Source organism: Falco biarmicus, chromosome 3 (assembly GCF_023638135.1).
Source record: "Falco biarmicus isolate bFalBia1 chromosome 3, bFalBia1.pri, whole genome shotgun sequence".
In the NCBI taxonomy this organism is placed as follows: domain Eukaryota; kingdom Metazoa; phylum Chordata; class Aves; order Falconiformes; family Falconidae; genus Falco; species Falco biarmicus.
Window position 1 is genome coordinate 118439255 of NC_079290.1, and position 68042 is coordinate 118507296.

Sequence of the window (68042 nt, forward strand, 5' to 3'; positions counted from 1 at the left end):
CAGCCCTGGACCTCCAGGACAGAGGCTGCGTCCCACGGCTGGCCCCAGGGGACCACTCCAGGCTGTACCGGGATGACCCGGCTCTGCCAGGGCAGCTGGGGCCCACAGGGCAACACGGGGCTGCAGGCCCCCCCTGCTGCATCCTCTTGTGTGCCCCCCCCCCAGGCACAACAGCCCCCCAAACCCTTTTCAGACCCACCCCCCCATCCCCGCAGGGTCGCTGCGCGCCGGGCTCTCGGTATGAAGTTTTATTGCCGACATGCAGGAGTAGTTTCGATGTAGTACAAAAATAATGTCTTTATACAAATTTTTTTCCTTTTTTTTTTTTCTTTTTTTTTTTTTTTCTCTCCTTACAATAGGCTCCTTCCCGCAGCACGGCCCCTCTGTCCACACCCCCAGCCCCTTCTGCCCTCCCCATGCCACCCCCTCTTCCAGTTTAATACAAGTATGATTTACTGGCGATGACTGGTGCACAGGAATACTGGGTATGATATAGCCTTGCAGAGTCCCCAGAATATTGCTTCAACTTTGGGGGGGGGGAAGGGGGTGTGTGTGTGTGTGTAAAAAAAAAAAAAAAATCAGGAGAACAAGACAGGAGAAAACCAGATGGAGAGAGCAGAGCCCAGCTGGAAGGTCCAAACCCCACGGGTGCTCAGGGGCTGGGGGTCCCTACTCTGTTGCTGGTGGCACAGGGGGGTGATGGGCACACACTGGGGTGTACTGGGACAGACCCACCATCTTTAAAATAAATAAGGCTAAGACTTCAGGCTACTGGCTCAGCTGGCTGGGGTTGGTGCAACTGTTCTAGTCTGTATTAGTGTTCACAATTCCCTGCCTGCCCGCTGCCAAGCCGCACGGCTTCGGCGAGTTCGCAGGCAGGATGTAATGCCCGACGCTGCCAAGGAGTTTCAGGTCAATCCCTATGTCCCCACAAAGATGCCCGTAGGTTGGCCCAGGCTAGACTCAGTCTGCTTCCCCAGCCCAAGGCAAGAGAAGGCAACAACATGCTACAAATAGATCAGCTACTTGCTCCCTGCCCACAATCACTGCGGGGGGGTAGAGCTGGCCCCAAAAAGCAGGGCCAGCCCCCACAGCCAAAGCCACAGCAGCTTTTCCCATCCCTGCTCACACCTTTCCTTGTGTCCAGCCCAAGGCTGGCAGGAGAGGGTGATGCTGGAGCTGCCACGGGGCTGGGAGCAGCCAGGAGCAGGCAAAGGTGGCAGCCGGAGTGCTGGTGCCTGGAGCAAGAGCCCTGGCTGGGGTCCTGTGAGCCCTGGGACCTCTGTGTGAGAACAGTTCATCTGGCAAGACAGGCATCCAGTTCACAAAATGAGGCTCAGAAACAATCGTTCCTGTTCTCAGCACAGGCAAACACTCTTCCAGTGGCATTAGGTGACAAACCGGGACATCCTTCTCCCACCGCAGCACCACGCAGGGGTGGCAGAGGCAGCCCCAGGTTTGCATGGCGAGGCTGGGATGGCAAGATAAGCTAGGGAACAAATACAGTAGAGACTTCAGCCAGCCCCTTCCTAAATCTAGGCAGATTATTTTGGGAAGCTTTTTCACATTATAACTCATATATTATATCTGTACCACAACTGAAGTGTGAAAATGCTAAATCAGAATTAATGCAATTTTAACTGCACCTTAGATAAGCTACTGAAAAAATAAGATTAAATCATATATCCTTATGAAACTAAAAGAATCAGTGAAAGGTGGGTAAGAGGTCAGAGGCCACACCGGGCCGAGTCCTGCAAAATCTTTGACAAGATCCAACCTTTGCAGCGATCGCCTGCAAGGACAACTCTTGCCTGAGGCAGTGGCCGGGCTCTCCAGGCAGCCCCCGGTCACACCAGGTAACTGGGCGGCTGTTTGTGCCGCTCACAAAGGCCTTGGCACACTGCAGCCCACACACGGCCACTGAGGGTTAGCCAACACAGCCAAACCAGGTGGCACGTTAAGGACAAAAAAAAAAAAAAATTGATGCAGATGAAGGGAAGTGGGAGGTTTCAAGAAATTCTTCCTTTCGAGAAACCCTGATAAATCTAAGCTTATTCAAACCATATGGAGCGAATGCAATCAGCCGACTCTCCGTACTGCACAGCCGCAACTCTTGTGCCAGCAAAACCAGCTTCACCCTTGGTAGTCTTCTCCTTTCCCACAGGCTTTGCTCGATCCAGAGAACAGCATGGTTAAAAAGACAAGAGAGGTAGATTACAGTCATGATTAAAAGCAGATTAGTCATCTAGGCTTCAATTTAAAAAAAACAGATTCCAGAAGATGCCAAGAGGTTGCTGCTTCCAAAACTAGCTTTTTCAAAAGTCTCCCTCCAGAGCGAGTGTGAGTGCGTGTCCCCGAACAGAGCTCAGAAGAATTGCTACATTATTCTCCATCACGGGACACCGGTATTGCTGTTGAGCTGTAGTAGGCGACGTGAAAGGCAGACTGCAGGATGGTGCTTGTGCTCTCGGATGTGTGGGAAGCTACTTCCGAAGGTACCTCTGGGCCAGGATAGCTGCGTCCAAAGGGTTCATGGGCTGGGCGTCATGGCCCAGGCGTCGCACCTGGGGGATGTTCCCAAACTGCCGCTTCTGTAGGAAGCTCTTGGCCTCATGCAAAGTGTTTTTCTCCTCAGCCAAGAGCAGCTGCTGCCTCATGTAGTTCTCGAACTCGTACTGCGAGCACTCCTCCGTCACCTTCACCTGCCACAGAACCACCCCGTCAGAGCCACAGCAACACGCAACAGGCCCACAGCTCCTCTCCCGGTTCTCCTGAGCTACCACGGGATAACTGCAGTCTCGATGCAAGACTCCTGCTGCCAGACGTACAGGCAGGACTCCCCGCAAGCCATTAGCGCCACCAGGAACAGAGGTCTGGAAACCTCAGTGGCTCTGTCCTGCTGCAACTCATCCCAACCCTGCCAGACAGTCAGAGGCTGCAGCTGTCTGACCCCGGCTCTCACATCCCACCCGCCCCACCCCCCCCCAAGCCCAGCGGAGGGATTTCTGATGGCAACACCAACTGTGGCATCGCAGGCAAAGTGCCTACAAGGCCGTCCCTGGGCAGTGAGGTCACCAACCGTCCCTTCCAACGTGAAATACACTGGCAAGAAAACAGGATGTTTGCTCTCACTGCAGAGCTCACTGGAGAGCCCGAGCCAACGCTGCTGCCTCTTCCTGCCTCTCCCAGCACATGCAAACTCTCAGCTGCATGCAAGGGAGTGAGCGCTGCTCCGAGAGGAGCGAGCTAGGGGCGGCTCCAGGGCCCGCGAGCTCACTTCCAGGCAGCATGGCCAGCTGGATGTGACTCCCAGTCCCAGCAGCGCGAGCCTTTCCTTCCACTGCACACAAGGCAGCGATGCACTCTTGTCACCTTGCAGAGCAGCAGCCACAGCGGGGTCCTCACCGCCCTCCCCTCGCCAGCTCGGGGGCCACAAGGAGCTGCCACCTCCTTCCATTACCGACTTGGCACAGCGGCACGGGAAAGCAGTTCCATGGAAAGCAAAGTAGGAAAACCTACCTCTTGGGGGTTTTCAGGGTTAGCCACTTGGTCATCGATGTCTGGCACCACTTGCAAAGGGCCACTCAGCGAGGACATAGACTGCCTGGAGGGAGAGCAGAGTGCCAGGGATTCGGAGCGCAGCACTGGCTTGCCCACCCTCACCCCACACCCCGGGCACAGTAACCCTGCCTGGCTGGCCACCCGTGTGGCACAGGGCTGCCAGGATGCCACACCAGCCACTCCTCCTAAAGGACACTACGCAAAATTCAATTTCCCTGGTATGAAATCACATTATAATCCTCAGAGCCACCTTTTTTTTTTTTTTTTTTTTTTTTTAAACAGGATGTGGAACACTCTAACCCTTGCATAGGTAGGAGAGAAAACAGCCACAGCTCCAAAAATCACAGCCTTCACTGCTGACTCAACAGGCAACAACAACAACTTTGCCTGGGCATGCTGTGCAGCACAGACAGAAGGTCGCAGGGCTGACAAGAGGGCTGCACCAAACAAACACTGCCAGGATCAGTTTCTGCTGGAGTGTGCTACTGGAATCTCATCCCAGTTGGTTCATGCCCGTCCTGGAGTCAGATTTACCCTCAAAAGGCATCCCCCCACCTCGCCTGTGTGGTGTTCCCACCTGTGACGGCATCTCCTGCTCTTCTCCTCTAGAAGTCTCGTGACTGCTTTCACTTAAAGGACAACGCAGTGCTAGTTACAAGCTTGCAGGAAGTCTCTCTGCATTTGGCTGCATCTGTCTGCATGTGTAAGATATTCCTGACCATCAGACTTCATTTAAAAATCAGATCTGGGGAGCACAAGGGGGACACGGCAGAGGCCCTCCCGTACCCCAGTACTGTTTTGTAATGTTACTGCTCTACAGACTCCAACCTTGGTCAGTGACATGCATTTGTACAAGCCGCTCTGGCTGTATCTATCAGCAGACACCAGTGGCTGAGACACAGGATTTAAAGCCTTTCTTGCAGTTCCCACAGATCCTCCCCTGGTGTCCTGTTTGGCAGCAGTCTGCTGGCCACAGCTGGAATAACACAGCCTGTGGCCGGAGACACCATGTTCCTGCCTCTCTGCTCTTGCACATACCATGATGCTATGATGGAGCTGAGAGAATCCAGCACTTCAGAAGCTGTCAGACGCTGCTGCGGATCCAAGACCAGCAGTTTTCGGATCAAGCACACAGTGTTTTCTGAGACCCGTCCATCCCTGGGAGAGAGAACACACAGTGACCCTGAGCGTCCGAGGTGGGCAGAGGCAGCAGCAGGATGGATGTGCTGGGAGCACAGGTCAGGAACCAGAGGAGCCGCTGCTGCCCTGACAGAGACCCCAGAATTAACCAGGAGGCTGATTCCCTGTCCCTGCAGCACGGAGGCCTTCACACAAGACGTCCCAGCTTTGTTACTGCTTCCTTGGTGTCTACTGCATACGGTCTTTGTTCTCGTTACTGCTGCAACCCTCAGGGGCTTTGAGGGAAGCCCCTCCAGCGCCAGCTGTCCCAGTAAGGCCCAGAGCACCACCCACACAGGCACCAAGAGAAGGGCCTCCCCGGGACGGGCTGTACTCACTCAGGGATGGTGTACTCGGCAGCCTTGATTTTGCGGAAAAGCTCCTGAGGTATGCTGTCGTAGAAGGGGAACTGGCCATAGAGCATGGTGAAGAGCACCACACCCAACGCCCACATGTCACTGGGTTTTCCACGGTACGGCCGTCCTGCAGGGAGCAAGGAGACACAAAACCACCACGCTTTACAACACTGCTTGCCTCTGCTGCCCACCACCAGCAGCAAAGGCACTGAAGTAACCTCTGCAGGTGATCCTGTTTTCTAAGCATTGATCAAAATGCTCGACTTCCTATCACAAGACACTAAGAAACTCTTTCAAAGGTGCATCCTTCATGAATAAGCAAGTTGTTCACCTCCACACAGATGTCTTCCCTTCCCCTACAGAGCAGGGCCGTCCCTGCTGAACAGCCTCGATCGGAGCCAAGAGCATCCAGGAATCTGAACCCCTCCGTACCGTGCTGGAGTTCTCACTTCACTCCCCTTCCCCATCCCAGCAGACTGTCACCACCGGGAGCTCCTGAGCCTCACAGGCTCCGCAGATGCACCCTGCTGCAAGCCTGGGCCAAAGGAGAGGCCGAAGGAGAAGTGAATTTAAGAGCCAGCGAGCAAAAGGCAGGCGGAGGCAGGGAAGAAAGCCCAAGAAGGATAAGTGCTCTTCTGGTGGAGTAGCCAAAGATCAACACCAACCTCACCACCCCAGCTGCACATGAGATCTGCGTGGAAGCACAGACTAAGACTCTCCACACCCAGCTCAGACTGAGCTCATCGAGATGGGACTCTGCCTCTGGGACAGATCCAGCACACAGCCACCAGAGCCTGCTGTGAAACCACCGAGGGCGCGCGAAGGTGCCTCTCCTGCACGGAGGCATCCCCAAAAGCTGCTGCAGCCCTGGGATTCGCTCGATGGAAATGCTGCTTTGAAGCCCCTTCAATCACACCATAAATCAGCAAACAGCAGCACGCACGAGGGTCAAAAAATTAAACGCCAGTGCCGTACCACAGCACAGGACTGAGGGAATGACTTCCTCTGACTCACGCAGTGAGTCACTGCTGCAGCATTTGTTATTTGTACTAATTATTCTTTGCTTTATACGCTCAAAAAAAGGCACCTCTCCCTCCTCCTCCAGCTTTTCCTGTGGTGACATTTCACCAGCCATAAAATACAAGCCATCTCTTAGCAGAAGACAGCTCCTCTTGGAGACCTAAAACAATGATTAATTCTTCAGGCGTTTTAGCTTCCCCTTGCAAAGGAACATTAGCAATACAGACAGAGGGATGCTCAGTCTGAAGCTGGTGGTGAAGCTTGGATGTCCTCAAGTAACTTTTCTCTCAGTACTCGGAGGGGAACTGCAGACTGAGCCATTTTGCTCTGGAAAACGCTCTTCCAGAGTGTTGGGCTGCAGACACCCAGCAGGTAAGGGCTACCGGCAGGGCGGTCAGAGCCCGAGCGCAGTGCGATCACACCCGGCGTCAGGCCAGGCGGTGCTCCAGCGGGAAGCAGTCCTGCAAGGATGGCTGCGCCTTGCAGGGTCTCCAACGGCCTCAGCTGTCGGAGAAGTCAGCAAAACCAGCCTGTCCAGTCCCTTGTGCCGTGACCCACGGACAGGCCAGCCAAGCCACCACCAAGAGAGCCATTAGAGGAAACGTGGGTGCTTGCAGCTGAGCTGTGCTAGCAGGGAGGGCAACAGGGCTGAAGTCCAGGACAGAACAGTACCCTGGACGAGCAGGAAGGAGCAGCTCCATGCAGCCTTCACTAGACACTTGAGCTGCAACCGCTCCAAGCTCCTGCAGAGCAGTTGGCTCGTATCATCCATCTGGTTAGAGGGGCCTCAGGATATCCTGCAGAACAGGAAAGGCCTGCAAAAAACACATGTTCCACCTCCCTGCCTGCCTCTGCTCCCTTCCTGGCTTCGTCCTGCCCAGGAGGGAAGCAGCCTCAAACCTGCCTGGCAGATCACAACGGAAGAGCTCAGCTACATTTATTGCTGCTGCCTGTAAACCTGACAACAAACTTACTAAAGCGAGTCCACTGGGTCTGGAGGTATCAGGACTAGCTCCCTCTGAGGGCATTACTGAAATACAATATAGCTCAGGATACCATAAACAATTCTTCAGCAGAGGTGTTTTCAGTATTCCAAGTGTTATCCTCACATAAACAAATGTGACAGACTGGCAAGGATTCTGGCTTTCACACCAGCGCACAGTGCTGCCCAACAGACTGCTGACTTTTCCAAAAAACAGCTGGTGCTGATGACCTGCTGTCCAGTTTTAGGCAGCTTCCCATCATCCAAACCCTACCTCAGCCCTGTGGATGGATAACCCTTAGGCAGGTGGGATGTACTAGGGGTGATCTTGGACCACAGCGTGCAGTTCAGCTTCATCCAAAGGGAATTTTATCTGTGCTCACCAGTACTCCACAACATGAGCTAACGCACAATAACTGAAGTCTCCATAGAAAGATGTAGATATGCACAGTCCCAGCTGCAAATGCACCTTTCAACACTGTCCAGCTCATCTGGATGAAAAGAAAGTAAAAAAAAAAAAGCAAAAAAGCCCCCAAACAATGCCTCTGTCACTACACTGACAAACAGGACCACCACCGCCTGCTCAGCAGAAAAGCTGGTACAGTAGCAGACCTTAAGAGCTCATGGAAGAGAAACCTCCTGAAGCAATTAAATAGACAGAAACCACATCTGTTCCTGAAAGTTCCATGCACTGGAAACAGTTAAAAGGCAGAAGGACATGAGGGAAAGCTGCTCGGTGCCAGACTTCTGCTTAAGGGCTCTGCTGGAGACACGGCATCGGCCAGGCTGCTGGAGACAAGATACAGCCCAAACAGACAGCTGGTCTGGCCCGGTGTCATCGTTCCTTTATTTTTAAGTAACTCCTCCCAGTGGGCCCAGAAGCTGCCCAGAGGGTCAGTAGTTCCCTTCTGGAAGCAAGCAGCAGTTGCAGCAACTGCTCCTCTTAGCGTACGGCCTGGAACAAACAGACGTGATGGTGGGATTTGGGCTGACTGCCTCTTCGGCCTGGGGATTTACCTGCAGCTTAAGTGAAGCCTCAGGAACAGGATTCAGACATGGGAAAGAGAACATCTTGTGTGCAGCCAGCCTTATTTAGGAGCAGGCAGGAAGCTTTTAATTAGCTTTGAAGTTCAGACTAGCCTTAAGAAAAAAGTTACACTCTCTCCTTCCATCCATACTTTCCCAGTTGGAAAGAAACAGACCAAGTCTCATAACTGGACCCTAATTAAGAGGCTCTCACAGAAGGCCGGTTACACATGGGAACAAAACTAAGTGGTTTTCATGTATTGTCAAGAGCCACAAACAAAAGTAGTGTAGGGGCTGCGAATGCCCACCGAGGGCTGAAGGGGATTGCCTACCGCTGAGCACATCTGGGCTGATGTAGGCAGGGCTCCCTCGCTGGTCCTTCAGCAGGTCATCTTCACTCACCAGGTGCTTTCCGAGACAGAAGTTTGTTATGGTTATTCGATGGGTTCTGGGGAGAATCAGAAGGCATCAGTGAGCAAGGACCGTGCTGCACGAGTCGAACAGCACAAGCAGAGATGTTAACACTAAAACAGAAGGGTGCATCTATGGGGCTTTCTGGGAAGCTTGATCTGCTGGGGAAAGACAAGTGGAGCTGTAAGATCAGCTCCATTCCAAAGGGAAGGGATTCCACACCTGTCGGCACAGCTTCCAAGACTCTTACGGGGGGGTAAGAAAATTTCTTTTACAGCTACAGATGTTGTCTACACCCAACCTGAGTGGCACACGCAAGCGTGGCTGTAAGCACAGGGTGCTCACGTAACTTGCTCACATTGTGGCCACACAGCTGCCTTTTGGCCAGCCTGCCAGCAGCACAGCACCATGCAGGTAGCAGCAGCACCAGGATCTGCACCTGTATGCTTGCTGACCAAAGGCTGTTAAAGTGGAAGTTTATTTTAATTGCTGGTTCTACCATATGCTTCCCAAGCACCATCTCTAAAAGCAAACATTGCCTGGAAGCTGAGGGGAAAATAACCTGCAGAAGGCCTGGCCTCCACGTGCTGTTTGCTGACGTACCACCAGCAGATGAGCTACAGAACCTTTGATCAGATTCAGTACAACCCCTTCCGCATTCCCCAGCAGTGGCACAGCACGAGCCTGGTGGCAGTTTTATCTGATCCGATCCGCAGGGCTGTCCTTCACAGGCAAGTACACAGAACAGCGAGAACTGCAGGTACATGCAATTTCTCTATTAAGATACCCCTACTTCCCTATGGTATTGCCAGCTCCAGTTAATGCATTTTTCCAGGGAAAGTGAGCTCATTACAAAATTATCACGTTACATCTTCCATGTCACTCAGATAATTTGGATTTTAACGTACAACTTAAAGGACTGAGTAGAAAAACACCGTCTACAAGTTTGCTATATTCTTGAAAAGTACTACACAACTAGAGCCCAACAGAATTAAGTCAGTCACAATAACCAAGAAATATTTCCAGCAAGTCTAACAGATAAGTGAAATAAAACCAAGTGTGTGTTGGCAACGGACAGTTGATTATTAAGACAGACAGACTTGTGTTTAAGAAGTGTCAGCTTCAACTGTCAAGAGATTTCCCTGCAGGTTGTTATTCAGCCAGGATTTGTTAAGGATTTAAAAGACTAAGCGTTCTAAAGGACACAAAAATGTTCAGGGTTGCTTGGTTTTATTTAGTCACTGAAATTTGATCTAATCTGTAATCATCCAACCACTGTGCTGGCTAATTAGAAAACCTGCAAGGCTTTAACGTCCGCATCTCATGAGGGACAACGCTGGAGGGACCTTCGCTGGCCCCGGGTGTACCATGCCTGGTTAGGGCTTTGCAGTGATAGGGAGCTTCCTTCACTCCCCTGCTAACAGAAAGACCTGGCTTTTTTGTGAGCACGGCTGGAACAGAACAAACATTTCTGATCAGCCCAAACGGCTGGTCCTCTCCATGGTGATCTATTCTTATGCCTCACCCACCCTTTCACATGACTCACTGCTGTAGAGGCTACAGTTTCTCCTCACCAAAGCTGATGGTCTTGCTAGGAAAAAGCAAAAACATAGTACGTAATACAAAGAATGACTTTAGCAAGTGTGTTCACAAAGCTTCAAATACCTTCCCCCTTCCTGCTAGGGGGGGCCCTGTGTGCAGCTCTATCAGCGGGATGCTCCACTGCACACTTTGCCCAGAAAAGCGGCTCTGAGTGGATCCTTTAAAGCAGCAACCTTTGTCTGCCTCTTCCTAGCAAGAAAAAGAATCAAAGCAGCAAGCGGATGATAAGAGATTTACCTTAAAGCACCTCTAGAGAAACGACTTAAAACAATTTAGAGGTGGCCTTGAAAAGCACTAGCTGCTGTGTGTCGGAGAGGCAGAACCGAGAAGTTCGGCCTCAGTAGGTAAAATCTATTTTGTTTCCAACAGTATTAGGGAGGAGAAAAAAGCTGTGACCGCAGTGAACCTGCATGCTTTGTACAGACTCTGGAAGCCTGCAGATCTACAGCCTTCCTTTTTTATTCATTCCACAGAAAACCAGACAGTGTGAAAAGACAATAAAATTCCACTCATTCTTAAAGTTAGTGCAAAATATTTAGCCAGTAATGTAATACTGAAGGACACAGCAGAGTAGCTGAACTAGAACTAGCTTGCCAACTAAATAACTGCATAACCCAAGACAGCTAAAAAACTCCAAGGAGCCACCAAACAACGCGCACGCTGCCACCACTTGTGCGGAACTTGTGCCTCACGGATGCTGTTTGCTCTGCTCCGGGAGGGCTGGTCCCTCTTGTGTCTGCACAGCATCCAAGGCATGTTGGACATTGGTGCATTATAAACTGAGGCTTGCACCAAACCAGCTAATGGGAACAAGGAAGCTATTTCAAGCACAAATACAGACTAGACAGAAGAACTTTTGTTTAGTTAAGTAAATATTTTACTGCTAGGAAAAACACAGCAGTGCAACAGTCAAAGGCTTAACACTGCTGTGATTACATACAGACTGCAGTGTTGGGAATTCCTTCAGCACGACGGAACGTGAATTATTGTGAACAAAACCACTTATCACATTTTATATATATATTAGCAAAAAAATATTAAAGAGTATTTCCCTTGCAAATTTCTTTGCGCAGCTGGCTTCCGTCTCCCTCACCATTCTCACATGACGGCACTCTCAAGTGCTGCCCTCAATTATGTTTCTAGTAGAAATCTGCTTCAGGGAAGAAATGTAAGACAACTGCCACCACAGCAGCTCTCCAGCAGACTTACCTTTTGTTTAGCACCATGTTTCCTAGTTTCAAGTCTCTGTGCACAATATTTTTCTGTAAAATATAGAACAGTACAACGTGAGCAAAAGCATATTTGTTACAGAGGTATAAATTCGATACTAGGACAAAAGCACTAAGTATCTTCTGAAATCATGTCATCTTCATTCTCAGAAATAACCTAGATCAAGGTTTCAAGTCAGGTTGCATCCTGGGTACTTTGTGCACTTCATTTTCCATTCTGGTTAGAAGGACAGAAAAGTGAATTTGCTACTTTGAAAACAAAGATAGACCTGACTGAAACTAAGAGACCTGAAACTTAACAGTCCAGGCTCAGTAAGACCAATATGATGAGCATTCCCTTAAAAGATACAGGCTTCACCGCTTTGCCAAGGAAGGATGAGTGTCCCCTGTCACAGGGTAAGAAGTCAAACACTGGCAGAATCTATTTTTGTTACAGTGATTTCTAGTTCATTGATCTGAAACTTGTAGCTTGAGGTTCTGAGCTTAGAAATCAATTCTTACATTGTGATTTATTTTGCTTCAAATGGAAATAGCTTAAAGTGTTTCCTGCATTTGATTAGCCTCTGCTCTCCTCTTCAGCTGCCCCTTTCTGTGGTTAGTAACACTGTTGTTCACCTGATCCGCATTTAATCCAGCTGGCCCCTTTCCACAGTCAACAAATTCTACATTATCATAGAGAAACTTGAGGGGAGGGGAAGGGAAGGGAATGCTCTTTTACAGCTTGGGGCATCAGGTCTCGCACAGAACACTGTTACAAGGAAACATCCATCCCTGTCATCTCGTCACTGCCTGCACAAGGAAGTTTTAAAACATCTATTATACTAACGTGGGAAAACTAAGGCTTCCAGCACTGACAGGGGTAACAAAGATCTTACCTTATGTAATGCTTCCACCACTCGTACCACATCATAAAATATCACTACCGTCTCCCGCTCGCTGAGTCTCTTCTCTTTAATGACATAATGCTGCAGATTGATCAGATCTGCTGTTTTGTCACTGAAGTCATGAGCACAGAGACAGTCTAATACAAGACAAATACGCTTCTTCATTTTTCTGACCATTCTGTTGGCTTCTAGATCTTCTATAATTTCACAAGCTCGGTCCTACAGGGAGACAAACAAATGAGCAACAGTTCAGGGAATTTATCTGGGCCTATGTACCTGCATACAGAGCACTAGAGAATAAATAACTATGTGGTGATCTCAAAATAAGCAAATGCAGTCATAGTGCTTGATCTTTGCCCCAAGTTGGGATTAAAAAAAAAAAACCCACCAAACAAACGATACATGACCTCTACTTAAAGAAGCCAGAGAAAGTCTATGCTCTTTGGTTATATGTGTATGCCAGCACTGACACTGTTTTTACAGACACCTTTAGATAAAGCCTCTACAGTGGTACAGGCTCTCCAAATACTAGCAATCCAACACATTATTAATGAGAGGAACAGAAATCTTAAGACACAATTAGCAGTTCTTCCATAACATTAAACAGGATGCAGCAGAGTTGGACATTTGGCTTATTTAAAGTATAGTACAGATGGCCTCAAGTGAAAAGTCTGCTGACAAAATTTAACCAGCCAGCAAGGCAACACCAACATCCAAACCAGTAATTCCTATCAGCCCATTCCATCCATAAACAGCTCTGAAGGCTTTAACTGCAACACAAGTCACTCACACAAGACACTGGTCAGCACACCGACTAGTTTAACTTGCTGAAACAGTTCCCTGGCAATTTGTCCCCTCTTACAAGTCATCATAAAACAGCACAGAGTCCAGAAAGCACAAATTCAGCTATAAAAGGCGCTCTGTGGGTCCAGAAAGCACAAATTCAGCTATAAAAGGCGCTCTGTGGGCACAAATTAATTTGCCAGTGAAACAGCTATTCTTCTATTTGAAGAAGATGCTGCTAAGCACCTGTCCCATGTCTGAATGTTGTCACATTTCCCAAATCCCGTTATGTGCCACTTAACTCTCAAGAGCCCCTGCCACAAACCTGCTTGTTTGAAGCAGCAGCGGTTAATGTCAGCAGTGTGCTGCTAAGTCTTCACACAAAAGAATGGGGTCAGCACAACTGTAAATTATCCAAAAGCAGCTCAAGCCAACAGCAGTTACTGGCATTCCCCCAACCTGGACAGTGACCAGCTGTACCTGAAAGAGCCCATGATGATGAACCACTCCTTCCTGGTTGTGGAGCAGGGAAAGGAGAGAATATTCTGTGTGCAGCAGCATCTTGCCCTGTCGCTCCTCCTGGGTTTCTATTCCTTTATCACCCCTTTCTTCTAAGGTGAGAATCTTCAGGAAAAGGGAAAAGACCTCTACAGTTCCCAGAAAACACAGAATGTCCCCAAACCTCTCTCATTTTAGGTATTCACATGTGTTTTAGCAGCTGATGTACTTGCTCTGATGTTTGCACACTTGCCACAAACCTGTCTGAACTAACATCTGCACAGAATGCACAGCATAAGCTTGACTAACACACAAAAGCAGCTTAGGTGGCTTTCTGCAAATACTCCAGGTGATTTTTTCCCCCCACTGGAGCTGCTCCCATTTCAGGTGCAGCTGAGCAGATCAGAGGGCTCCAGGAGAGCAGCAGAGCAACCACAGAGGCCTCATCTCAGGGCTAATCTCAACATCAGATCTATGCCTGGTAGAACTGCCCCATCGAAGGGAAGTTCCAGCAGCCGTTTCCGACAGTGTGCTGCTTCAGCCTACACCACACATGGCTGTGAGTGCTTCTGTCACAAGAGTGAATGAGCCCCAAAGTTCTGGAAGCCCTGCAGTTTGCTTACCTTTAGCTGATAGAAGTCATCTGTCCCATCCTTTCTTGCCAAACACTGAACAATACTTGGCACAGGAGAGTTACCTAAACGTGGACCTAGCAGCACAAAGCAAAAACAGACTTGTTTTCCTTTAAGCAGCAATGACTAATTCAGGGTTACATCAGTATGCAAGTGTCACGCAGTTTACATTAGTTTAAACTAAGTTCCTTTTTTTTAGTAGACTAAGTGCATTTCCACAAATTACACTCTGAAGAAAAAAAATGGTATTGAACTCTGAAACCTTTGTGGACAATGTTTCATTTGTTCACTGGAGAAACACTTAACAAAAGCCCACACATGGCACAGCTGTTTTCAGAAATTCAAATTTCTGCATGCCTGAACCATACGGCTTTTACATTTACTAGCAACACCCATGGCAACTGCTATTACCACACCTCTGAACCCAACTGCCACCTCTGCAGACACGGCTCAGGTACACAGATCAGTCCAAATTTCAAGCTAACATACAGCTTCCACTGCAGTTTAAGTCAATCAGCTTCCAGTTGATTATCCATTGATTTCCACTGTGAAGTCCACTACGGTTTTGACAGTTTATATAACAAGTTCTGAACTAATAACTATTCCAGTAACTATCCAGAGCTAGCAGAGTGGTCTTGCCTTTGCACATACTGCTCATAACAACCACTAGTGCATAAATAAGTTGCCTACACGCTGATTTGACAGCATATTCCAGGCAAGCAGGGTTGAGCATCTCCCTGGAGCTCTAACCAAAAAGGCTCCAGAATGAATTTGCTCTTTACCAAATTTAAGCATGTAGCTAGAAAAAACCAAACCACCAAAAAAAAAAAAAGCAAGAGCAAGGGCTGATATTGATCTTAAAAGCCATGCCTGCCTTGCTATATTAGTATTATGAAACTCCTTAGCTTGACCAGCTGCAGAAGTTCCAAGGGCTGTAGCAGAGCAGCATCAAGTGAATTGCACTGAGCTAAGACGCTGAATTACACATCTGCTTTGCCTCATTTTATAGTGTCTTTTATTTTCAGTTTTGCAATCAGTAGCTACCTTGAAAACTGAAGAAGAAACCCCTCCCTGCTTACCTAGTATAAAAGGGCCCGCTCTCTTGGCATTATTTCCAGAAATCCCTGTACAAAGAGCTTTTGCTTTAGTGGATGTTTCCCCAGCTCCTCTGTCTGATGCTCGCCGCTTCATCCTTGGCTCTTGAAAGAGAAAGAAGAGCACATTTGATGAGCAAGTGAGTTAGTTTCTTATACTATCCCTTATTTTGTACTGGAAGGCTTTCACCTACTGATGCACTCGTGTCTCTGCCTACTTGTGTTTCTACAAAAAAAGCTATGGCTCATTACTGATAGACCAGTTGTGGGCTGGAGACTTAATGCATTTTTGAAGGTATAAATCAGCCTCATTATTCAAAGCAACATTTCCTAGAACACTTGTTTGAGACATACAGTGGGAACAAGTCAACATAATGAAAGCTTGCTTTACAGCAAAACCAAATTTGCAAATTAACATATTCCAAAACTAAGTTATCATTCTGTATGGATGTTTACTTCTGATTCCGCCTGTGGACTTTTATGGGTTCCTCCACAGAGGAATTCCCACCAGGCATCGCAGCTAGCTCACCAAGTAACTCGGAAGGCTCAAGTCTGTTCCTCAAACTGCCAAGAACGTACAAACTAACTGACCATAAAAAATAAACAGTATCTTTCACCTTTTCCAGCAAGGGCACAGAAGACTGAAACATGCTAGTTATCAAGAGGTTCAGTCAATTTAACAATGATATTTCAAAAATGTAGTTTCAGTCTTAAAAAAAGTCCCCCCCTCTCTCTTTGTACCTCTTTAGGCTTTAACCTTTTTATTACATCTCCATCTATCTACATCCAATGCAGCTGAAATCTGGATTCCAATACATAAAGGTCTACCACTTCAGTCTCTATGTGCAGGGGTCGATGCTTTATTTTGAATGAACACACTATTACCTGCCTTTGATGGATATTCTAATGAAAGGAAACACTGTGGTGCCAGTACGTGTGCTCTCTTGTACTACCCACTTCACGCAAAGGACAATTGAATCTATTAAACATGCATCTCATGCTTCTGCATCCAAGTATTTATTCAAGGTCCACACATCACAACAATTCAGCACAAATAACCAAAAGCTTGGCTAAATCCTACTTATTCAGGTACTGCAGAAAATCTGATTTCCAACATACGTTTTCTGCTGCTCAGAAATCTAAAGAGAATTTGTAGCAGAACTTGCAGGAGAATTTGTATTGCAGAACCAACACCTAAAGGGCCAAATAAATTCTAGCCTTTGTGAATAAAACACTTCTTCCCCAAACAAAGGTCTTGTTTCAGTTTAGCAGGAAAAGAACGTCTCATGTTTGCTGCCAGCCCAGCCTTCACATGCTGCATGCTCACTACAAGAATAAATCGGCTCCAAAGCGATGTTTTATTTCCAATGCACCACCTCCTCTTCACCTTCATCTCTTGGAAAACAGTTTCAAAGACTTTCATAAATACCTAAATGCTAAATGCTCATTCTCTAACCTTTCAAAGATATTTTTTTTTTTGGGTGGTGGAGGGGTGGGGGAAGAGGAGGAACTAAGCAGAGATTCATTTTCTTACTCTGAGCAAGTCAAACAAGCCCCGATAGTCTTCCCTAAGAGATTACTACAGCAGACTAGGAAAGTATTTTTGGCTTGTACTTATTTGTTTTAAAAAAAGTCCCAGTGTTTCACCACGTAAGAGATGGATAAATCACCACGCTTTGAATGAAGTTTACCCTCTGGCAGTCCCACCCTTTCTGTGGACACAAGCATGATCTCATTGCATTAATTCATCGAGCAGTACCTGTCACCAAGATCAGAGACAGCAAGAGAGATAAGGTGAGAACTGCAGCAGTCTTTGCATCCTGCACTACCGACTTCCACCAGCTGTTCAGTCTCCGACAGAGAAGCGTTACCAGGCCCAGCTAGCTGAAGAGAACAAAGTCTTGAGCCCCACATGCAACTTGTTCTGTTCATTCCGCATCCCTGACCCAATATTTGATTGTTCCTAATAAAATTCTCCACTCCTTGCAACATCATCATGCCCGCTGGAAACCTATGAGTAACATTTCCACTGGAGAAACCCCACTGCACAGAAACTCTGAGATAATGACCGTTGTGCAATCCAAGCTGGATAGCAATCGCTGGTGCAAACGGCGTTATCGTAAACAAAATAATCTGAGGACTCACGTAGTTCAGCATCAACTGTATCTTTACTCTTCTTCCAAACTAGGTTTTCCAACGTCTCAGGAGACAGGAGTCATCACCTTGGAGAAGGCTGGATGGTCGAAAGGTCGAGGACTCTGTAATGTGAAATGAGATACACTTGATGCTGTGGTTCTGGATTATTCTTGATTACGATAACATGGTATGCACCAAAACTTCTGCAGCTTGAAACATCTGTGTTTGTTTTGGCTTAGAAAAGGCCTGAAGCTCCTGATACCATGTGACAGGAAAAAAAAAAGGCTCTTTAAGTTCAGTCCCCAAAGAGTCACAGGCATATGGCCCTGCACAGCAAGACAAATACAAGCGTCAACGATCTCGAAAGACATTCTGTGATGTGAGACAGACCTTCAGCGCAGAAAAAAATACGTTCTTCATTTTAACCTCCATCACACGGTACTAGCTCGCCTGTTCTTAACAGTATCTTAAATACACCCAAGTTAGCAACAGTGCCACAAGAGAACCTTCACCTCTAGAAGTAATTTTAGTCACAGTAGAGTTAATGCTTAAAGTTTGGACTTGAATTGAACAATTTCTGCAACAAAGAATAATACATTGAATTTTATTCTTTTCAAATCCCTGCAAGTTAATTCCTCTTTACAATTTATATTTGGCCTCAAAAAAAGTAACCAAACTCAGCTTAAATTCAGTGCTGCTTAATAGTTCCTCTGGTCCCATTAAAAAGGAGAAATTTAGGATTTAAACCAGACAATCTAGAATTGAATCTATACCGCCTCTACCAAATGCTTAGTTTAATCCTCAGATATTGCACGTGTTAAATGTTTGTTAATCCAGGCTGGTTTAATTTACCAGTATCCACATAGATCAACCGAAAAATGTACAAGGAACACCTGGGACATGTGAACCAAACTCCCGGCACCTCCCAAACCACATCACAGTACCGTCACCTGGTCCTGGGGGAGCTGCAAAGATTTTTTTGCTAAAGATCTTTCTGAATTAAAGCACCAAACCTATTTATATTTTGATGAACAAAGTTCAGAGCCACTGCTCTGGGTAGCAGGATGCCCTGGCCAGGCAGACCACGTCGAACCGCTCACCCACACGCCAGGTAGCCAGCGCTCTCAGTATGAGTCGTCTCGGCACTGAGAGCGAGTGAAGGTGCCCCAGCCCTACCACTGCTTAAAGGACATACACCAACTCACATCTCACAGCTCTGTCACACAATATTTGTAAAAGCAAGGGAGAAACCCACCAATATAAATGAGTCCTGTGCTATTAAAGACAATCCTGTGCCACTCACAGCACTGTCTATCCAATCTCCCTGCTCCTTACCCTGTTCCAGCTGCATCACGAGGCAGCAAGGACAGCACAGCCCCACAAAAATCTCAGGAGCCCTCAGCAGCACCCTGAGGGAGCTCACACCTCAGCTCAGCAGAGGGTGAGCACTTTAGGTTCCTCCAAGACCGGAACGAAGGATGATCGGATGGAAGGAAGGTCCCAGAGCAAAGGGAAGAAAGCCAGGGGCAGCTGTTGTGAAAAAGCAGGAAGATTTTCTGCACATTGTGTAAACCCAGTTAGAGCAAGGAAATTGGTCAAAAGGGCACAGGCTTCCTTGTGTTAAGCCTCCTGTGGAACGAGTGGCCATCCACTAGGCATAGGGTAAGAACAGTATTTTGAGCCTGTCTTTAAGGAAAATCTTAAACCAAGAACAGTAATGTGAGAGGTTCCCCTCCCTGCCGAGCCAGCGGGAGCTTTCTACCTGCAAATTCACTGAATCTTGGCTTGAGCTGGGCTGATACAAAGCTCTGATTTCAACGCGTTCCACTGCTAGAAGTACTCTAACATGAAGCTGGTATTTCTCAGATACCCACAGCTGAAATATATCCTGGAAGAACAAGCTTTAAATAAGATTTAGACAAGAGCCATAATAAGCTGGATGGCTTAAAATGACTCTGCAGTGGAAACACAAGGCCGCAAGTGCCGAGTGGCAGAGTGGGATGGGGGTCCCACCCCCGGAGCAGCCATCTGCCATCCCCCGGCACATCCCTGGCCCCACCGCGGGCACCGCCGGCCCCTGGACAGGCGCTGGCTGCAGGACCCCTGCACAGCTCAGCTGGAAGGACACTGGCAGTGTCACTGCTCCTCTGCCCAACGTGTTCAAACAGCAAAGGAGCTGCTGCTTCGTGTCCTGCAGCTAGTGTTGCCAGAGCAGCGGAGCCCTCCCCGGACAGGCTTGCTCAGAGCACACAAGAGGGGATTACTGCATGGCACAAGGATTTCCTCCTCACACACAATGAGCAGAGGACAAATAAGCAGTAAGTGGAGTCCCATGCACAAACTGGTTATGCTGCAGCACAGCTGAGAGTTAAAATAGCCTAAAACTGAGAATGTAGAACATTTCCATGAGAGGCAGCAAGCCTCGCAAGGTCGAAGAGCACCCCCCAGCCCCTGCAGCAACGTCTCTGTCTACAGGCAGCCCACAGACAGCTGGGACTTTCCAATTCTTAACACTAAAAAAAAATAATATCATAATTCATTTTAACAGCAGCAGGATAAGTCTCAAGAGAGAGAATCCAACATCTATGCAAAGAACCAGAACAAAACCACTTAATCCCTTAAAACGCTCCATCCTAGGGACAGGACAGATACTGATGTAGTGGGTTCACCGCCCCCTCCCAAAACCCAAACTGAACAGACTGAATCAAACCACCCCCGCTCCCTGTCCCACCATCTGTAACAAAAACGGTCTTCTCAGACAGACAATGAAATTACAAGTCTAGCACAAAAATTCGTTACTTAACCATTTTAATGTGATGCATGCAATGTATCAAACGTCTTACTGGAGAAGCTTCTAAAGCTTCTTACTGTGTTAGCTATGACTTTAATAGAATTATTAATCAAATAATTTGGAGACCTAGATGCAACATCTTTTAATTACGTAGCTTAAGGAAATTGTCTAATTCCTGAATTACTGCATGATGTTCCAGTGCCCAGCAAAACAACAGAGAAAAACAAGAGAGGAGGAAACTGACCTTTTCATCTGGGATTAAAGAACAAGCAAGTCCTACAGTCCAGCAGCCACAGCTAATAGCTGGAGCAGGAAAAAAACAGTACCTTTGGGGCGTTAACAGGATTACTCAGCAGCACAGAAACTAGTTAAACACTGGAGCAGCTGATACAGCCTCCACAACTCTTTCTGTTGTTTTATCTTGCAACAAGGGGACAAAACGAGTTAGCTGGTATTTATACTTCCCAGTGTGATGACTGGCAACCCCAAAGGTGTCCTACCCCACTGCTACAAAGGAGCAGAACTCTGCAAGTAAGGCAGCGAGATGAGCTGGCAGCTGGGAACCAGCAGCAGATGACAGAGCCCACCAGCATCTACTGGAAGTTCAGGGCTATCAAGGACAAGCTCCTTCAGCAAGAAGCTCACGCCATTATAAAAGAAACTCCCTGGGAGCCCAGGTGCTGCAGAAGCAGCTCCCAGGCAGCCAAAGGAGCTGAGCTGTGTCTGCTCCCACTCACCCCACTGCCAGCACCCCAGCACCTGAAACCTGCCTGTCGCTCCTGACCTGGAAACGCTGCAGGTGGAAGCACGGCTGGGACTCGTGGGACTTGCAGGCAGGGCTGCCGACTCAGGCGCACGCACAGGACAAATGAATCACCTCTCTCCCCATGGGCTTCGTCACCAGGCTTGAAACCTCCACAGTGGAGAGGCAGCACCGCTGGGTGCTCAGCCATCCAGGGAAGCACGGCATTGCTCTGTACTCGTGAATTATCCATCTCCCACCCCAGAGGGAGAAGACCTGTCACCCAACAGAGCAGCATTTCTACCCAGCTTTCTCTTCTGGCAGGCAGATAGTGCAGCATTTGGGATGAACCTGGAGACCCGGTCCAAAGGTTTTTGTCCCACTTGCCCTGTCCACTCTCCTCTCAGCCAGTGCCTCAGCTTTTGCAAAAATTAAGCTACAAAAATTGGGCAGTATTTATCAATGACAATTAACTGAAGTTCACATTTAAGCCTGGTTCATGGCAAATTCCAGCTCACAATAAGCCGTGTTGGACATGACCTAAAAACCTACACGAATGCTAACATTAAATGAGTAAAACCTCGAGAATGGCCTGACTTCCCCGCACAGGAACAAGCAGGTCGGTATCGCTGCGAGAAGCGGTAATCCCAGAGCATTGCCACACACCTTCCCTGGGCAAACCCGGCCAGGGACAGCTCAGAGCAGAGTCATCAGCGCTCCCAGGGACAGAGGCTCCATACCCATTGGAAAAGCTTCCCTGAGAACAGGCGGAGTTCGGATCAGCCAGGCCTGAGGAGGAGCCACTGGCTGGGGGATTACAGGGAATGTTTGCCAGGCAGATCCCAAGCAAAGCAGGCGTGTGGGAAGGAGGAGCTGCTGCAGCCAGGCACAACGCAGCTGGGGTGGGCTCCCCTCTCTCTACAAAGCACTGTAGTAGATTCACTACACAGGAACATTAACTTTACCAAAGGCTTTGGAAGTTGAACCACTCTGTAAGAGAAGTAATAACAACAATATTTAAAAAAAAAAAAAAAAAAAAAGCAGCCCATCAGATGACTCAGAGCCACCGGTGCAACCCATGTACCACTGTGTGAGCCCTTCCGGGAAGGGAAGCCTTCTCCAGAAACAGAGGAGCCCTGACTCAGAGATTTCTTGGAAACGTGCGGAGACTCATTCAGTCTTCTTCCCTAAGTGAGAATTTCCCTCAAAACCAGACACAGAGTTTCTCTGACCAAAGGAGAAGGAAGAATCCTGAGGCGCCAGCACAGCACGAGGGGCCGAGGTACCTGGTGAAGTATGAACTTGCCAAGCAAGCCACACTTTGGGAGATCCGAACACCTCCGGCAGCCCCTGCCGAACCAACCCACTAGAAAAACACCTTCCTCAGACCAACCTGCTGATTAGTTTAATCCCAGGTATGTGAGCAAGGCATGGCAAGCACTTGGGAGGCCATAGTGCAAAAAGGGACCCCAGTACACCTTGCCTACATCTCACATCTACTGTCGCCAATCTCCAACTTCTCAGGGACAAAAAAGGCTTCCACAGGCCAAGTCACACATCAGGGAAAGCAAATTCCTTCCTGGCCCCCCGCCCCCGGCAGCTGGGGAAACTCTGAAGCACAGAATTCCAGCAACGTAATTACAGTGCAAGCAACAAGCTGGGCTTTCTTTAAACCCTTCTGATGCATCAACACATGAGATAGCCAAAGACTCATCTCTGGGAGTTCCCTGTTTGGTTACATAAACACTAACTTCGGTTTAACCCTTTCACACTTAAGCACATGCCACATCCACCAGGAAAAATCCATGCTCCAGCCCAACATCATCATGGCAGGGGCACCTACAGCCGAGTACAGCAGAGAAGAGCCTGGAAATCCAACTGTAGCACTCTGACAGCACCCGAGACTCCATTGCTCTCCCAGCACACAAGTTCCTGACCTTGGGCTGCTCCTGTGAAGTCTGGCAGTTATTACCTTTCAAGTCACCATCAGGTGAGACGTGTATTGTATTACAAGGTTTTATTTTTTGTTTATAGCTTATGTTACTATGTACACTTAACATTCCGTAAATCCACTACAGCAGGACTTTCCTCACGCGCACAAAGATTATCACATGACTTGCACACATGCTGACACTTTCTTTACAGTGAGGTGTGGCTGCTGTTTTTAATGATAACCTACTTATCTAGCCTTAACTAGACAGAAAGAAATACATTTTCTACATATACTGCCATGGTAATGTTACTATTGTGTGTGGCATGAAAGCACATTGACAGACACTGTAAGTTCACAACTATGTACCCAATTAACAAACAAAAAAAAAAAGGAAAAAAAAAAGAGCATTTCACATAGAAAATTACAATGGACATAGTCTCTCCTGTGGTCTAGCAAGAGCTCCCAGGCACGAGCAAGGCGCACACCATACAAGTCCAGAACACAGATAACACATCTCTTATTTAGGCTAAGCTCAGTGGGCAGTTCAGGCAAAATAAAATCAATAGGGTTGTCCTTAATCAAACAGCAGCTAAGTGCCTACAAGGCTTCCCTCTGTGCGGTTTCAAAAGGAGATCATTCTGTAATATCCTGAGGATAAAAAGCAGCTGAACATGAGTATGCTTTTAAGTAATGCGATTATGTGACCAAACCATCAGCACGGATGCCACAGAGAAACAATAAAAGGATGTAGCACAAACACTCCAGCAGCAGGGAAACACATCCTGCATCCCAACCACTGCCAGCCCGGGGCCGCTCACCAGCAGGTAAGCCTTACTGTGCTCTGCCCCTCAAGTTACACCTTACCCAGGCTGCAGGCACCCTGAGAACCCAACCACCCTCCACCTGCACCCAACTCATGTCCCTTCTGCCTCAAAGGGAGCCTTGCTGTCCCGCAGCAGGCAGGTGGCTGAGGTGCAGTAGCTCAGCCTTGTCATGCTGGGCACTGGCCTCACTCCGACTTCTCTACCTCGCTCCAGACACAGGCTTGCAACCTGAGGAGACCAGAGCCCAAGATGCCTAGCACACCCACATGTAAAAGCATACATTAAGCCTACACATCAAGGCTCTAAACTAGTAAAGAACCGTATCACCGTCACCGCAGCACATCTGCAGCCACAGCAGGAGGAGGGAGCAGCTGGCCTGGAAGAAGACAAGCCCCAAAGCCCTTTTATCAGGGAGAGGAGCAGCGGCGCAAAGACACCGTGCCACAGGCTGCCCCCAACAGCAGCACGCGGGACCTTTAACGCTCTCGCTTATCACAGTGGTGAAGATCCCAAAGGCCACAGCCAAAGCCAACAGGTAACAGAGACAGGCTCTGAATGCAGGAAATCCCGAAGCATACCTCCTTATGTCCTCCCGACGAGCTCACGCAGGGAGGACAGGACAGGTTTCTGTAGTTAGCTCCAGCTGTAATACTTCATGGTCTTACTCATTCTCACTTAGAGGTATGACCTTCAACTACTCACTGCTGAGACACATGAGACTCCTCCTCAACACAGAGGTCTGAAACAACTAAATTAAGAAACTCCTGCCCAGACTGAAAGCGAAATCAGCACCAAACACAAGCTGTTTGCTCCCTCGGCAAGCCCTGAGCCTGTCAGTGCATCGCAAAAAGACCTGTGCTGTCAACAAAGCCCAAACCCCCGCCAGCGCTGTCACAGGGCAGAGAGCGACAAGGGAGCTTTACTAAGCGATATTTAAATCCAGCCGCGGCATCCCACCCTCGCTGGCGAGCGGCCCGCGGCCGGTGCACCGGCAGTACACACAGGCCGGCCGGGCCGGGCCGCCCACCGGGGGAGGCTCCGCAGCGTCAGGAGCTCCCGCTGAAGAGCCCGGAGGCCTCACGGCGGCCCAAGGCCGGGAGAGCGACAGGCAGCGCCCGCAGGCCACGGCACGCGCGTGGGGACGGGCTCGGCCTCCCCCGGGCCGCTCCCGAGCCGCCGGCAGCGGGGGGGCTCCGCCGGCAACGGCCGCCCCGGCACAGGCCTCTGCCGGGCGGGCACCGCCTCGGAGGCCCCGCGGGCTGCCGGCACGGGACCAGGCGGCGAAGCCTCCGGAGCGGATAGGGTCCCCGCAGCGCCCGGCCCGGCCCCACACGGCCACGGTTGCCGGCGGCGCCTCCCAGCCGCGGTGCCTAGGCCGCCCACCCCCTCTCACAGCGGGCCCAGCCCCGGCACGAGGCTGCCCGCTCCCGCCCGCCGCCGCTCACCCATGGCCCCGGGGCCAGTGTGGCCGCCGGCGCCTCCCGCAGCCCCACGCCCGGCCGCGGCCTCCGCTCCGCTCCGCGGCGGCGGCCACCTGACAACGGAAGTGACGCACGCACCGCCGCCCCCCGCCGCCATCCCGCCTCCTGGCGGCCGCCGCAGAGATGGCGGCGAGGCCCCGGGGAAGGAGCGGCCCTGATTGGCAGGCTGAGCTATCTCCGGCTCTGATTGGACGAAAACCCAACTCCTGGGAGGGGATATTTGCGGCAGATTTTGATTGGTTGAGACGCGGCGGTGAGAAGCGAAGGCTCATTGGTCGGGGCGGGATGACTCCCTCCGCCGATTGGCTCCCGCTGGAAGCCAAGGGGGTTGGTGGGTAGGCGGGAGATTCGAACGCGCCGTGATTGGAGGAGAGGCGGGGGCTTTCCCGGCGAGGCCCGGCCCCACGGGCCGCTGGGCCTCGGCGCCGCCGCCAGCCCGACCCCGCTCCCCCGGTCCGGCCGCCGGGCCCCGGGGGCAGCCCGGCGGGTCAGGGCCTGGGCTGGACACTGAGCTCTCAGCTACCCGCGCCAGGCTGCACCGAGCCTCAGCAGCCCCGCACCAGGCCGCACCAGCCCCAGGTTCATCTCCTGGAGCTGGACGTGAGCCCAAGGCATCTCTGCAGAGCCTCCCACCCCCACACCAACGGCCACACGAGCCTCTCCTGGCGCTCCCAGCTTGCCCCTGGTAGGGATGCGGGGTCCCTCGTCACACGCATTTCTCACGTGAACTCTTCAAGATGACCCACCGCCACCTGAGCGACTATTTGGGGACAGGGCGGCAGCACCTTTGCTCTCGGGGTGCTCGAGCTGCTGACCGCTCCAGCGAGGTGCCCAGGCCCAGAGCCAGGCCAATGGCACACACCGGGGACAGACGCCAAGCTCCATCTTGGAGGCCAGAGAGCACCGTGTAACAAAGGGATCCCTGCAGAAGTAGGACTAAGTCACCTGCTGACTGCACAGCCCTTTCAGCAGGCACACAGCGGCCGAGGAAGCGCTGTGGAGCTGTGGGAAAGGGTGATGGAGGGGCAGGGAAGCAGAGGGGCCAGCCGCAGCAGCATTCCCCATGGCCTCGGCAAAGTACCTTCATGCTCTTCCAGGCAGACAGGGCTGCTCCCTCCCCTCTGAGCTCAGCCCTGCTCTGCTCTAGATGGGCATTCATCTCACCATTAAACTCTTTCAGAACAGTGGTCTGGCAGGAAGCTGAGAAGACAGGCTGTGACCAGCCCCCTCCTCAGCTCAGGACCAGCAACTCTAGCTCCTGCGGGCAGTGATGCCAGCAGCACCACGGCCCTGGACTCTGTGAGCAGGGGAAGGCAAAGCTGTGGGCAGCAGGACAGCTGTGGCTGAGCAACCCCCGGCTGCAGCTTTGGTGAAAAGGGCTTTGCCTGGCCATCAGAGGGACATGAGCAGGAAAGAGGAAATGAGCTGAGAGATCACAGACCCTTTCAGGCAGGGTTATTCATTAGAAAAAATAACCCTGCTCCCCTGCAGGCACTGGCCAGGGGAGCAGCGGAGCCCCGAGTCCCTGGGGGGGATGTCTGGGGCGAGGTGCGGAGGCGGCTGGCAGTCCAGTCAAAGGGGCAGGTCCATCCTGGCCTTGCGGCAGGCAGGGCTGCAGGCAGGCTGCAGGCAGCACTGGGGCTCACTTGTGCTTGGTGCGAGGGAACTCCTTCCTGCCCTTGTCACGGCCCCCGAAGTAGCGGACCCTGTGGATGGCCTGCAGCTGCCGCTCGATGGTGGCCCTGATGTCCACCTCGTCTGGGATGTGGACGTAGCGGACGTTCCTGCCAGTCACAAAGAGCTCATCCAGGTGGGACACCGTGCCCTGCCTGTCCGTGAAGGTCACCTCAGCCAGCCGCACATTCATGAAAGCGTCCACATTGGTGACGCGCCCCATGGCCGTGCTCTCATCACGCAGGTCCACGGTGGTGACGTGGCCGTGCAAGCCCTGCAGCAGGATGACCAGGCTGTTCTCGGCGATGGTGCGCTCCTTGACGGAGTGGCTGACCTCCATCACCGCGGCTGCCGTGGGGAAGAGGGAGACGCCATGCTGCGCCCTGGCTGGGCGCCCACCGCTGGGGAAACCCACCCTCCTCCCCTTGCACGCTCCTGTGCACACATAGCACCCCTTGCACGCTCCTATGAGCACACACCACCCCTTGCACGCTCCTATGCACACATACCGTCCCCTTGCACGCTCCTATGCACACACACCACCCCTTGCACTTGTATGCGCACACACCACCCCCTGCACGCTCCTATGCGTGCATACCACCCCTTGCACGCTTGTATGCACACATACCATACCTTGCACTCTCCTATGCACGCATACCACCCCTTGCACGCTCCTACGCACACATACCGTCCCCTTGCACTCTCCTATGCACCCACACCACCCCTTGCACGCTCCTACGTGCACATACGATCCCTTGCACGCTCACCTGCACGCTGCCCCCTCCCAACTCGCTCACGTTCTCCCCCCCGCCCCCCCCCCCGCCCCCTGGGGCGCTCCCCGCCTGCTCCCAGCACCCCGCCCCTCTCCCCCCCGCCCCGCGTCACGCTCGCTCTCCACGCCCCCCCTTGCACGCCCCCGTCCCCCCCCTCCCTTGCACGCTCACCAGCACGCCGCCTCCTCCCCTTGCACACTCGCGGGGCCGCCCCTCCCGCCCCGCCCCGCGGCCCCGGCGGCAGGAAGGGGCGGCCCCGCCTGCGCACTGCGCCCGCCCGGCCCGGGGTCCCGCAGCGCCCGCAGCTCCTCGCCCTTGCCGGCGCTGCCCGGCCCGCGGTCCCTCAGAGCCCGTCCATCAGCGCCAGCAGCTCCTCGCCCTTCCCGGCGCTGCCCGGGCGCGGCTCCGCCACCTCCAGCTCCCCCATGATGCGGGAGAGCTCCGCCCGCTGGCCCGGCTCCTGCGGGGACAGACACCGCGCCTCAGCCCGCCGCACGCACCCACTGGGAGGCACTGGGACGTGCCCAGCTGCCCCGCAGCCCACGCAAAACGGCGGCAGGCTGGCCCCGCAAGCGGGCAGCGCTCCACCGGGAGCTCGCCATTCCGTTTGCCAGGTTTCAAGTTACTAAATAGCCACCAAATCCACAGGCTCGGCAGAGAATACTGCCGGGGCTTATTTATGAGCTTCACTGAAATAGGAAAAACCAGGTATTTTTTAAGTCACTACTCGGGGTGAAACTCTGTTCTTAGCAAGGCAGAATGATGAGGATCAAAATGGGAAACACACTACGTACCTGTGTGGCTTCTATGTTGATAACCTTGTAAGATAACTCCTCTGGTCTAGTCAATGCAGCGTTTCTTGATTAAAAACATGAAAAGAGTGCTTAATCTCATGAAGACATGCAAATAAATTATAAAAAGCAGATTTCATGAGGCTCCTCTAGGCATGAAGTTTGGACAACGTCCCCATTCCTACCAGGCAAATTAGTGTATGGACCCCAAGTTTGGAGACTTTTCCCCTGTCTTAGAAATTTTTTATGCCAAGTGTTCCCTGTCCTAAATTTTTTTTATGCCAAGTGTGGAACAGCAGGAATATCTCTGTAGTTGAGATTAAAAGTAGGTAAAGACCTTCTGCAGAAATCATGTCTCATTCCCCTTGTGCTCCCTGCCAGGAGGGGCCTAAGGTGTTCAAACCTGTCAGGCTCATCACCCCCATAAGTTCTATTCTTATCTCCAAAATACATAGATGTATTTGGGGGAGAAGCAGAAGGGCTGATGAGATGTCTCCGTTCCATGGGACAGAACCTTCTGCTGACTGCCAGTGTCACATGGAGAGAACACAAGGCCATGCATCACAGGAGACACCAGTAAGGGCAACGGCTCTCCTTCCTGACAGCTTTAATAAAAAGGTCAAGCCAGGGAAACCGCTCCTCTCCTGCTCCTGTAGGGACCATCTGGACCCCAACAACAAAATGCTAAAAACCTGCTATCCCTTCCCCAAAGCTGTTAAGGGCCAGATTTAGTCTCCTGGGCTGTCCACATGGCACTACACCACAAACCCCAAACCAAGAAGGACTTGAGCATACTCTTCCTCCTCGTCGGTTGTGAACAAATTCAGTCGAAATCCTGTCTCACTTCCACCAGGTTTCTGGATCTCCAGACCTCCCAGCAGCCTGGCCAAAAAGTTCAGCTCTTCTTTAGCAAGAGGGTTAGGGACTATATTCTCCTGCAGAAAACAGTGATGGGGTCATTGGTCAGGTTACCAGGGAGATGAGGACTGTAACCGTTTTTGTGTTTTCTGATACTACATAAATGTTCTTCAGAGTGATAAAAATACATTTCTGTATTGTTAGTGGTACAGACTGTGCAGATAACTAGCAATTATCAATTATACATTTAAAATGGTTGCTTGAATTTATAGACCCAGGACAAGATAATTTTCCAGCTAAATTGAACAGCTGAGAAATCTGTAAAACCAACTTTCTGTTTTCTGATGAGATTAAAATAGGAAGGGAGTACACCATTGCATAAGCCTGCATGTAAGATTCTTTAGGAAAATGTGCCCTTCCCCTAGCTCAAAGGGGACCATGGAGGACTGGATGAGGCTCTGCGAAGAACAGAACAGGTTCCCCCAGAGTTAACTTGTAACTGTAGACTAAAAATATAGTTATTGTTTCCCTGAGACAGAAGATGAACAAAGGGGAAGACAGTGCAACTGTATAGTAAATGATTTGGAGATGACAGATGTGGGCGTTCCATTCAGTGACCCCATCTATTAAAAGACAAGGGAAGCAGAATGTAAAATCTGGTGGATGTGGTGCAGCTGCTCAAAGGGAACGCTCCCACCATGTGTGACCGGTGGCAAGACTCACTGGCACAGAGTAGTCAGCCAGTTAGCCAGTGACAGGAACAGAACAACACTGACCTTTGCATGGGATGCCAAGTTTTTGGATGATCCTGACATGTGTGTCTCTACTGGCCGACTAACGCTGTACCTAGAAGGACAGACACATGAGGAAGAGCAACCTGTTACTTGTATGAGATACAGGAACTGGAGGAAGCAGCACAGTATCAATGATTTTAGGATATTTTTCTGAAGACTGTAAATAACTGAAATAAGAAGTTACAGTTCAGTTTTATGGGGTATTGATGCATTAAAATGTGTGAGCGACAAAGCTGTGAGAAAGAACACTGCTCTATCTTATTCTTTCAATGGAAAAATTAAGACAAGCATGGAGAAAAAGAAAGGATTTCTTCAATGCAGTTAAAATTAAATTATATCTCACATAATAAGCAGCACCAGATGAGAACACTCTTTACTCAACTCTACTGTAGACATAAATCAAACTTTTGCTCTTCTCCACAGCTTTTTATACACATCTGTCCACATGTGTTCTGTTTCAGGACATCACTTTGTAAAAAAGTCAAGCTGATAATGGCGAAAGAATCAAAAATACAGAAGGCTGAAGACATGCTTCTAAACAAATCCATAACCATCAACTTTTACTTCATGTTTCTATGTAGAACAAAGCTTACTTACATATTTGTTCCAAGTTTGAGGACTCTGTCTCCATAAAGATCAAAAGATCCTTCCCTTTGTGGAAGAACATAATTTCCACCAGTAGTGAATTCAGTTCTTTTAACTTCATCTCCATTGTGATTAAACATCCTTAAAAACAAATAATTATCGAAACATACTGAGTAGTTTTATTATTGATGTTCAGTACTGACTTCCTCTGCTTACTGCACAAGAAAAAGGGAAACAAAACCCTATCCTGTATGTTGGTAAATGCCTATTTTATTGGATAAGTTACTAATAGCTAATTTACTGGAATAGAGAATGCCAGAAACAGCTTAGTATTTCGTTGCTGGGTGACTTAAGTCTCAAATCCTACCCTTTAAATAGTATTTACTGGAGGTTCAGCTATCCATGCAACATGAATGACAGTCTCAGCTCGATTCCTATTAGACCTCCAGGACTGACTGCTCCTCTGTGAGCAGCCGTACATGCAAGGCGCTGCAAACGGTGTAAGCAGCGGTTTGGAACTCACCTGATGAGCCCTGGAACTTCTGTACCCCAAGGAACAGGGCCCGATATCGGCAGCACAAAGCGACCATTAGAGTTTTGCACTTTATCCTTCAGAAAGATGGAGACCTGCAAAAGAATATTCCACCTCTGAGAAAATCACTTAAATATCTTCTGATCCAAATTCTTTTGAAGTCCAACCTTGCAGCCTTCCTGTCTGGATTGGGGTAGGTTTCCTAGGGATCTTGATGTATATATAGAGACTATGGTACAGGTCAAAGCCAGTAATGTAGAACTGTGGTCCAGAGGATGGGCACATTGATATGTTTAAAAAAATATGTACTGCTTATGCACTTGAATATGATAAATTTATTTAGAGAATATTAAGCCCCATGACTTCAAGCTCAGGTTCTGAGTTTGGTATCGGGTTTCTACTAAAAGGAAAAACATATTTATCAACTAGCAAATCTGTAGCAGTAGAGATTCCTTTTTTCGTTACGTTTTAGAATTACTGAGTATTATTATAGTAGATGTGCTCAATTTGTGAAATTCTGAAGGCTGAAATTACAAGCACAAGACTGAAAACCGTAAGTAACAAAACCAAACCTACAGTGTAATTAAAAAAAGACACCTTTGCCTCCTAGCCACAAGCTCCCTTTTATTCTTACTGACTAGCTGTATTGGGCTCTTACCCTTATGTGCATGTCCTGAAAAAAAATGAGGAGCGTTTGCCTGATGAGCTGAAATTCACCAGCAGAGAGACAGCTGTATGTCTGGAAAAGAAAAACCATCATATAAGGCTTCGCACATGTACCATGTCCAACCCTGGTAAAGGTGGAAACAAGTGTATCAGAATAGTGCTGGCCAAAAATAGTATGTGTGGCAGGGGAAGCAGAAATTATATAAGGGGGGGCAACTAATCATTAATTATTATCCGTGACTAAGAGTCTGATTTAATTTCTGCTGAAGTCAGTGGAGACTTTGATCAGGCTGAATAAGCAATGTATTGATTTAAACAGGCCAGTAAGATAATAACACTTGACTTGTAGACATCTCCCTCTCCAGAAGCCCTTTAGAAACATTTCATGACTTCCCAGAACTTTTAACATTTTATGAAACAGTTCCCTTTCACAGGAACACTCATATTCTTTGTCCAAAAAATTACAGCAGTTACACAAGCAAAAGTTGTTAACCGGGAGGCGGATTTGTTTCCCTCAGGTAAAAAAGAAGGGAAGGTTATTTGGACAGTTCTCTGAGGTTGAGAACATGCCACCCTCCGCACTTGATGTGGCACTTGCTGATGTAGTATTTAGTCTCTAAGATTAGCTTGAAAGAGACAAAAAAAATAAATATCAAACCACAGTGTGTCCCACCATTTTTCCATTTTTCTAAGGATTCTTACTTCAGTCAGCTGTCGGAAAGTTTCATCCACCTGGTTCAGAATGCCAGGGGCATCACGTATGAAATCCTTGATGGCGTCCAGGTGGTTGAATGTGACCAGCAGAATGTCTTTGGGCCGAGGGCACAGCAGCACTTGGTATTTGAAAGCCATAGTCATAAGGTCATACAGCTGCAAAATAACACGGGGAAGTTTTGGTTCCATCGCAACAGAGTGTACACATCGCATAGGTAACTTCACGTTGATGTAGAAAGGGATTTAGACACTTAGCCTAGCACCTGCCTACGGTAAGAACCATTTTAGCTTTGTTTACTAAGCAAATAAAACCTCTGCAATCACACTGTCAGCCCTCCTGCTGGTCTCTCCAACTGCTGCTAAAACTACAGCCCATGAAGCAACACCAACACCCAGGTAGAGGTCTCTTAAGTAATCCACTTCCTACAATTTTTTTCAAAATTGTCTGCTGGATATGCTGTTTGCAAGCAAAAATTCTAACACCTGCAACTGCAAACCAGTGAGTGTCAATACAGAAATACATACATTTATATACACCCACATATGTATGTTTTTAATATATATTTAAAAATCCAGTAAAGAATGCTTACTAAACCTCTTAAAAATCAAACATTTATTTATTAAAGGAGAAATAATCAGTTCTGAAGTATCCGATCCTACCATGGATTTCCCCAAAGCTTCCTTGGCTGAGATCCATTTTTACAAAGAAAGCAAATGGAAAGAGGGCCCTTACAAAATGCTTCAAAATTACAGTGATGTAAAGCCATGTACTAATTATGGCAATCAGAAACTTGTGAAGGGTAGCACAGAAGACCAGCATGGTCAGGACTGGGCAGGTGGTCTTTTTTACCTTGTCCATGCTTGCCTGGTTCAGTCTCATGATTGAAGCATGAGCTAGCCGGTCATACACTGTTCGCAGAGCTTTCTTGGAATAGAGTTCCTGTGGTTTAAACAGCTCTTCCATAAATTTTTTATTGAACATGGTTGTGATGATGTCATTCATAACTGCAAAGACAAAGAGTCTGTTTTTGCTGCAGAAACAGCACATTCATCTGGATTCATTCCACACTGAGAACCTGGACACTGACAGCTGCGAGGATTGACATGAACGCTTACCTGTGAAAACCAGGTACAGAGCCTCAAAAGAAAAAAGGAGGAGGAACATCACTTCCTAATGTCAACGTTTTTCTCCATCCCACATTGGCCTGAGCAAGCAGCATGATTCCTGCTGACTGTCCCCAGGGGCAGAAATGCTACATGAGCTGCAGACAACAAACCTTGTTTTCCAGTGGGAATAGGACTGGTTTTGTCGCCTCGTTTTTACAGCTACAGCTAGCACTTCTCACTTTTTAAATAATTTGTTTATAGGCTACTCTGACACGTATCATCTATAAAAGCTGCAGTTCTTCCTAAAAAGCTGTTTTGCATCACTCTAGATTTTTGCAGGCTATAGCTAGCTGACTCTGCCTGTTCTCTCTTTAGCCTTTTACACTATTAGTCTATTTTTCCTTCTCAACAGACTCCTGAATGATTCAAGGCTCCTTCTAGTATTTGTTTCAAACGGTTTAACACTGGCAAGTATTTAAGGAAGCACTTACAACACTGGGATCTACGTCAGGCCACTCAGGGCTCTTACACAGCAACATCTGCAGATAGTAAAGCAGTTCAAAAGCACAGAACTCTAAACTTCCTGACGTGCTTCATTTTTTTATGTGTAAATTTAGACATGGAATTGTTTCACAACTTACTCAAGAGTATGCAGAGATCACGAGTGCTGAGTATAAGGGCTGTGCTCTGTTTATTGAGCTTTTAATGCAAAGAAGATAGAAAACATTTTGCAGTGATTCAAGCAGATGCAGTATCTTAGCTTTTGTATGGGACCTGATACTTTTATTATTTACCTGATACATTCTACAGAGTTATCATAAATAAGCATTTATTTCTCCATAAAAAAATGTTAAATACAATTTTTAATTCACACAGATTACTGTACAAGCATGAATTTTCCTAAGCAGATGACTCTTGCTGAAGCTCATAATGCCAGCTGATTCTTATGGCTTAGTAAAATCTGAGAGGAAGTAAGGAAAGAGAAAAAGGAAAAAAAAAAAGAAAAAGTGAACATATACAAAGTGGTAGTGATTAGCTATTTGAAATACTGCTATAATTATTCACTGGTGGGTTAGACACCTGGCTTTTCGTAACTGTGGTACTGAAGCTACACAAACAGCCAAAGAAAGTTAATGTCCCAGTCACTTCATCTTTTCTTAAGATGATTAACTGTCTGGGGAGCACTGCCAGATATGCTGTGGGTCCTGAGAACCTAGACACGGAGAGCTGTTTTCCTGTGCCTCCTGATGCGATTCTCTGTACATGCTTAAACCTGATGTTTACAGTTTTTTTCCTACACCGGTGTACGCTACTGGTAACACACACATTTCAGCAAACACACTGTATCAAACAGGGCTCGCTAGTTTTCCTGCTTTACGGACCCAAACAATACAGAGAGATCTCAGCACAGCTTCTGAGCAGCATAGATGACAAATGAGGAAAAAATCTCTCCTCTTCCTCCCTTCTTTTCAAACAGACTGTCCATAAAACAATCCCTATTTGCAGTCTGAGGCAAAAATTCTCACTTTTAGTGGAGAAAACAAAATACATTAATATGTATTAGTACATATTTATTTTTGCAAGTAATTGGTTATGACAAAAATAAGAACTGTTGCCTTATACTGCTATCAAGAAAAATATTTTTTAAGTTGCTTGGATATGTTGCCCGCACAAAGGCTTCTCCTCCATCTTTGGAGAGTCACCAATAACCAAAACTGTCAGGAGACAGACAACGTTCCAGTACGCTGGCTGTGGCTGGTAGATATTCACAATGAAATCGGAAGATCTGTGTTAACCACACACCCAGCCTTACATAAATTATCTTCTGAAATTAAGACCTCTTGTATTGGCTATAAAAAGAACCGAGAAAGACATAAAAAAAATCATGGTAAAGGGCAAATCTGACACAGTACGTTTGATAATGACACAGCAAAGAGATCTGAAAGCCCATGTAGTCCCTAGGGAGATATTTACACCGTTCTAACAATGGAAAATAATAAAGAAAGGAGTGTTAGCTCAGGGAAAATGGCACGCCAAGCAACACAGCATAAAAGCAATTTAGCAGAGAGGGGTTTCATCAACTGGGATGGGGAGAGGGAAACCAAGTATAGACAATGCAATGGACAGAAGAGAAGCTGAGGATTTATGGTGGTTTTCACCTACACGTGCCATGTGTCACTGGTGACACACGTTCCAACTTCTACCATGCTGTCATGTAACACGGCTCAGATGCATGACATGAGACAGGGGGGTCTTTACACCTGGATTATGCTCGTGCTTCTTGGAGGACATTCAAGGCAGCAGCAGGGATGCTATGAGTTCAAAACAGTCACGCGTTTGTAGTTCGTAACAAGGTCAAAGGCAAGCAAAACCGCCTTGTCATGGCTTCATCAGCAACAGCCTCGGCTGGTCACTCTGTGTGACTCTTCAGAGATCATCGCCCCAAGAGCAGTGTTCGTAGGCAAACTTGTTCTCTGACAAGACAAGCTGACTGTTCAACACAGGATCTGCATCTCTGCCACTACTACCTAAATATGACAAAGTGGGCTTTTATACAACTTGTCATTTTGATGTGATAAAAGAAGATATGGAATCTTTTAGACCTCTGAGATATTAAATGCGGGGAAAAAAAGTGTTCTTGGAAACGGCATGTAATGGTAGCAAACAAAAGCTGGGGCAAACTCATAGGATATTGGTATTTGCCTTTAGTAAATATTCAAAACATACAAACGATGCTTATTTTGTAAAACATGAATTGTAACCCTGATCTCTCTTAAAAAAGGGCTGCTCAAAAAGGCAGCGAAAGTGCTATGCATGTTCACCTAGCAAAAAACTTGAGATAGTTTAAGGGATTTATTTCCTCATTCAGCTCCTTACTACACCCCTTTGCTGGAGGCTACCGTTCCAAGGCAGAGTCCAGAAGGAAACCCATGCTCACAGCTCAGCGCTGCAAAATCCTGATGTCTCAGCCCAAACTCACCCTCAGGGATAATTTCAGTCAAGATGAGCTTGGCTGAAGGGTGAGCACCTGCTTCTTTGTGATCACTCTGCAAGGGTGATGACTACTAGCAGAGGTGGATAAGCAGTTAGGATGGAAATGCCTTAAACTTTCCTGGAATTCACCTGTCAAAACCCTAAGCAATGAATTAGAAAACAAATTTAGAAACATGCAGTATACATAATAATTCCTGCATTTAAGCAGAAAAAACAACCTTCACAATGCTCACATAATTATATGCTTGCATTAATACAAAGCCAGAAAAAATACAAATATCTTTTTGGCTAGAAAGACCGCTACGATAAAAAGTTTTGATCTATTTCTAGTCTTGGTTAAATAAGCAACGTATTTTTGAAGCCATATGATTTTGAGATACTGTCTGTTTTTTCTAAGATCTATAGCTAAAGTGCATTTTAATGAACAGGTGCATATTATTATTCATCTTTGACGCTATGACTAGAAGGCTGCAGGAACAGCATACGGTGTGTTCACGTACAATGAGCCTCATGTGTGCATGTAGTGGTGTTTGTCTACTGCATGCAGCTAGCAGATTACAGTACCTCGTTTCCTGTCCACATCTGTCCATTCATCTACACGAAGCATATAAAACAAAAACATCAGTTCAAGAAGTAAGAACAATAGTTTCAAGGAGAATAAAAGAAAGAAACTAAAAAAAAAAAAAAAAGAAATCTAACTAATGGACTTTGTTTTTTCTCATCAGCATTCAGCACTTAAGAGGAAGGAACTCTTCAGGTACTTGACATCTTTCACCTTCGATGAGCGCACAGATGATGAAACCTTGCCCTCCCCTTGGAAAGGATCTCGTTGCTTCACCAGAGATAGAATTTTACCCTTGACTGAATCTCAGCACATTTTGCATTGAGCTTGGAAAGTTTTCAGCTGTTTTTTTGCACTTATGAGCCAACAACATTTGAGTGAACAGTTTTAAGCATTAACAAACACCTCAGTGGGGACGAAACCACATCTCAGTACAATTTGCACCCAGTTTTTTGGGAGGTAAAATACACGCGTGGATAAACTAGCACAGATCTAATTCTCCTGCTGAGATATGCCACCAAGTACGGCTGATTTAGTTGAGGCTCTAACGTTAGACTTCCACCCAGAGCAGCAAAGTTTTGCGGGATCATTCTCTGAAGACATGCGAATAACTAAGACCGCATTGCCGTTGCACCGTGGCGAGGAAGCTGCTTGCCCAGGCCTGCTCCTACCGGCAGAGCCTGCGGTGCCCGGCCCCCCCGCACCCCCGCACCCGGGGCGGGATGCCCGCCTCACGTTACGAGGCCGTGCGGGGGAGCGGCCGGTCGCTGCGGGGGAGGGCGGGGAGAGCCCTGCCCGGCCACCTGCAGCTGCCCCTGCCCTCGGGGCACCGCGCTTCCCGCCACCGGGGGAGGTGGGGCGCCGCCGCGGCCCCGCACCCGGCGCAGGCCGCAGGCCCCGCACGGCCCGGCCAGGCCGCGGGAGAGCCCCGAGGCCCGCGGGCAGCCCGCACCCGGCGCAGGCCCCCCCGGCCTCCCGCCGCTCACCTTTGCGGGCCTTGTCGCCGGGGATGCTCTGGGCGCGGAGGCGCTGGTCCAGGATGTACAGCATCTCCCCGCCCAGGTTGAGGAACAGCAGCGGCAGCGTCCGCGCCGACATGGCGACCGCCGGCCCCGCCGCCGTTGCCGGGCAACCGCGGGGCCAATCGGGAGGCGCCGCCTTGGCCGCCCGGGGTGCGCGTGCTAGCCCTGCCCAGCGCGCGTGTAAGCCCCGCCCACACGTGCGCGCGCCCCGGCGCGTGTGCAAAGCTTGCCCCGTGTGGGTGCACACCGCGGCGCGTGTGCAAGGCTCTGTGCATGTGCGTGTGTGCACCTCAGTGCATGTGCAAAGCCCTGTGATGTGCGCGCACCCCAGCGTATGTGCACAGCCCATGTGGGTGCACACCACAGCATGTGTGCAAGGCCCTGTCTGTGTGCATGCATGCACCCCAGCATGTGTGCAAGGCCCCCAAGCGCATGTGTAAGGCCCCAGCCACATGCACCCCAGTGTGTGTGCAAGGCCCTGTATACACACACTCACCCCAGTACTTGTGCAAGGTGCCACCCACGCGTGTGAACACACCCCAGAGCATGTGCAAGGCCTGGTACATGTGTGTGATCACACTCCGGCACATGTGCAAGCCCTGCCCACGCATGCATGCACCCAGCGCGTGTGCAAGGCCCCACACGTATGTGCACACCCCAGCACACATGCAAGGCCCTGCACACACATGCATGCACCCGTAGGCCCCAAGGAAATTTTAAAATACCAGTTTCATCAGTTCTGGTGCATGAGAACAACTAAAAAGTTTATAAGGAAATGATTAAAATAATTTTAATATAACTAAGAAAAAAAAGGGGGGGCTGAGCGCTGCCTGAGGTGGGCCAGCCACACATGCCACTGCTCAGAGGAACATGGGGAACGTTGGTGAAAGCCAGCGGGCGCCACCATAACCGTGTCAGTAACTCCCTCGGTCACCACCACCAGCACCTGTGGTACGAGCAGCCCCATCACACTTGGGGACGGCAGAGGCACAGGGCGAATACAGACGTGTCAGTCTGCTGGGAAGTTACAGACTTGGGCACTAACGCCATTTCTACAGCTGCCGAGCTCCGAACCAACCCGCGTTTCCCTGCCAGAAGGAACAGCACTTGGAGCCACTGTCAGGGCTGCTTTGTTTCCGAACAAGCAGTGTTTCGCCTCATTCTGTCTCCTCATTTGCCATCCCACAGCCCAAATCCCTGACAAACGGTGCTGAGCGGCTGGGTCAGTGCTACCTGACAGCGCAATCCCGCAGGCAGCAGCAGCAGCCACGCTTGGAGGGGTTCTCACGTAAAGATGCCCCTGCCACGGGGCGGTGAAGTCCCCCAGGCCCTCCTGACAGATCGAACTGCTCACACCAGCCCATCAGCCTTAAGCTAAACTTTTAAAACGCTTAAACCGCTCACCGCGCTTTCCCAGGTGCTCGTTGCGCCGCAGACCCCGCAGCACGCACGTAAGCAAAGAGGCTTTAGGTCTTTAGGCAGTTATTTATTGTTAGGGAGACCGGCTGCGTCAGCCTCCACATGCCGCTACACGGGCGTCCCCTCGCACTGCGCCTGCTTCTCCTCCTTTGCCGCTCTCGCTCTTGCTCGCCGCTCTCTCCTCTGCTTTAGTTTCTCAGGTGCTTTCAGCTTCTGCACCTCCTGAAAAACCTGCCGGAGGAGCACAAGGAGGTGAGAGGAAGAGAAAGACAGAGCTGCCTGCTGCTGAGCAGAGCTGCTCCACCACTGCTGCTACGGACCCCAGGTGCAGTAACTCCTTCCTGCGTGCTCCCTCCGGGCCACCGGCCAGCCCTGCTTGCAGGGTACCATTCTGAGTATCCCGCGACAGCCACCCACACTTTGGGTTACAATTTCATTGGACTGAAATTTAGGATTTACAGACTGAAGGCACATCCAGCTTCTTGATTATACCCAGATACACTGCACACAGCTGCTACACCAGCGTATTTAGAGAAATGACAGCAGGCAGTGGGTGTAGCCACGTTTATCCCAAAGCTGCCATCCTGTTTGTCTCACATATTAGTTCCCACATCAGACTTTGAATAAAAGCTGGTTTGAATTGTACATTTCTGAGCAAACCAGCAGCACAACCCGACGTTCTCAAGCACAGTAATGCTGCAGCACGTGCATCGTTGCCCACTATGTAACTGCCTTTTGTGGAGCTCTTTGCCTTTCAGGGTGAGGTTATGCTTTTCTCTATAAACATCATCACCTCTTAAAATTCAAACCCTTAATTAAAAGCGCCCACCCATCAGTCTTTTCTCTCTTAACTGCGCTCTTCTCTAAAAAGGTTTTTTTCTACTCCAGCTATGTGGTGCTCTCTCCAGACCACTCCGTACCTTGAGACAGAAAGCCTTCTTCACAAGCCAGCGCTTGGTGATCCTTCTGCGGTAGGGAGCGGGCAGGGTGTACTTGATATTCAGCTGCTTGCAGGTGTTTTCAAAGGTATCATAGCGGACACGGCGAAGATACGTAAGTAGTTTCTTCCGGCGATCTATATCCATCAGCATGCGACGACGGTTACTTTTATCCTGCAAAGGACTTAACGTTCACTAGATTGCAGACAGATTATTCTTCCATTCCAATAAATTACTTAGAATAGACCAGATTATGGCTGGAAGGAAACAGTCAGGTTAAGGACGGTATCTTAGAGCAATTTTTCTTGGCAGACACTGCAAGCGCATTAGGTCACTACAAGATCTGAGAAGGCTTAATTTGCTTTTCACTGAAATTGCTTTCTTCATTTTGTGCCTCCACCTTCACCTTCATCCCCCAATGCTGAAGGCTGCTTTCAACTTGTACACAGGTTCAGGCGGTGACAAAAGCTGCAGTGGCTTGGAGGCAAAGGCTGTAGGGAAGGCCTGCTGGCTAAAAACTTCACTTCTCCTGAAATGTATTGTTCCAGAAGTAACACAGAAGCACTTACCTTTGTTTTTCCAGAAATTAAGTGTGAAAATAAAGTGTGACTTGGCTCTGTCTGACTGTTTGAGTCATATCTGCGATGCTTCAAATTTCAGCTCTGAACCCAGGCAGCTTTAGGTAGGAAAGTGGTCATTATGACATTAACACAGCCCTGTCTGCTAAACATTTTCATAGGCAGAACAAAGAATACAGCCGTGAAGTGATAACATTAATTATGTTGAAAACTAAGCAGTGAAGCCACATCTGCAGCATGGATAAATTCAGCTAAACTCTGTTCAAAGGTATCTGCTCAGCCATTTCCACCAATCCAGTAACAAAAAAAGAACACACTCCACATTTCAGCTAGTCAGAATGTAGCTGTGACTGAGCCAGCAGTTTCCCACACTGGCACAGGGAACCGTTATAACTATTTCATAAACCTTCTTAGGAAAGCCATAATCCCCAGAATTAAAATCCTTTTGCTCTAAACTGAGAAAACAACCTGAACAGCTGCTCTCTCAGACGTGTGGGCTCAGATTACTGATAGTTACCTTGGGATGCTGCTGAAGATGTTCCTCGTAGGTGCGTATCTTGGCAGTCAACATAGCAACTATAAAGAACAGGCGTAAGAAGCCAAGTGAGAGCAGCAGGTTTCCAGGGTGAGACAGTATCATTTGCACTCCCTTCAAATTGCCAGCTGAGGACTGCTGCTCTAATGGGTACCCACTGCGCCACAGCGAGTATTACCACACAACCCTCCGCGTAAGCGCAAAACAAACCACAAAACATAACCTACATAACGAGAGTCAGAACTATTACTATTATGAAGCTGCTTAATTAAGAGGCTAAAATTTTAACAACAGATCATATGAATTTATCTGTAAAATGCCTCTTGTGCTCACTTAATTGCTGGTGACTTTATATTCATTTCACTTCACTTGGTTTAAGCTTTGGAGGAACAAACACAGATTAAGAAGTTCTTTCTAAAAGCAGCAGCCAGCTCTTTGATTTCAGGCTTTGGAGAAAGGTGCTGGTGGCATCCCGAGAAACTGAAGCCCTTTATTAATGACAAAGAAGTGCATCGTGGTCAATGGCAGTGTGGCCTTCATCCCTGCACTGTCCCTACGCTGTGCTTCAGCCAGAGCGCTCTAATGCACAGGGAAATCTGAGTTCTACGGCTACATCTAGTAGTTCATGGTAATGAATGCAGTGCAGTGCTACATGTCATACAAGCGCTTCAAGCGGAATGATGCACACTCTGCCTTTGAGGAGTGGATATGGACTAGGAACTTGGAAAGCACCCTAGATGGCATCTGCCAGTAAGCGCATACACTGCCTCTGCAATGCTCCCAAACCTCAAACAGGTCCTCCAGGGCATGCTGCAGGCTACCTGCTTCTCAGGTGCGCTCCTGAAGGAGATTCTCCTAACTGATACAGAAAACTTGAAGTGCTGGGGTGGGAATAGCTGAATAAAAGCAGAGATGTATCATCTGCCAACAATATCCTTCTACTTTTTTAACTTGCCTTGCACCTCAAAGGAGCCATTGTCGTTGGGAGACCTCCTGACCTTCTCCACCAGCTGCTGTGTCTTTATTTTCATCTTCTCCTTCTGTGGATAACAGAAAAGAGCTTGTCACTTTCTCAGGAACGCCAGAGGTCTGAGACACCCCAGCTCTCTTCCCCAATGCCCAGATAAAGGCTTTCTAATTAATAGCTTTACTCGGTGCCCATCACAAAATGCATAAGAAGTGCTGCACAGAAGGACCTGCTGCTTGCAGGACAGTGCTCAGAGTACAGCAGCGAAGCAGCACAAAAAGATCTTGGCTGAACACAGAATCGCCACTGTTGAAAGCAAGAGTCAAGGCATACCCTTCATCCCAAGATTACAGAAAAAGGGTGTTGAAGAAGCCCCGCTGCTCTCACGAATGGAGGAGAGAACTGAAGCTGATCTCACATGGCAGTAGCCTTTACTTTTTGCATCTTTTTAAGCTCACATGGTAAGCAGCAAGAAATGGTAAGATCTTTGTGCTACCTTATGATTTGCTTACTTTGTTTTCTGGGCATACAAAAAGTAAAAGTAATTTGAAGAACATCTGCCATCCAATGTACTGTTTTCTAGAACACAGGCCAACCATCAGCAGTAACATAACACAGCTCATCTCCCCTGTGATTGCCTAGTATTTTTCTTCTCTCATTTTAGTATGCAGTTATTACCATAAAGAAGACTGCATGATAAATTTTAAGACCATAACAGGACTTATCACTCATATATTTCATAGCCCCAGATTTGCAGTCACCAAGCAACACTTAAAAATAAAGTAAGTGAAGGGCATTTAACAATATAGGCATGTCTTACACAAATGTGCTCACTAAATCTTCCAGGTTTTTTTATGCTAGTAGAATGAAACTAACCTGGCTTGCCATTTCCAGTGACAACAGTCTTCTCACTACATCATCAACACTGCAAGGAGATTGCAGATTAGTTTATAGGCTAGAAAAAAAGTATATTTAACAACAGAAATGAGGTTAGGTTTTCAGAGCATACCAACTTTTCTCAGCTTTAATTTACTCTGCAAATTTACAGCCACTATCCTCCCCTCCCAAACCTGTCAGCCATGAACTGCTCCTTGCATTCCTAAGAAAAATCATGGCTGAGATTACAGAAGCATCAAGTAGTTTTGCTGCTGTGGAAAGCACAGTTATTTCAAATGATGATGGAAGTCTTATCAATTCCAAAAACACTATGTGTAAACTGGGTGCTGAAGATTAACCCCCAAGTAAGTGCTCAAGGACAAAATAATTAATTTTAACACCAGCTCCTTCAAAGATCCGTGAAAGTCTCAATTATGCCACTGGGGGCTCTCCATGCACCACACATGAGCTGCTCTGGAATCAAAGCATAAAAATGCTAAACTCCAGGTCCAAATTTCAGAAGCAGCCATGCATTTTGAGTTGTTTAACTACACACTCTCTACCACCTGAGTCCAAGAGAGGCATATATTATTTCTAAGAAGATTATTTCTAACATTTCAAGATTATTTCTTTTTTTCTAGGGACTACAAAGTTCATAGAAGATGCAGGCAATCAGCACTTAATCTTACATTAAGTAAACAAAACCCTTACATGATGCTAATCAGTGACCACTTTTGCACATTTGACTTTCAAAATGACTTTGCAGTTTTTGTGCTAAACTGCACACCAGTGACCACAGAGCACTAATTAGTTACTGAGCAGGTGGCAGCTTCCACATATTGTGGTTGTGTGTGTGTGTAAGATGCAAATCTCTGAAGAGAACAGTCATTCCCTTTCCCTGTATCATACCTATTTATTATTGGGACATTGGCATAATCTTTCTTCAGCATGGTGGGAGGAAGATCATCCAAATGGCTGGGGATGTCTACAAAGAGAAGATTAACATTTGAGGAAGAGCAGTACAAAGTCAGCGCTCTGATCATGCTTGCAAACTAGACCAAAGGAAACGAGTTGCAAAGAAAATAAGATTGTATGCTCCAAACAGGAAGATAGAACTTGAGAGATCAAGCTGAGGTGGCAGGAATTGCGTGACTAATATTGGGTCCAGTCTCTTGCCTTTAGCACTCTGGATTTACAACATGGTGTATAGTCCACCAAGATCAGTGATCTCTTGCTAACAACAACTGCTACTTTCCCACACGTTCACAACCTGCTGAACTTTCTGAGTAACTTTCGAGCTTGCAAGGAATTATTTCTAGAAGCACTGAACCACAAAAAGGTTAAAGGGACCTTGTGAAGTTTCTAGTCCAATCTTCCCTTTAAAGTGGACCGTCATCATTTCTTTGTCTAGCAAAGCCTTGAAAACCTCTGGGGATGGATAGTCCACAGCTCCGCTGTGAAGCATGTTCCCATGCTGCACTGCCTTCCCAGTGAGAGTCCTTTTTCCTTTTTCCTTTTGTGCCCAGCTGGAACATGTCCAAGCTGCTTTTTGGGACCACCCCTCATTATATTGTTTGGCACTACCAAGAAGAATCTGGCTCCCTCACCCTTGTAATTACCCATCAAGAAGCCGCAGGACTGCAGAATCCTGCAACAGGGATTGTATTTCCTCTCTTCTTATGATGAGCTCTGCTGCTTTAAAGTGAAACCCACTAATTTCTCCAAAATACCCTCTCTTCCTGCAGCATTGGGGTACGACTCTGATAATGTCAACAGTAAAACATTTTGCCACATGGTCCCATTAATCCTGACATACCTTTCTTCCTTTTTCTCACAGGTCTGGCGTAACATCTGGCTGTCTGAATAAAGGGATTGCAAGCTTGACGGAAGAAAACAAAGATTTATCAGACTTGTGCACACTTTTTTTAGCTACATACAAATGAACCACTGCTCAGTCTGTACTAGAAAACTGGTCAGAGTACTTAACACTCCAAGGTGATCAGCAGCCAGCCAGGTCTCTTGTCCCAAAGAAGCGTGGAACAGTTCAGTATGATTCTCACATGGGTGCTAAAACAAATGGCGAAGCTGTGCTGCTTCAGGGTGATCTGAACCCAAATGATGGGAAGGACAGAGCAGCAGGAAGAGATTACAGACGCTGAGCGGACAGTGTGAGGGCTCCCAGGCTGAACTGTGTTTGTTTAGAGGGTTTAACTTGATGAACTAATTCAAGTAATTTCATGGGCGAGTTAGTAGGGCTGCTCTGCACTACGCCAGCGGCTGAGCACAGAGGCAGCGGGACCTAGAGACAACCTTCAACCGGCACAGCTCGATACAGATGAGAATATTCATCGGTGGCCTGACTTGAACTGTTCTTTGACTTTTCAAGAGCAAGCCCTTCCAACTGCTCTTTCAAGGCCGCTGCTACTGGAACCAACACCTGCTTCAGATGGTTCACCCGCGCCTCAAACATGTTTTCAAGTACAGACGTTGCCAGTCACAGACCTGCCAGGGAGCTGTGTGCAGGGGTCCCCGCGCTGTCCCGGGCCGCGGGGTCCCCCCCTGCTGCCCCGGGCACATGGGCCGGTAACGGCCTAGCCAGCAGCCCGGCCAGGCCCCCAGCCCGCACCCTGGCCCAGCTCACGGCAGCTTCGCTGACAGACCCCCGGCCCCGGAGCCACTCCCGTGCGTCCCCGCCGTGCGCGGGGCAGGGTCAGCGGGCGGCCCCCAGCCTCACCACCCTCCCCCAGGGCTTCGAGAGACGCCCCGGGGCCCTGCCCGCGCCCTGCCCCGCGAGCAGCACCCCAGGTCCCCCTGTCCCCTCTCAGGGCCGCCTCAGGCTCCTTCCCCCCCACCCCAGGCCACCCCCGATCCCGGGACCTCCCCTTCCCCCCTGGCCTCGGCTCCCGCCCGGCCCCGGCCCGCCGCCCGCCCGCCCGCCCGCCCGCCCTCCCTCCGCTTCCTCCGCCGGGCCCCGCGCCCCCATCCGCGCTTCCTCCCAGCGGCCTCTCCAGCGCGGCCGAGCTCCCCGCCCGCCTCACCGGCCCCGCCGCCGCCGCCGCTGCCCAGGCCGGCGGCCACGCCGCGGGCCGGCCCCGCCAGGCAGCGGCCCAGCGCCGTCCGCAGCGCCAGCATGGCCGGTCCCTCACGACCCCGCCGCCACGGGCGCCGCCATCTTGCCCCAGGCGCGACAGCCGAGCGCCGAGCGCGGGGGCCGAGCGCCGAGCACGTCGCTGGGCAGGTTGCGGGCGGTCGCCCCCCGAGCCCCTGGCGCGGCGGAGGGTCAGCGCCCCGCCGGCCACCCCGGGCCCGTCCCGCCGCACAGCCTCCGGGCCGTTCTGAGCGCGTCCCCGTTTATTGCGGGAGGGGAGAGGAGGGGCGGGAGGGGACGCACACAGCACCGGCCGGGGGAGCCGGGCCCCCGGCGGGTGGCCCCGGCCCCCCGCAGGCCCCGGGGTAGGCCCGGCCCCGGCCCTAGAACGCCCGGCAGTCGTGGAGCTCCTCGGCCCCGCCGATGCGGAGGCCCTGCAGCAGGGGGAAGGTGGCGGACAGCTCCTCGGGGCACCCCCCGTCCCCCGGGCAGCCCTGAGGGGCGGCCCCGTGGAACCACAGGTTCTCGTAGGGCTTGGGGCTGGGGCTGGGGTCGAGGAGCAGGGGCTGGGTGGAGCTGGAGCGCAGGTAGAGCCGGGGGGGGGGCTGCTGCTGGCCCTTGTACCCCTCGCCCACCACCCGCGCGTACTGCACGGTCTGCCTGCTCCCGGGCCCTGGCGTGCGGGGACCCTCCTGCTGCACGTAGGGCAGGTGCGGCGCGGGGAAGGTGCCGATGGGCTCGGTGGTGGGCTCCTTGCCCCAGGTGGTGGGCTCCTTGCCCCAGGTGGTGGGCTGCTTCCCCCCTGCCCTTTCGAGCACCGTGACAGTGGAAATGGTGGCCAAGCCAGGCTCCCTCACGCCGGGGATGTGCAGAGGCTCCTGGGGAACGGCGTGTGGTCACAGCCTGTTTGCAGGGTGCAGCCCCTCCTGTGCCACCCCCTTGCTGGCACCACACGAGGGAAGCTCCCTGCGCCCCTGTTCCCCATCCCAGCTTGGCCTCGTGCCCTGGGTGCCATGCCTTCCACACCAAGCAGTGCCTAAGTGGTGAGCAGGGGGCCAGGGGGAGCCGCCAGCTGGGTCCTACCTGCTGGAGCTCTGCTGGCACCCACTTGCCCAGGCTGCTGTTGGCAGGGTCGGGGACGCTGGGCCAGAACTGCTGCTTCACCCTGGTGGCCACAGGACAAGGGGACTCAGCGAGGGGGCCTGAAACAGGCAGCCCTGGGGCTGGTCTTGCTCCTGCCGAGCTCACAGTGGGACACCATCACTCCCTGCATCCACCCTGTCCCCCCAGCAGCCAGGCTACAGCCAGGGCCACCGCAGCCACCGGGGATGGGGACTCCCAGGGTGGCTCTCGGTACTCACCGCCCATTCTTCTGGAAGCAGATGAGCAAAAGGATGAACAGGACAAAGATCATCCCCAGGGTCAGGAAGAGGAACTGGATTTCAGTGTCATCTGGAAGGTGGGCAGGGGAGAGGTTCACAGGGGGAACTGTGGTGGGGCACCTCTGGCTGTGCTGTGCCATGAGGCCAGGGTCTGGCAGGTCCCCTCCTGTCCCTATACCCCACGGGTGGCTGCGCCCCCTCACCTAGCACTGTAGTCACCAGGGTCAGGCTGGTGCCGTTGGTGCTGCCAGCAACTGTGGATGCCATGATGTGCACTTTGTACAGGGTCGACGGCTTCAGCTCATGGATGATGAAGGAGCTGAGAGAGGGATTCACGGTGGCGCCTGGGGAAATGTGGGGGCTGTTGGCACAGCAGGGGCTGCTCGGTGGGTGCCCCTCACCTGCACGACCCCTTGGGTCTCTGCTGGTGAGGGGTCCTGTACGGGACCCACATACACCCCCTGACCCTCTCTGAGGAAGGCATGGAGTCTGCTGACATCCCCACCCAACACATCGAGGTGTGGTGGCAGGCAGGGCCACGGTGACACAGACAGGACTCACTGGACACTTCTGCATCACTGTTGGCCCAGAAAATGGTGTAGCTGGTGATGAAGCCATTCTGCATCTCAACCGGCACTGGGTCCCAGCACAGCTCGGCACTGGACTTGCTGATGCTTTTCAGGTGGAGCTTTGGGGCATAGGACGGTGCTGAAACGGAGCAGGACAAGCGACCAGGCGCTGTGCAGAACCGCTGCCTCAGGCTGCGGAACTGGCTGGGGGGATGCACCGAGTGGTGAGTCCCACTCCGGAGGTGTGGGCGTCAGGCCCTGCCGCACACTGTGCCCCTGTGGGCCTTGGTGCAGCTGGGAGCACCTTCAGAGGCGAGCCAAGGTCCAGCCCAGTAGGCTGAGCTCTGCCATGTAGCCCCTGATTTAGGGACATGTGGGGGAAAGGCTGCCTCTCCTTGTTGAAAGGCAAAGGCTGGGTGGTGGGGAGCGAGCCCCTGGTGCCCCGAGGGTGGCTGCTAGGAGCACACGTACCCTTCTGCTTGGAGTAGGCTGCCGTGTGGATGGGCACCCCTATGGCATCCTTGTAGAGGGGGTACACCGAGATGTCGTACCGCTGGAAAGGCTCGATGCCATCTGCAACCGAGAGCAGGGGGGGGCCGGAGTCTGGGGGTCTGGCTGCCCAGACCTTCCCCATGGCACCAGCCTGCCTGCCCTGTGCCGTACCCTGGGAGTGGATCCAGAGGAAGGAGGGAGGGTGTGGGGTGGGCTCAGGGCAATCGGGAGGGGTGCCAGCCCCCAGGTACAACCCCCCACACTGATGACCAGGAGGGCAGGGACCCCCCCAGCAGGTCCTGGCTTACCCTGGATGAGGGCTGCAGTGGCAGCCCCGTCACGCTCCATCTGCCAGCAGGCGCTGCAGCGGCCGGGCTCCGAGGACACCCGCTGCCACTCCAGGACGTAGGCGTGTGGTGGGGCCGGCGGGGCCTCCCACTGCACCCAGAGGCTGTGCTCCCCCTTGGGCACAGCCCGGAGCCCGGCTAGGGGCTGACCTGCATGGGGGCATCCAGCCAGAATGATGGGAGAGGGGAGCATCCCTGCTGCATCGCCCCCCTGTGCCCCCCAACCCAGAGCCCACCCTGCTCCTCGCTGTGGCTGTGCACCCAGTGGGCAGCTCGGGAGCCCCTGGTCACACACCCAGGGAGGTGTCTCTCCCGCGGCGGGGTGAGGCAGCAGCACCCAGTTTCAGGCCTTGTGGAGCTGCTGTGGGGTGCAGAGCCCCAGGGGGGCACGCAGAGGTTTTGAGGCACACGAGGTTTGCACTGCCCTCACCTTTCCTCTCCAGGAGGACGACCTCGGTTGCTGCTGACTCGCCGGCGGCATTGTAGGCTGAGAGATAGACCCTCCTGGTCCCCATGGGTGCGGAGAAGTTGCACTGGGTGTGGGTGGTGTTGCAGATGGTGGGGGGGTCCCTGCCCCTCCTCCTGGGGCTCAGTGTGATGCGGTACCCTAGCACTTGCCCGTTCGCCTCCTGGCGCCGTGGGGCCTGGGTGCAGGCAGGGTGTGCGGGGATGCTCGGTCCCCAGGGCGATGCCCCGGCAGCCCCCACGCACCCACCACCCGCCCGTGCTCACCTTCCAGCGCAGCTGCACCTCCAGCCACCCACCCGCCCCGGCCGGCCGAGTGCTCCACCAGGCATCCAGCTTCCCTGTGGGGGCTGCAACAGGAGCAGGGTGGGCGGGGAGCTGAGAGGGGTGAGTGTGACCATGCTGCTGTGGCTGTGCCACCTCTCTGGGCAGAGGGGACCGCTGGGTGACTCGGCACCCACCTTTCTCATGGGTGGTGTAGTTCCTGCCTGGGCTCCACTCGCTCCAGTAGCCCTGTGCCGTGCTTCGCCGGCACCGCATCTGGAAGTGGTACTGCGTGCCGAAGAGGAAGCCGCAGCACTGCGTGGTGCCAGACTGGCCAACGATGCCGGTGACCTGGTGGCAGCCAGAGTGAGTGCCGTTGGGGCACAGCCAGCACAGGGGCCAGCCCAGGTGTGGGTGCTGCTCAGGGTGTGCAAGGGGACACCTTGCTGCCCCCCTCCCATGTGGGCAAGCCGCTGCTCCCATTGCAGAGCTCGGAGTGGAGGGGAGGGTCCTGGCTCCTGCTCGCTCCCGGTCCCTGGTCCCACTGCCCCAGCAGCACTCACCAGAGCCCAGGCAGGCTCCTCGGCTGCCCTGTAGCGCAGCTCACACTGCAGGTCCATGTGTGCGTTGGTCCTCGCCACCTCCCAGGCCAGGGCCACACAGTCGGTCTGAAAGGGGATGGACTGGATGCTCTGCAGGGCCGGGGGGTCCAGCTTGGCTGGAGGAACAGCACAGGAGAGAGCTGGAAAGGTGCCATGGCAGGTGGTGTGCGGGGCAGTGGCCTCTTATGTGGCCATTGTTAATGCCATCAGCCACAGCTGGGGTGCTTGCCTGTCCAAGGTGAGGGGTGAGAGATGGGGGGAAACCACCCCGAAACATTTAGAATGACTTGTTGCAGGGGATGTGAGCTGGTGTGTGCCCCTGCCCGGGACACAGGGCGATGCTCAGGAGCACAGCATGGGCGCTTCTCTGCTGACTGGGCTCCCCTTATGCAGGAAAAACAGATCCCACAGGACCCAGCGTCTGGTGCATGGCCAGGAAAGCTGTACATTTGGGACTTCCCAGGGGTGAGAGCCCAGCACAGCTGTGGTGAGCTCAGCTGGTTCATGGGCAGCCCTTCCCCAGGTCCAGAGCAGGGAGGACGAGTCGCACCATCTGGGAAGGTTCCTTTTATAAATAGTCTCTAGGAACTGGATATATTATTAATAGACTTCCTGAATAAATGGGTAATCAATTGCTGGAGAGAGTTGTAGAGTGCAGCAGGTCAACTGATGGCTCATAACCCACCAGCACACACCGCTCACTGTAATGCAGCTTTGGCACCTATTCATCCTGGCAAGCCATTTATCACAGGAACCTGCCCGTAAAAGATGACCTAGAAGTCTGATGTGCTTTAATGGCACTCTAATATGCCTCCCTTGCTGCTGCTGATCTTCCCTGGGCCCTGACCTCTGCGCAAGGTGGGTGGCTCTGGCCGTCACTCACCGACATCCATGGGGTCAATGCAGAGATGCTCTGACTCGGCTGTGCCCAGGGCGTTGGTGGCGGACACCCAGATCTCCATTTGCCGGTAGAGCTGGAGCAGCTGGCGCGGCACCGTGCAGTGGCTGTGGCCACCTTGCGGGGTGCAGCCTGTCACCGCCTGGGTTCTGCTCCTGTGGCGGTGAGAAGAGTGGGCTTGCGAGTCCCTCCGGCGGAGGACAAGGCTTGCTGTGTGGTTTGGCGGGGGATGAGGGCCAGGAGAGGTGACCGGGGGCCAGACACCAGGGACCATGTCACCCCCTGAGGCTTACCCGGCACACTTCAGGGCGATGCTGGTGGGGAGGTGGCTGTTAGCTCCCTGCTCCCACTGGCACGTCAGCCCATAGTCACTGAGGTTCAGGACACAGCTGAGGTTGAAGGGCTTGGCAGGTGGGTCTGGGAGAGAGTGGCCAGGGAAGAGTCTGAGCAAAGGAGCTGCAGCCCCTTCCATGCCTGGCCGTGCAGAGCCCGGCTGCCATGCTACCGCTCCCCAAACCTTCCCTGCCTGCCGGGCAGCGGCGCTCTGGGACGAGCCCCAGAACAGCCTCCATCAGCTCTGGCTGCTGCTCCCACCCCAGCAGCTCTACCCGGCTCGCCTGGGGCAGACACGTCCCAGGGAGAAGACGTGCAAACCCTGGTGCCAGGTTGCACCTCTGAAATGCATGCATCCACGCGTGAGCGACCCGTGATGGCAGCAGACTTACAGCCTGCCCTGATCTCGGCCATGCCGACACGCTGCTTGGTCCCATTCCACTCCACCCAGCACCACAGCTTGGCCTCCGTGTGGTTGAACTGGGGCAGGGTGAGGTTGGACACCTCTGTGCCCCCCGGGCCCTGGTGCTGGCTCCCAGCCACAGGCTCATTATCCAGCATCCAGGTGATCCGGACCTTCCCTGGCTCCAAGCCGCGGCAGAGCTCGCTCTGGATGGTGCAGGACGCCGTGACGGCCGAGCCCAGGGGCACAACAGGTGAGCCCGCGGCCACCGAGGCACAGCCCAGGGTCCCTGTGGGCAGGAAAAATGTGTCACATCCAAGGCATGGCTGTGACGAAGCCACCTCAGCTGCTCAGCACCAGGCGGGACAGAGGGACGAATGCCTCTTCCCTTAGACGGGCCCCCCAGCAGCCGGAGAGGAAGAGCCAGGCGTTGGGCAAGGCTGCTGGCCCCATCCTGCCAGCGCCCGCCATGCCGCCGGCGCTCCTGCCCACCCGCAGCCCCTGTGTGCCACAGCTCTGGCACTTCGGGTGCTGGCTGCGCGGGGCCGGCGTGGGGACGCAGCTGCAGGATGGGATGGACCCCACTCACCACCTGGGCAGAGGAGCAGGAGCAGGGAGAGCTGCAGCAGGAAGGGTGTCCCAGCACCGCGCCTGGCCATGGTCTCCTCTGTGGCTTTGGCATCACCTGGAACGGACACAGCGGCTTGTCCTGGCGGGCCGGGAAGGGGCTGGAGGAGCCGTGCTGCCACCGTCACCGATGCTTCCTGGAGCAAAATGTCCTTTTGCCGTCAGCGGCAGCCTCTCCCCTGCAGCCCTTCTGCAGCGCTGACACCTCCGCCCCCGGGCTCGGCATCCCGCAGGCACCGGTGGGGAAAAGCGCAGCGGTGGGGCGTTCGGCGGGGCCCCTCCGGCACCGCCTGCCGCCGCCGCTCGGCCCCGTGCACCCCGATCCCGGGATCCCGGGGCACAACGCCCCATGCCTGGCAGCAGCCACGTGCTGATTTTATCTCAGGTATCTTCAGCCGCTGCCGGGCAGAGATTTGCGGTTTCAGGGAGGGTTAGCTCTGGGGCTTGGGGTGGCAGAGGGCTGGTAAGCTGAAAGAGGGAAACGAATGAACGATGGCAGCACAGTGGGGCTGGCCAGAGCTGTGGGGGCCTGCCTGTGTCCCCTCCGGCTGCACCCCCTGCCTGCTGCTGGCAATGGCCCTGGGTGCTGCGGCTGCCCCTGCTCGGCCACCGGCTCATCCTGTGCCCCGCACTGGTCCCGACTGTGCCCTTGGTGGTGCCAGGCACTTGCTCCAGGAGGGGCTGCCCACGCTGTGCCCAGCTCTGGGGTGCCCACAGCTCCTCTCCCCCCTGAGCCGACATCCAGAGTGTGGGAAATGGGGGGAGCAACCACCCCCACGCACCCAGCACATGCGGCTGTCGCAGGCAGGGGACAGGGCAGAGCAGCCCGCGGTGTCACAGACAAGGTGCTCTGCTGGACCCAAGCAACATGCAACCCATCCCTGCCTCACCACCATCCCTACCTTGCCTCCATCTCTACCTCTCCTCTGTGCTTGATGCGTCTGGCGGCTGCTCACCGCCCGCTCCAAGCACCGGCCTCCGGCTCCTGGCAGCTCGCCGTGCTCAGCCCATTTGCTAACATGCTGCTTTCACCGTTAGTTCCTCAAAACAAGTGCCGTTAATTGCTGTGACTCTCTGAAGAAGGTGATTGCAAAACACTTCCCTGAAGGCTGCGACCGCTTTGCTCGCCGCAGGAAGGAAAGCCCAGCGGCACGCACACATCCAGCAGTGGGGAGCAGCACCCGGCCCCCCACGCCGTCCCCTCCAGCAGCTGGGACACGGCACAGTCGGGATGTGGCACAGCTGGCTCCTTGCTGCGACTGCCCTGGGGCCACGTGGCTGGGCTGGGGGACAGGGCAGGGGGACGTGGGCTGGGGGATGTGGGACCCAGAAGGCAGGAGGCAAACCAGGCCATGGCTGCCAGCACAGCTCGCATCCCCCAGCCCGCTCCGGTGTCCTCACCGGGCTCTCACTGTGGGAGACTTGGCACATCCCTGCATCCTTGTCCCCCCGAGCTTCAGCCCTCTCCTGGGATGTGCCTGCCAGCCTCACCACCCTGGTCCCTGGGGACAGCACTGCTGCACCTTGCAGCCAAGCCTGGGCTGCCTCCTAAAGCTCCCTGCAGAGCCCTGTTTGACCCAAGCTGTCCTTGTTCACAGTCCATCATGCCCCAGAGTGAGGGGACCCATGAGATGCCCCAAGGGCACCCCAAGACTTGACTTTCCCACTCGTACCTCCCTGTGCCAGCTGTTGACCTGGGGTTTTCCAGCAGCTCCTTGCCCAGGGCCCTGCCCAGCTGCTGGGGGGGCTCACTGCTGGGATGGTGGGCAGCTCTGCCCACCCGTGCCAGGCTGGCATCGCAGCCCTGGCTGGGGAACCCCGCATCTACACAGACCGGAGCATGGGAGTAAACAGGGGATTGCCCAACCCACGACGTGCTTGCAGCCTTCGCAACGAGGTGGCTGTTGTGCAAACAGCTGTTTACTACGGGATTTGTAGCACGCGTTTCACCTCCAGCGGCGCATCACTCAGCGCTCACGCAACCCCACGCTGCAAACAACGGTGGGGCCAGCGCATCCCCCCACGCCACCGTACCCCGAGGCAGGGCGGCCAGGGCCATGGGAGACCAGCCTGGAGGGGACCCTCTCCCAGCATCACCTCCCGCAGAGCCTGGGGCTGCCACCAGCCACCTTGCAGCCCCGACAGTCCAAGCAAAGGGTTTTGTCCCCCAGATCTCCCCTGCGCCCTGCTCGTGGGGATGGCGTGGGGGCACGGCTCTCTGGGCTGGGGCACGGGGCCGATTCCCACAGCTGCTGGCCCGGGGCGGGCGAGCTGCCCTTGCAATATTTCCCTGGGGTGTAGCAACCCCCAGTATTTTGGGACGGAAGCGTGCAGCTTGCAGGCTGTTTACCAGCCGGAGCTGGAATATCTGCGGGTAGCCATGGCGACGTGGGCATCTCCGTGGGAACCGGAGGGCAGGCGGAGCTGCAAACGCCCAGCTGGACACTGCTGCCCTGCTCTCGCCTGCTGCCCATGAGCCCTGCTATGGTGGGACCCCCTGTCCTGGTGTGTGGAGGGGACCGGGCAGCCCACCCCAGTGCACGCCCTGCCCCTGGCATGCTTCGCCCATGCTCCACAGGGAAAGGGTTTGTCCCCGAGGAGGCTCTGAGCATGCCGATCTGTCAGGACATGGCTCTTGGTGTGGCTTCTGGTCCTGTGCCTGGGGCAGTGGCCCCTTCCCGAGATCGGGGATGGAGCAGACATGCCCCATGACAGTGCTCTCGGTTCCCCTTTGGCTCTGAGTCACTCTCACAAGCCCACAGATCCCGTCTGTGGGATGGGACAGGGGGACAAGAGACAGGGTGCCATCCATGCAGGAGACCCTCAGCCAGAGCCATGGGTCTCGGCCAGCCCGGCAGAGGGGCTGGGGCAGGAGGGTGTGCGGGGAGGAGGCTGCTGGGGTCCAAGAGCTGGCTGGGTGATGGAGGGTCTGGTGGGATGAGGTGGTGGCAGGGCAGAGGCAGGTGGTGACAGGGGGCCATGGTGTGGGACAGACCGGGGAGCACAGTTTGGAGGGAGGATGGGTGCTCGCAGCCCAGCCGAGGCACATTTCGGGGTGGGTGGCGGGGCAGTGGGCTCCCAGCCTGCAGTGCAAGAGCCCCCCCAACCCAGGGCCAGCTGGTGAGGGGGAAGGTGGAAAGGGGAAGCAGCTGCGGGGCTTTTCCCAGGTTGCAGCGCATGGGACAGGGACCAATGGCACTGGGAGGCAGCCCACCAGCATGGCCAGACCCCTTGGGCAGCTGTAGTTGCAATCCACCGGTAGCACAGGAGGTGACAGGGATGGATCCAGACCCTTCCTGGCACCGCAGCACAGAGCATCCCGCACCCAGAGGCACCACTGGCTCTGCCACCACTCCCCTGGGTCAGAGCGGATCCCATCACAGGGCAGGTGTGAAGCTGTTCCATTCCCTGCCCTGGCTGCTGAAGCTCCCACCATGCTCCTAGTGTGATGTGGGTTGGGGGGGACAGCAGGACCCCCACGTGCCTGCTGCTGCCAGGCCATCCGCTGGTGCCATGGCATCCCGGGGCCAGGGCAGCAACACCAGCAGAGTCCCACCAACCAGCACCGCTCTCCCACCGCTCCCCACGTTAAGTGCCAGGGGGTTGTCAGCTGCCTCCATTTCTCAGGCGTGTTATCAGCGCCTCTGATTTAATCCCTGCTGGGCAGATCATTGCTATTAAGCAAAATAAAATACATTACTGACTTGTATCAGCTCAGCTGTCAGCAAGAACCAGCCTCCCTAAAGAGATTTTCCCTTTCTTCTTTTCATTCCCTAAAAAAATAAAATATTACTAGTCATGTAAGATACAAGATCTAAGTGCAAAATCTGCTGCAGTCTCTAATGGATGAGGAGAGCTGTTTAATTGCTGCCCAACGTGATTAATTCAAACAAACCACCTTGTTCAGCCATCAGCAATGGGGAGGGAGCAGAGGGATCCCGGTCAAGCTGCCCTGCACGTAGGCAGAGGTGGTAGGGAGGAGACCCTTGGGACTGCAGCACAGGGGGACACGGGGAGCCCAGGCTGCCAGCACAGAGCCACCCCGGGGAGGGGAGCCTGGCCAGGACCCTCTGGTGCCTGCAGGCTCTGGAGAGCCGATCCCTGAGTACTGGGGATGCCCATGGTGCTCGTCCCCACCGCCTGCCGCCAGCACCCGGCTCTTCCCGGCGAGGCAGCTGCAAATTGGAGAAAATTGATTACAGGGGTCTGAAAGGCTGACCTTGAACAAGGCTCCTGACACATTACTGTAATTAATGAGCCGGAAGGATTAATTTTCTGTGTTGCAGGGATCTGGGGAGTCCCTGGTGGGCATGGGGAGTGGGAGGACAGGGCAAGCAGGGCAGAGAGCCTGTGCTGCTGGCGCTGCCTGCCATTATTCATCTCTAATCTGCAAGATGACAAAAGGATCAAGGGGCTGCAGCTCCAGCATGGGGTAACGGTCGGTCCTTCAGGTGGATGGGCAAGAGAGAGAGATATCTTCCGTGGGACCACATAAAACTTGCATGTCCTGAAATTCCTGGCTCTATGGCTGCAGCAGAGGAACCTCCCCGTGCCTGACATTTGAGCCCCATGCCAGCCTCTCATCCCCCAACACTCCTGGAAATTCCCATTCCTTTTTGCTGAGATGCTCGAAACATGCAGAGCATCTCCTCCCTCTGCCATTGCTGAAATTTCCCTTTGATGCCACCCCTCATCATACCAGCCAGGCAGGGGGATTTTCATGCCCCCCATCCCCACCCCTGCATCCTCACCCACCTGTGACCACTGTGCCAAGCAACACCTTTGATCCCAGCTGCCAGCGCTGCACGGCCAGCTTCTGACACTTCCCGGCAATCAGGCTGCAAGCACAGCACTATTATTTTTCTGCTCTAATAAACACCCCTGACAATAATAGAAAAAAAAATCAGCTTTTATCGGGAGAAAAAAAATATATCTGGAAATTATTTACTCAGAGTCAATAGTTGCAAACGGAGGCTGTTAGCCCAGGCAGGCGCTGACAGCTGCTTGCTGCTGGAGGGGCTGGACCATTGCATGGAAACAGGGCAAAACCCTCCCAGCAACCCCCCCCGTTTTACATACACCAGCGCAGCTGTGCCCTGCAGGAGGACCCTCAGCACCCCCGATCCATGTCCCCTGCGACAAGCTGCAAGGGCTGGGCCCCTGAAAGGTGCAGGGGGGCTTTGGGTGCTCTAGCAATGGGGGTGGGAGCAGCTGTGTGGCTGGAGCAGGGCTCAAAGCCGGCCACCTCCCGGCTGCCAAAGGCTCAGGTCTGCAAAAGCAAGAAATTCATGAGCCAATTGAGTTGCAGCTAATCACAAAGGGCAATTAAATGACTGCTTCTTGAGGGCTATAAACATCACCGATTTAAATCCAGTGACACACGGAAATAGGAATCCAACCAAGCAGCCTCCAAAAGTGCTTTATTCCCCATTATTTTCATTAGCTGGCTTGTAATTTGATTTGTCCCTCTCCTGCTGCTGTTTTTTTCCATGGCCAAAAGGAGCGACAAATGAAAGACCCACAAACTTGCCAGCTCTGACGGTGTCCACGTGGGTCAGGAGTGACGCGGCTCCTCTGGCTGGGATGTGCCCTGCGAGGGGGGACTGAGGGGTCGGGGTGCCCAGACCATCCCTGCCGGCGAGCCCCTGGCACCGTGGCATCCCGTGCAGCCTGCCAGGAGGGCTCTGCAGGGCCGAGCCCCGCACTGCCGGAGTCACCGTGGCCAAGTGCTCCGGGCACGGGGGCAGATCCCAAAGCTACGAACTAGGCAGGGGACACCCCATCCCGGCCGCAGGGCAGGCCTTATCCCAGGAGCAGCATGCTGGGGATGTCACCTGCGCTGCTGCCACCGCACACCCAGGCTGGCTTGTTTTCTGCAAATTCCAATTAATTTCACTAGGCTTTCCTGACAAGACAGATTAAGGTCTTTCCCTTTCCCCTTCAATCCGCTCTGCTGTGAGTCTGCAGCGGGGGGAGTTGGAGGTGATGCCGGGCTGGTCTCCCTACAGATCTGTTTTCTCTCCCCTTGCTTTGTTTTCCCAGTGGGACTCAGCTGAGGGTGTTGATCCCAAGAAGTCAGTGAGCCGGGGGCTCTGCCACCGATCCCCACTCCAGGCTGATGGATGGAGCTGCTTCCCCGGGCTCAGGAAGGGCAGCTCTCTGGGGACGCCTCTGTGGTGCTGGGGGGATCCCATGGGTCATCGTGCTGCCCTGCGTAGCTGAGGCAGCTCCGGGGATGCTACAGGCACCTGCAATTCTCCTGCTGCAAACTGGAGCCTGCTCAGCCCTCGGCCCAGCCTGGGAAAAATCTCCAAGGCTCATGGTGTGCTTTCCAGCAGCCACCAGCGCTGTGCCCAAGGGCACGCTGCTACAGCTGGGATGGTGCTGCTGCTGCTGCTGCTGTGTTTCTTTGCTTCGAGGTGAGTGCCCCAGGGCCAGCACCACAGTCAGCATCATCCGCCTCCAGGTGCTCCTGTGCACCCTGCACCACGCTCATGTCCTCCCCCCATTATCTGCAATTTCCTTGAAAGCTGTCAGGCTTCGCTGGGCCACCTTTGCAAATGAAGAGAAAAGAAAACAATCAGGTCTGCATTTATTTCACTCGAAATTAATCCCCCCTTCTTATTTAAAGGTATCAGTGAATGAGGCCAAGTTGTTAAGTGACAAAAGAAAAATGATTCTTGCCTTCCAGGGTTATTAAAATCATGTTCTACAATTTTAGCAGCCACAAGGAAGCCCAGATAATGACAGATGATGATAATACATCTCCAGCACAGGCTGGTCTATAATGATACTGCCCATATCTCTTGTATTACCACCAATTACTCAGCGTATAAGTATAATGAAAATGTACATCCATTCTGAGGAACTACATTTGCTGCCTCTGAATCCAATTTCTCCCTCTCCCAGCCGGTCAAGAAGGCGGCTGCAGCTCGCTGCTGGCCAGAGCCACGACCGTGCCTGGCTCTGCCCTGGGGCTGGGAACGGTGCCTAGGGTGGGTGCGAGGTGCCCCTCGCCCTGGCCACATGCTGCAGCGGGGACAGCAGCACTGGCACCACCGCCTGTCTGCTGGGGACACGCTCGGCACAGCTAGGACAGGTAGGAGATGCCTTGATGTGCAAACTGCAGGAGGACCCAGAGAAGATACAAAGCAACGTGAATCCTCTCTCCTGCGCTGAGAAGGCGATTAACATCTAATCCAGCGGGGCTGGCCACAGGGCAGACCTTGCTGAGCTTTCCCTGCTGCCAAAACCCACTCTGAAAGTCCCCATCCAAGTGCTGAGACAGCATCATCCTGCTCAGCGCATCACCCCGCTCAGCTGGCAGCAGCCACGAGGCCCCAGCCTGGAGGCAGAGCTGCCATCAAACCCCCAGTGTCACATTGGGTGGGCTCACTATCCACCCACCCACTCACCCCCGTGGCCGTGTGTTGGGGAAAATGCACCCTCGAGCCTCTACACTGTCATACCTGGGTGGGCAGGCGTGTTCGGGCTGTACACTGGGGGTGCATCCCATAGCAGCACCTAATCCTGTTAAAGCAGAGTGGAAATTGCTCAGATCAAGGTGGCCATCTGATTACACGCTGGATCCACTCCTGCTGCAGCACCTGGATGCTCGGAGAAGGCTCTGTGTAAGATTAGTACAGATATATATTTCATCTGGGTTCTATTATCTTTCACTTTATTCAGGTCAAAAAGCAAGAGACAACATCTTTTAAGGTGAAAACATAATCTTTTGGAAAATTGAAAATATAGATCATTGTTTGGCTAGAAGTACATGTATGTGCTCACCACCAGTGCCTCCAGCCCTGCACGCCACAGCTCCCGAGACCCTCAGCCCATGTGTGGGGGCAGCCACATGTGGGTCCCTGGAGTAAAGGAGCATCCCCTGGTGACAGAGGAGCTGGTGCTGGGAAAGCTCCCGAAAAGCTTCGTGTGTGTGCGCACCCCGTGTGTACTGGGCAGCCTTGGCAGAGACCATCCAGGGAGGATGTTTCCAGCCGGGGAGCCCTGCCTGCCCTTCCTGACACCCACCTTGGTGGGTGCTGAATACACCCACAAGAACAGACGCCCCACAATGGGGCCAGCTGCCCCCTGCACATGTTTTTCCTTGGAGCAGAGAAGTCAGTGCTTAAAAACAGATCTCCCAGTAGCAGAACTTGCTCGTTATTTCTTAAATTAAATGCCTTTATTTTTTTCATAACTTTGTGTAATATATCTGTGTATGTTTAATACATAATTAACGGCCCCTCCATGCTCTAAGCTACTCCATTGTAGAATGCCTGTTACCTCCTCCAAACCAATGGCATTTCGTAGCACAATTTTAAATGAGTTATTAAAGAACATAGGTGCATCTATTAATTAGTTCATAAATATTAACAAGCCCTTAATGGTTGGAATCCTGGAATAACATGTTCCCAGGGAATTAATTTTTAAAAAGGTTGTTAACTACACTGACCGCTGGGCTGGTGGGAGCCGACACGACGGCATGCTGCGGCGGGGGCTGATGGCAATTAGGAGCGATGCCGGTGCTTGCCAGGGAGCACGTGCCAGGTCAGGCCAGTGCTCGCTGCTGCGCTTGGATCCCTTGGCAAAATCCCTGCCTGCACGGAAACCCTGTGATGCCTGCCAGCTGCGCTGCGACGTGGATGGGGCAGGATGGGGCTGAGGGTGCCTGCAGCAGCTGCCGGTACCGCGCCATTACCGGGTGAGTTGCTCTCAAACGGAACAGCCACCTCTTGGCATTGCCGGGGCGAGTCCTGCTGCCGGCCCCCGTGTTACGCTGAGGAGAGCTGGCTGTGGGGCACACGGAGCACGATCAATATCCACACCCGAGCTCATGGGGAGCTTGGTGAAACTCCCTGCTGGGAGCTGCATGTGCCTGTGTCTGGAAATCCGTGCGCTACATCACGCACCTGTTAGCAGCCAAAATAAATCACCAGAGCAGGGCACTGACCTGGAGGGAGGCTGGCATGGAGGGAAGGATGCACAGGGAAAAACCTGAAAAAAATGTTACTTGTCCTCTTGCAAGTCAGACAGACCTAAGCCGAGGATGGCGCTGGGATCACCTGGGACACGGGCGATGCTTCGGCTGGGTTGCGCCTCCCATGAGCACACAGCGAGGTCCAGGCTCCCTCGCCCAAGCAGGTCAGCACCTTTCAAACAGCCCAGCAGAAGGGCAGCCCCTTCACGGCTCCTTAAGTTGTCCCTGGCCCGTTCTCACTCGTTAACTAAGCTGGCTGCAGCAGTGAGCAGAGTTATGGAATAATTATCTCGCATTAGCAGCACTCCCAGCAGCTGGTAATGCCGGCAGTATATCTGTCGTCTCCCTGGGGCATATTTAGTCTGTGCTTTCCTTTCATGAAGATATACAGGGATGCTATTAAGTCCAGGAGAAGTTATGGCCTTGAACTGTGCACAGCTGAATATCGTGCAATGGGGGCAAGCAGCTGAGGCAGGGCTGGGGCTTGGCGAGGGACCTGGGGGCTGCACTTACGGGGGGGGGGGGAGGTCCACAGTGGTGGGGGCAGAAGTGCAAAGCCCAGCCAGTGCTGCCTGTGAGCAGCAGCAGCAAGGGCAGGTGGCACACCGGTGTCCTGCACCCAGGGGTGCAGAGCAGCGTCCCACTGCTGGGGTGCTGGGTGGGGGGCTCGATGCTGGGTGCGACCCCTCGGGCAGCGAGGGCTGACCCCAGGCTGGGCTGCCACAGGGGCTGGCGTTCAGGGCATGGAGAAGTGGTGATGTTTTTGGAAACCTGGGGTGACACTAATTCATTGGGGCAATTAAAGCTCTTTCTGGCCTTTCCTTAGCGACAGTTTGGCATTTGATTCTTTATGAGTTACAGCACCTTCTTCCCTGGGAGACATTTATAGCTATGAATTTTGCAAATCCCAGTAGAGCATAATTATCTTCTTACACAAAGCAGGAGAGCTGAATAGCAGCAGCTCCCACCTGCAGGGGAGGTGCGTTGTGGCTTCAGCTCCAGCGACCGGGAGCACCGGTGAATTCCCAGGGCCTGTGGCTGTTGGAGGTGAGGAGCGCAGAGTCAAACCTATGGGGTTTGGTCCATTCTCATTCTACCCTGCAAGTTGTCTTTCTCTGTGAGAAGACCTCATGGACAGAGCAGGAATCCCCTGCGGAGCATCACCCTGGGATGCAGGTCTGGGAGCATCCCTGCCCTGCTGTGCACCCTGAGGCTGGAGCCAGGGATGCTCTTGCACCTTCTGGAGTCCAGCCGCTCCTGGATCTGCTCCGGTATCCACAGCCGAGGCTGTTTCATCTCCTACTAGAGTTTTATCACCGTGATCAGGCAGTAACAGCCTTGGCCTGGCAGCACACCCCAGGAGCAGCTCCGGCATGAATATTGATGGGGCAGCTGGATGCGGGGGAAGACACGCTAATTTAATCAGGGTGACAGGAGCGGGGCTCCCTGGAGGCACCGCGCTGCCGTTTCCTGACATTAATGTTACTTTGTGTCACAAGGCATTTTTTAATGTAGCTTGCCAGTAAAATAATCGGCCTTCTCTGGGGGTAAAGAGGAATTTGTTTCTCATCTATTATGATACAGATGTCACTCCTCAGCTGTCATTAGTGCACAAGAGGAAGGCTGGGGCAACACGTCTGGTATTTTTAGAAGTATGACATGGATAAGAAACATATTCTTGCTTTTCAAAGGCAATAAACAACTTCTGTTGTGCAACATCCCTCAGGGGACGACACACAGCACGACAGGACACGCAGTGATGGGTGTTGCGGAGCCTGCCCAGCCCCACAGGGAACGCCAGGCTCAGCCCCCAGCTCTTCCCTGGATGAGCTGGGGCTGATCCCTGGCCTGACAGCTCGGTGCTGGGAGAGGCGCAGCATTTGTGGGGGCTGGGGGGTCCTGGGGCCAGGGCTGAGGCAGGAGCATCACTGCCCCAGGGATGCCCAATGGCCCCAGAGATGTTGCTGAAAGCCCTGTGTGTCCCTGGCACCGCTGAGCTGAGGGATGCAGGGGAGCCCGAGCCTGGGCGAGAGGCAGCTTTAATTACAATGCCCCTCCTCAACAAGTGCAGTAATTAGAGTTAATGTGTTGGTTGGTGTTAATAAGACTAAGATACCTCAACAGCCTGGCGGGAGCCAGTTTGCAGCAGTAGAGTCAGGTCCTTGTCCAAGCCCAGGAGAAGGTGGCGGGTGGGCACAATGACACCTCGAGCCCCTCACCCTGAGGACTGCCACAGTCCTGCATGTGGTGTGGGGACAAGGGTCAGCGCTGGGGGTGGGAAGGGGCTGGCAGGCAGCAGAGCCTGCCGGTGGGATGAGGACGAGCAGCTCAGGAGCAGCGTGCTCTCCAGGCACCCAAGGAACGATGTGCTAAAGGACAAGATGCCACTTTTAGCCCTGTCCCCTGCCCTGAGTGCCAAGAGCGGGTTCCTGGGATCATCCCCTGGGAAAGGTGTGCTGCTGGTGTCGGGGCATGCCAGGGGTGTGACGCTGGGAAAAACAGCTCCTTGCTCAGCACCGCTGAGTGACACACCAGTAGATAAATGTGAAACACAGCCTGAGCTGCCGTGGCTGCTTCAGCAGCAGCCAGCAACACTGGGAAGTGCTCTGGGGACACCCAGCCATGCAGGGCTCACCCCCACCACCAGGACACAGGAACAGCCCTGGCAGGGATGTCTTGGACCAGAGCAGACCTGACTCTCAGCAGCATCTCAAGCTACCAGGACCCCCCCACCAGCCACAGGGGCTGAGAACTGCCAGAGGCGCTGAGCTGAGGCTGGGGGCAGTTCAAAGCACCCCCAGATTTAGTGAGGTTTGAAGCTGTCTGCCTGTTCTGCTCCTGACCAGAGATCTGAGACAGTTTATCAATTCATTTAGTGAGCTTCACAGCTCACCTTCAAAGCCTCTTGACTCCACGGTGAGCAGCCCTGCTCAATTCTGTTCATGCAACTTTAATCTCAAGTGAAAAATGTGGAGGGGTGTGTGTGTATGTTCGCTGTCAGAAACCAAAGAAACAAATTTAAACCTCCTCCTCAAGGAGATGCAGAGGGGCAGCTGCAGCTCTTTTCCCCCAAAAGCAGCGGAATCGCCCACCGGGCTCACGCTGCTGTGCCCAGAGGGGCACGAGGGGTGAGCAAAGCTGGGGGAGCAGGAGCCAGCCTGTACCCTGTGCAGGGGCGATGATGATCTCCCCCATCACAGCCATTTGGGCATCAAGGTCCAAGAGGAGCCGGACAAGCACTCGAAGAGCACTAAATCCACTGACCAGTCAAAGTTCAACTTCACCTTCTGCCCTAACGCCGTCTGAAAGAGGAACCGGGGGCAGCAGGGAAAGCACCAGTGCTGCTTGGGTGGGAGCAGAAGGATGCGCTGTTTTGTTTTGGTTTTTATTTTATTATCATATTTTCTAAGGGGAAAAAATTGCTATGGCAACTTCTACAACAGCCGAGCTCCTGGGAGACTGGCTGCAAGTGAGACTTGCCACTCATCATCTGACAATGTTAATCTGCTGGATTTACATAGTAATTAATGTCAAGAGGCAATCTACAATTTGAGCAATCAGGGTTTCTGTGCATAAAGTCAGACGCCACAGACAGCAGTCTATGACTGTGTGTCAGAAAGGTGTTTAACCCCTTGCGGGTTTTCCCCAGGGAGCAAAGGGCCTGGCACCCAGCCCTCCCACACCCTGGCACCATCATGGTGCACAGAAAAACCTTGAACCTACCCGAGTGCTGGCACTGCTGCTGCCCGGCACCAACTTCGGCATCATTATCATCATCAACATCACTTCAGCAGCACCAACAACAGCGGCACCAAGAGTGGTGGCAGCACCAACAGCAGCTCCCCCCCCCGGCATTATGCTCCCTAATTTCTCCCAATTCCTCTTTGCTCCCGAACTTCATCAGCTTTTTCCTGAGCAGAAAACTCCTGCTCAGGTCTGGCCTTTGCTGCCTCAGAGACATTTTTTCCCCCAATGTCATCATTAACTCAGCAAATTGCAGTATCCATTTCTAACAAGGCTGCCATTAGCCCCCCGCTGCCGCGGTGGGATTCGCCCTGCCTCCCCCAGAAGCACCGGGAACACCCCCCAGCTTCTGAGTGGAGAAGGAGCTGCTGCAGCCCCCGGGCAGCCCCTGCTGCTCCCGCCTTGCCCCCCACCACACTCCAGCCATTCCCATCCCCACTTCCAGGCTTGCTGGGAGGGCTGCGGTCAGAGCCAGGCAGCTCAGGGGAGGTGGCTTTGGGAAGGGGCAGCAGGAGAGCTGGAATCTGGCCCTGGACGAGAGAACGGGGCATCTTTCCACCCCACGACCAGCCCAGTGTCAAGGGGCTGCTCCCATCCTCCGCTGCACCCCGGGACAGTGTCTGCCTCCCAGGAAACACTGCAGATCCCTGCATTAAGAAGTTCCTGCAACCTCCTCTCTAAAAAGCAAAGCTCAGCTGAACCCCAGTGTCCTTTCTTCCTCCATCCTTTCAGCTGGAGCCAAAAACTTCAGAGAAGGGGGAAAAAAAAAATAATCTAATTGATTTCTTCCGTATTAACAAGTCAATCACTAGGGTGGGTTTTTTTTAATGACTCATAAGCAAGCTTGACATGTCTGTTAATTAAATAGCCATCCTAGCTCTAATCTGCTGAAAGTTAATCATTTGGGGAATTAAAAGGTGTCAGTGCTGAATACCTCATTATTGTAAGTGCTTGCCTGCCCTTGCTAGCAGGAGGAGCCGGGGCGCTGCTGGAGCTGGGCTCAGACTAGCAAGGGCCAAGGGGAGGAATGAGCTCTCAGCAGCCGTCAGCCCCCCGAGCCCCCCACCACTTGCACAGGCTTTCCTCCCCCTGAGCAAGCCCAGCTCTGCCCCACAGCCAGGCTGCTGCAGCCCCCCGGGGTGAACAGCACAACCCTACTGCTGAGGTGGGTGGAATGGGACAAATTCAGGAGTAACCAGCCAGTTGTTTCCTTTTTTTTTTTGAAAAGCAAGCTTGGTGCCTCTGCTCTGCTTTTGCACATCAAACTTAATATTGAAGAAGCCTCTACAATTTAATTTATTGGCTCAGCACACACACCGCATGGCACAGAGCTGATGGCTGAGCAATGGTGACCGCCACAGCCGTGCTCCAGCGCTGCTGTGTGGAGAGCACTCATCCCATTTTATCACCCACACAACACAGTTAGTGCAGCATTAGCAGGGCACTAATGGTGTCAGGGCACATGTGTGCTTACCGAGCGGCTGCTGGCACATGGTGGGACCCACCCAGGTCCTGCAGTGCCACCAGCAAGGCACAGCAGCGCTCTGCCAAGCCGTGGGGATGACAGGTCTCACCAGCATCTGGGCTCAGCAGCCTCGCTGCTCCCTCTGATCCTCTTTTTGGGGATGGTGGGGACCTACCCCAGGAAGACGCCTTCTCCCCCGGGTCCGAGTGCTGCAGGGTGCCCCTGGGGGGGGCTGGCTGCTCCCAGGGCCAGGCGCAGGGCTGGCACAGCTGCTCCGCCACCGCCTGCAGCCTGGTGGCACGGGGTGCAGCCTGAGCCCCTGCAGCCAGGTCCTCCCCAGCTGCATTGACAAACCTATCTGAAAAAACTGCGGAAAGCAGATAAAGAAAAATCCCTCTGTCTTCTGGAAATTGTCTTGTCTTGGGTCAAGACCTTTAGGTTTAAAAAAACCACTTCTGCAGGATGTCAGCAGGCCACAGGCTGCACTGGCCACGCAGAAAGGGGCTTAGAGGAACTTACACGCCAATTAGAGGCTCCCGTGTATTAAATCTCTATTATATATTACCCATAGAAAATTCACTCCCAAAAGATCCTGGCCCAGCCCTGTTGCTCCCTTGCCTTCCCAGCTGCTCACCAGATACTGATCTTTTGCATTTCCTAGTTTTCTCTCCATTTTATTAAGCAAGAAGGCAGCAGATAGGATAATTCTAGTGGTGAATGAAGGATGCGGTTTTGTGTTGCCATGTGCATTGTATTAATCATTTAGTAACATGCTGGCTACTGGCCTGATGTGAGATAAAGGAGGTAATTAGTTATAAAAAATTAGGAGAT

General features: G+C 52.3%; 5 protein-coding genes across 12 annotated transcripts; all 5 read right to left on the minus strand.

The window, feature by feature from the left end:
* Positions 1 to 235: 235 nt before the first annotated feature.
* Positions 236 to 25258, minus strand: STK40 (serine/threonine kinase 40). Of its 4 annotated transcripts, none has more exons than XM_056331390.1 (12): positions 25129 to 25258; positions 17403 to 17515; positions 15243 to 15362; positions 14155 to 14240; positions 13514 to 13657; positions 12242 to 12469; positions 11347 to 11399; positions 8457 to 8572; positions 5079 to 5223; positions 4600 to 4719; positions 3520 to 3604; positions 236 to 2702 (listed from the first exon to the last, which is right to left on the minus strand). In XM_056331390.1, exons 3-12 carry the CDS (start codon positions 15352 to 15354, stop codon positions 2484 to 2486), a joined length of 1308 nt encoding a protein of 435 aa, XP_056187365.1. In that variant the 5' UTR covers positions 15355 to 15362; positions 17403 to 17515; positions 25129 to 25258; the 3' UTR covers positions 236 to 2483. The 4 variants fall into 4 exon arrangements, with proteins under 4 accessions (XP_056187365.1, XP_056187366.1, XP_056187367.1 ...); XM_056331391.1 differs by lacking the exon at positions 25129 to 25258 and adding an exon at positions 24262 to 24651; XM_056331392.1 differs by lacking the exon at positions 25129 to 25258 and adding an exon at positions 19156 to 23333.
* Positions 25259 to 26590: 1332 nt separating this feature from the next.
* On the minus strand, positions 26591 to 27883 carry LSM10 (LSM10, U7 small nuclear RNA associated). 2 transcript variants are annotated; one of them, XM_056331397.1, is made up of 2 exons: positions 27783 to 27883; positions 26591 to 27186 (listed from the first exon to the last, which is right to left on the minus strand). In XM_056331397.1, exon 2 carries the CDS (start codon positions 27176 to 27178, stop codon positions 26807 to 26809), a length of 372 nt encoding a protein of 123 aa, XP_056187372.1. In that variant the 5' UTR covers positions 27179 to 27186; positions 27783 to 27883; the 3' UTR covers positions 26591 to 26806. The 2 variants fall into 2 exon arrangements, with proteins under 2 accessions (XP_056187372.1, XP_056187373.1); XM_056331398.1 differs by lacking the exon at positions 27783 to 27883 and adding an exon at positions 27382 to 27576 and having other exon boundaries at positions 26591 to 27322.
* A 53-nt stretch (positions 27884 to 27936) lies between these two features.
* On the minus strand, positions 27937 to 38358 carry OSCP1 (organic solute carrier partner 1). Of its 2 annotated transcripts, XM_056331395.1 has the most exons (11): positions 38201 to 38357; positions 37217 to 37246; positions 33402 to 33556; positions 32540 to 32707; positions 31830 to 31910; positions 31163 to 31266; positions 30652 to 30780; positions 30037 to 30106; positions 29198 to 29337; positions 28406 to 28469; positions 27937 to 28071 (listed from the first exon to the last, which is right to left on the minus strand). In XM_056331395.1, the coding sequence occupies exons 1-11, from the start codon at positions 38310 to 38312 to the stop codon at positions 27955 to 27957; spliced, it is 1170 nt and encodes a 389-aa protein (XP_056187370.1). In that variant the 5' UTR covers positions 38313 to 38357; the 3' UTR covers positions 27937 to 27954. The 2 variants fall into 2 exon arrangements, with proteins under 2 accessions (XP_056187370.1, XP_056187371.1); XM_056331396.1 differs by lacking the exon at positions 37217 to 37246 and having other exon boundaries at positions 38201 to 38358.
* A 1343-nt stretch (positions 38359 to 39701) lies between these two features.
* On the minus strand, positions 39702 to 46753 carry MRPS15 (mitochondrial ribosomal protein S15). Its single transcript, XM_056332505.1, has 8 exons — positions 46588 to 46753; positions 45366 to 45428; positions 44459 to 44534; positions 43550 to 43598; positions 42662 to 42746; positions 41689 to 41747; positions 40576 to 40767; positions 39702 to 39886 (listed from the first exon to the last, which is right to left on the minus strand). The coding sequence occupies exons 1-8, from the start codon at positions 46679 to 46681 to the stop codon at positions 39764 to 39766; spliced, it is 741 nt and encodes a 246-aa protein (XP_056188480.1). The 5' UTR covers positions 46682 to 46753; the 3' UTR covers positions 39702 to 39763.
* Position 46754: 1 nt separating this feature from the next.
* CSF3R (colony stimulating factor 3 receptor) lies at positions 46755 to 54197 on the minus strand. 3 transcript variants are annotated; one of them, XM_056332504.1, is made up of 16 exons: positions 53939 to 54197; positions 52982 to 53077; positions 52382 to 52681; positions 51950 to 52073; positions 51642 to 51811; positions 50720 to 50874; positions 50354 to 50507; positions 50160 to 50242; positions 49858 to 50071; positions 49389 to 49577; positions 49060 to 49161; positions 48581 to 48727; positions 48223 to 48363; positions 47999 to 48089; positions 47721 to 47802; positions 46755 to 47515 (listed from the first exon to the last, which is right to left on the minus strand). In XM_056332504.1, exons 2-16 carry the CDS (start codon positions 53049 to 53051, stop codon positions 47021 to 47023), a joined length of 2517 nt encoding a protein of 838 aa, XP_056188479.1. In that variant the 5' UTR covers positions 53052 to 53077; positions 53939 to 54197; the 3' UTR covers positions 46755 to 47020. The 3 variants fall into 3 exon arrangements, with proteins under 3 accessions (XP_056188479.1, XP_056188478.1, XP_056188476.1); XM_056332503.1 differs by having other exon boundaries at positions 53922 to 54196; XM_056332501.1 differs by having other exon boundaries at positions 52982 to 53156; positions 53922 to 54194.
* Between the last annotated feature and the right edge of the window lie 13845 nt (positions 54198 to 68042).

Coding starts and splice junctions, on each gene's coding strand:
- STK40 (XM_056331390.1), bottom strand. CDS start 15,354: ATGAAGCGGCGAGCATCAGACAGAGGAGCTGGGGAAACATCCACTAAA. Junction 5,224..8,456: donor CAGCCCAGATGTGCTCAGCG/GTAGGCAATCCC, acceptor TGCTCCCTGCAG/GACGGCCGTACCGTGGAAAA. Junction 2,703..3,519: donor ACCCTGAAAACCCCCAAGAG/GTAGGTTTTCCT, acceptor GTTCTGTGGCAG/GTGAAGGTGACGGAGGAGTG.
- LSM10 (XM_056331397.1), bottom strand. CDS start 27,178: ATGGAGGTCAGCCACTCCGTCAAGGAGCGCACCATCGCCGAGAACAGC.
- OSCP1 (XM_056331395.1), bottom strand. CDS start 38,312: ATGTCGGCGCGGACGCTGCCGCTGCTGTTCCTCAACCTGGGCGGGGAG. Junction 31,267..31,829: donor TTCAGGACATGCACATAAGG/GTAAGAGCCCAA, acceptor ATTCTTTTGCAG/GTCTCCATCTTTCTGAAGGA. Junction 29,338..30,036: donor ACTTGGCATCCCATGCAAAG/GTCAGTGTTGTT, acceptor TGTTTTCTGCAG/GAGAATATAGTCCCTAACCC.
- MRPS15 (XM_056332505.1), bottom strand. CDS start 46,681: ATGCTGGCGCTGCGGACGGCGCTGGGCCGCTGCCTGGCGGGGCCGGCC. Junction 45,429..46,587: donor CGGCGGCGGCGGCGGGGCCG/GTGAGGCGGGCG, acceptor TCTTCCGTCAAG/CTTGCAATCCCTTTATTCAG. Junction 41,748..42,661: donor TGGCTCCTTTGAGGTGCAAG/GCAAGTTAAAAA, acceptor TGTTCTTTATAG/TTGCTATGTTGACTGCCAAG.
- CSF3R (XM_056332504.1), bottom strand. CDS start 53,051: ATGGCCAGGCGCGGTGCTGGGACACCCTTCCTGCTGCAGCTCTCCCTG. Junction 48,364..48,580: donor CAGTGATGCAGAAGTGTCCA/GTGAGTCCTGTC, acceptor ACATTTCCCCAG/GCGCCACCGTGAATCCCTCT. Junction 48,090..48,222: donor CCTGGTGACTACAGTGCTAG/GTGAGGGGGCGC, acceptor CCCACCTTCCAG/ATGACACTGAAATCCAGTTC.